Below are 66,926 nucleotides of genomic sequence, written 5' to 3'. Positions count from 1 at the left end.
CTACAGTACCATGATTTGGTGTGTTGAAGTGTCAGCTATTTCACTAATAATGTTGTATGTTGGAATATTGAAGCATTATTTAATTCTAAAAAAAAAAGAAAAAACACAAGTTTTATAGAAGTAAATTTGTAAAATACTATGACTGTAAAAGTGCCTGTACATAAGGGCAAAGCAAGCTCTGTGCATGGCATATTGACTGAAACAATTTGCTGCAGTATGGCAGATTTCACAGAATGACGAGAGAAAACGTTCCTTAACTCATCCTGTTGCCTTGCAGAGCACGAGGGAGGGGAGGAGCAAGATAAGGGGAACTGTAATTGCTGGGCCTTTTTTCTCTTTGATGAAAAAAAAAAATAATACAGCACATAGCATGCACAATTTTCTGCCAATTATTGCTGACAGATAAAAGCATAACCACTGGAAGTTCAGCTCTGCTAGAATAGGAAATGCATTGAAATGATTGAAACTTTTTAATAGCAAGCTTCTGAGGAAATATTGTATTACTGGAAATTTTAATTGATAGGCAAATCCTACATCTCTTCAACGATGGATTTAAACATTGTGGAAAGGGTTGTTCTCCTATTTTACTTCATGATAATAAATAGTTGTGCTCCATTGTTTTGCAGAAAAAAAATTGCTAATCATGCATATGGGCAACATTAATTAATTTTTCTATTTAAATTAAGAATGCATACCGACCATCGAGTGGTTATAAGAAACTAGCATAAATGATTACAATAAAATAATTGTACTACTTTCTGCCACTACTTCAGTCCTTCCTGACTTCTCTCTTGATCTGAGGTAATAAATGATTGACTCAGTGAAAAATCAATTCTGTCCAGTGTGACAGAATAAACATGTGCTTAAATCAGTCAGCCAAGCCTCCTGTCCATAATCACATAAACATGCTCTGATAAATGCACAGCTTATTTGCTCTTCCATCACTAAGGAGAAAGGAGTTGGAGGAAGCTCATTATAGGCTGAGGCTTCTGTAAACATAAAATACAAGCAAAAAATAAGTGCAAATCCAGCCCGCTAATACATTGAAAATCGAACAAGTTTGAGATGCAGTTTCAGACTGACAAAATGACATATGACCGTTACAGCCTACTGGTCTTCAAAGTTTAAAGGGGCATTTCACTGGCCTTGTCTATTTAATGAAAGGTAGTGAGATCACATTAGCATTGTGTAATTAGTTTCGGTTAGCTCTCTCTCATCATTAGCCATATTAGTTTATATGAGCTTTGTAATTGTTTTTGTTGTTGAAGGTTATAGTCTGTATGTTGTGATGGGGAACAGCAGTACTATCCATAAAGAACTGAAGAGCATTCTTTAAAAATAATTTTTTTTTAACATGCACTAACATGCAAAAAGGGGTGTATTTTAGAGTAGTAAGGCTTTTAGTTAATTTTTTGCGCAAATATAATGCACATTTTTTTAGGTAAATACTTTGAGATGTATGAAAAAAGTGCTATATACATATAAAAAAAATAATAGTATTTATTGAAAACAATTGCATTTAGCCCAAATTCAGATTTTATTTACCATTACAAGCCAGAACAAAAATACACGCCCGGTTAATATCCTTTCAAAGGAATTACAGAGCTAAGGTTGGTTATCAGGGAAATGCTTACCATGTACAAATATTTTTTAATATATCGAGGATCCAAAATGCTGTTAATAAAGGGACGCTTAAAAGACAGAATAAGTAGAAGGAGAGAAAAAGTCAATACATCAAGCAGAAAAATCTCAAATTACACAGCCTGGCCAAAATAAAAGGTCAACATTTCAAAACGTCAAATTCTTGTGCTGGATCGAGCAAGCTAAGGATCCATTTAAAATTACTGAAACATTATCAAAAACTGGAAGGATAGTGCTGATCAACTTTATGCAAGAAATAAGGATGAAAAAAATAAATCATGGACTTATGGATCATTTAAACACTTTGAGAAGTTGCATGGTAAAAATTGCATGTTTATAAATAAACATAAAAAACATACACTATATGGACAAAAGGCCAAACCTGTTAAATATTGAATTTAGGTATTTCCTTATCCCCAGAGTAAGGGCAATCCTAATGATTCAGCGTACCAAGACATCTTGGTCAATGCAACTGTAGGCTTCTAACTTTGTTGTTAATGCTATATTCTATTCCAACACGACCAAGAACTATAAAGACATGGTTTAATAGTTCGGTGTGGAAGAACTTGACTGGACCACACAGGGCTTTAACACCATCAAGCACCTTTGGAATGAACTGAAACCGAGAATGCAAGCCAGGCGTTCTCATCCAGCATCAGTGTGTGACCTCATAAATCTTCTACAGAATGATTGAATGGGCACAAAAACACTCCAAAATCATGTGGACAGCCTTCCAGGAAGAGTGAAAATGGTTATAGCTGCAAAAGGGGGACCAATATTGTAATAATATTATAATACTTTAATATGGCTATGAAGGCTTGGCCAAATACTTTTGTCCATATACAGTAGTGTAGCTATGTTTAATAATGAAATTAAGAGAATTTGATACACACAGAATGTAATGAGAACTAAAAGGATTGGGACTAAACAGTTCAGGTCTCGGCAAGGTTATGTTTAAAGTCAGCTGATGATCTGAATGTACTGAATAATTAGGTTATCATGTTTGTCTTCTCTGGTGCAACAGGTATATTCCATGGCTAAAATTGTAGAAAAGTGGTTTTGTTCACCACAGAAATCATTTTTATACATGAACTGGTCACCACATTGTGTGCCCTAATTAAAGCCAAAGGTAAAGCTTAATTAAATCTTGTGTGCAACTTTTCATTTATTTTTTTGACCAGGGAGTGTACGTTTCAGATTGACAACCTAATCATCCCTGCTTATTTATGCTCGTAACTTGAATTTCTAAACGGTCATATGTAACATATGATTCAGGTAAGTAAAAATACTTGCTTGCAGTTGATGCCTATGAGGCAGTCAATGTTTTCTTCTTCTCTTTTGTGTAATGAACTTGGAAAATGTTTCAAAATGTATGTATATATATATATATATATATATATATATATAATATCTGGACCACTGCTGTTAAACACAAACACTTTTCTTTAGGACTAAGTAAGAAGATTGCATTTTCCTCCTTTAGTTGCAGTATGATGTCATTATTTACATTTAGCAGACACTCTTACATTTTTATCTCATTACACATCTGAGCAGTTGAGGGTTAAGGGCCCAACAGTGGCAACTTGGTGGTTGTGGGGTTTGAACCTCAGATCTTCTGAACCGTAGTCCAATGCCTTAACCACTGATCTACCCCTGGCCCTATTATAAACCCATGGGGCAATAAAAATGGCTTACATTAAAATAAAAATATGTGAATAAGAAATAGCCAAAGAGTCTACCAAGTCTTAGATTATAGACATTTTTGTATGCCAATAAATAAGTATATCAGTATTTATATTAATGAAAAATGCATTGTATAAGAGTGTCAATAAAAGTGACAAACCATACCCCCAATGAAAACAAATTAAAGTCTGCAGAACTTTGAAACAACAGCTGCATGTGTAATTAGTGTTTAATAAAGCCTTTTGGGCAAGGATTCAACTAGGGTATATTTTACTGTCAGTTTAAGTAGTAGCATCTAGGGATGTGCGTGGGTAACAGCTTGAAGCACCAGTATTTAAATGCCATACATCTTCATGAAGTGTTGAAAATATGAAAAACAAAAGCCATATCCTGCAATATTTTGATGGAGACAAAAACAGCTGTCATGGCATGCTGGGGAGAAGGTTTTGCTTGGAGAAACATGTCTTGCTTACATTGTGTAACATATGATCAGTGTTGTGTGTAACGCGTTACAAAGTTAGAGTACTTGGATTACTTTTTTGATGTAACAAGTATTCTAACACGTTAGGTCGGCCATTTAAGTTCTCAGTTACTTAGAAATATTTTCAAAAATGTAATCCGTTATTCAGACAATTTATGTAATTTGTGAGCCAGACAGGAGTCATTCCCAATCTGTTAGTGTGTGTGTGTGTGTGTGTGAAAGTCTTCCTACAAGTCCCGCCCCGATAACCCGCCCTCCCTTTGTTATTCCTGCTGTTATACCCCTCTTTTGCGGTTTGACTATGCAAGGACCGATGTGCGGAAAAGTGGAAACCTAATCACAGCTCTGAAACTCGCGGTGAATCATGATGAACTGCACTTACAGCCAGCGCGTGAAACCGCGTAGGTGAGATTGGAGTATTAGTAACAAATTATTTGACTTGACTAAAACAACATGCATGAGGAATCACAAAGAAGTTTTAATATACTGCAATGGAAACCAACTAGTTACTTTTATCAGGAAGTAACGCTGTAATGTAACTAATTACTTTTTAAAGACAGTAATTCTGTAATGTAATTAGTTACTTTAAAAAGTAACATCCCCCGACACTGCACATGATACACTTTCTGTATCATATGTTATGGGTTACGCGAATGAAAACCTGAGGATTCTTTTATCATTGTTTGGCTGGTGCTGTATGTGTACTGTTCATCCTTACTTTAAAGTGATTGGAATCAAATGCAGTCACTAAAAAGTGATTGCATACTGTAGTTGCAGTAATTACCCTGTAAACAATTTCCTGTTTACTGTTACTAATAAGACAGAATTATTTTCTTCAGACTTATTTTCTAATAAGTCAATGTTGATTGATAATTAAATTCACTCTTGACTAGTGAGCTATAAGAAAGATCAGCAACATTATTAGCTTTAAGCAAGGACCAAACATTTTTGAGATTTAATTAAATTTGTAATGGACTCTTGGAATATAAATTAAAATAAAATAAAAAAAAACCTTCAGGAGCAAGGTAATTATGTAGTCTGTTTATGTTGTTATTAATTAGTAATGGAAGAGCAGACTTCAGATTGGTTTCATAAACTAAATATCCATACTTGTTTTGCCTTTTGTCACTTTTTTAATGGGAGGCCAGTATAATTCAGCCAAGTCAATGATTTAGTACCTGATTTTACAGCAAGTCTTAACCTGAGCTATAGCCAGCTTTAACAGTCAGAATAGACTTAAAGCTAACAAGGTTCTAGTGCTGCCAAGTCTGAGTAAACTGAAATGACCATATGCTACAGGCAGCAGAGACAATGCATACTGAATCTAAAATAAGTTTTCTGCATCACCAGCAAGACTGAAAGCTATCGCTTTTTTGGCACTGACAAGACCTCGCTTTAATAAATTACATTATATTTGTAACCAATTCTAAACATACAAGCAGATACTTTAAGGATAATCTTATAATAATAAAGACTTTGATAAAGTTACAATCCGATAAAGCTATAAATACTGACTGTATAAATACTGAACAATTGCGGAATTATATTTTGGTAAATATATTTTCTAAGAAGGATAAAGTATTTTTTCTTAGCAAAACTGCACAAAAAATAAAGAATTTGATCACATGATCAGAAACATCCTCAAAAAAAATTGCATGTGATAACCAAAATGTGAATTGTTGGAACTGATGGTGCTGTATTCCAGTAACATTGTGGTGCTCCATGACAGCACTAATCCAGATATTTCAATTTATTCTCAAAGAAGTTTGCTAACATAAATTAATTGGATTCTTTTGTAATCTGTGCGTTTCGTTAAAGCCGCACTGTACAGTACATTCACATTTGGATACCGCCATCTAATGATTTTATCTATTGTGAGATAGACCTGGATTATAGCTCTACATCACCACTATTAATTTCTGTTACTATATACAGTATCTATATAAATATGTTTGGTGATGATGTAGATTTATTTGCATGAATATTTTTTATTTTAGTTTGTGTAAAGTTTGTATTGAACTTATATATTTTTGGGAGGTGTGACCAGTTTTTATACTAACCCCATGCTAGAATTACTACAATACTATAAAAAATAACCTCATTTCTTCATAATAAATGTAATTATCTAGATTAAATTTCAATTAAATTACAGGCTGCAAAGTGCCTAAAGATACAATTAAAAAAAATTATTTATGTAACAACCTCAGCAGCAACCTCATTTCCCCTCTCATCTGTTTTAATCATTTAGCATCTGCAGTATTCTGTTCTAATCACTGGCCTGATCATCTACACCTGTTTTTTACTGGTTCCTGCCTTAAGTCAGGTGATTTTTATGCTTGAATGATTTAAAAACAAAAAAATATTCCTTTGAAACTGGTCAGGGACTGGATTGAAAATAAGTGACAAAAACTTGCCAAAAATGAGAGCAAAAAAAAAACCTTTCTTTAAAATACACAGTGCTGTATTTCCCGAAAAATATCTGTGCTACCACCACCTAGCACAGTCCTGTGCCTCCGACAGTTTGGACACTATTGCAGATATTTGCTCAGATTTTTGTGCTGCTTCGGAGAAGCTTTCAGATTTTGACAGCAAACTTGCTCGTTTGCTAGAGGCTAAAGGCTAAAACTTTACATTCCTAAGACAAAAACTCATAAGACTCTTAGGAAAAATTTAACAGTATAGCATTAGATTCAGCTTTAATAAGAAAACATCCACAAGGTATATCCTGGCAGTGTTGACAGATGTTGGTAGTTTGTATTGTTGCTGCATTAATGTGTTTGTTGCTGATCAATTAACAGTGTAATGAAAGCAAAGTAGGCTCCAGATGGGCTTTTCCTGCACTATCAATGAAGGAGACTGGAAAGGATTGAAGTGCGCTTGTGTTACACAGTAGTACTGGGTAAATGCTTGGATGGCCTTGAGAACACTTCTGTATTTGGAATGATACATAATAATAATAACAATAATAATAATAATATATTAAGACAAGAAAGTATTTCGAGGTTGTGAGTTGGAATAGCAATATGGCATCTACTGCAGTAGATAAGAGGACAGATGGGTTTGTGCGTAGTGTCAGTGTGTTCCTGGAAGGAGAAGAAGAATGAAAGAGGAGGTGGGAGGATAAAATGTGTGTGTGAGGGAGAAAGAAAGAGAAAGAAAGAGAGAGAGAGAGAGAGAGAGAGAGAAGCTTATCATGGACTGGTGTCCTTGAATTAAGCAATATCACACAAGAGGGAGTGCTGAATAAAAAGGTTGTGTTGTATAAAAGCAATATCACTCGAGAGGGAGTGCTGCTGTATGTATAAGGTCGCAGTATGAGGGCGCAGCCCAAGTGCCAAGGATATCACAGCCATGCTGATTTTCAGTACAGCAGCATGACCTTGTGTGTGATATTGCTTTTATACAACCATCAATTACGTTTATAAAAGTTTATGATTTGTTTATTTTTTATTTAACCAGGTATTTTGCTCCGCCAACATGTTTTCTTCTGTAACTGGTGGAGGTAGCATTGAACTGTTGACCAACACTTAGCAACTGACAGATGTGAAGGTAGTCCTAAATTCCCATCCGTACTACAGTATGTAGCTGAAAGGTGAAAAGAATAAACTATAGATATATATTAGCTAACTTCTGGGCTTCTGGGGATGAATCTCAAATAGAAAGCTAGTGCACTATGCAGGGTGTACCATCCTTTGTACCACTAACCGCAAAAAAGTAGTACCCTGGATTAGAGATTAGAGGGGGATTTGTGTTAACTTTGTTTTAGAAACTAGTTAGTTGTTGGACATTTTTGTTATGGAGGGATACAAACTGTATAAGTAAATGTCACAATGCTGTTATGCTCCACATCAGCACTTGTAGAATGTCGCTTGTCCAATCATATTACTTGGTCAGAACTAACTGTTATTACAGTAACTACCATATCTTCGGGCTCATAGGAACTAAATAGGAATGTTAGAGGAGCTACATATATAGAGAAATATAAAATTTTTTTGCTTTTCCTCCTACCCATTCCTGTTCAATCCCTTGGTTACCTCATAATTATGTGCAAAAGATTTGTTGGACATAATATGCTTATCTGTCAAACCAGGCAAACCTTTGTGTGTCAGGGAGATGGAGTAAAGCGGATACAAGTGCAGAGTCTTTAATCATTGGGAAACACAAGCATGTTGAAACATGTAGACAAAGACACACATAAAGTCTGATTACTAGAAAGGGAAACTTGGACTTTGATCAAAAATCAAAAGGATTATAAGAAACATGCACAACAACAACAACAAATTTCTTCGAGCCATGAGTTGGTGTGATTGGACATTGAGCCAGTCAAGCCACCTCTCCTGTATCTTCTCTTACTGGATCCAAAAGCACTAAAATATTGTGCTGCATTCATTTTGCTGTCTAGCATTCTGTCAGAAAGATGGGGCATAGCCGATGCAAGTGCAGGTACTTTATTCATCGTGAAACACAAGCAGTCAACAGGAAACACGAACACAAGACAAACTGGAACCCTGGTTACTAGGCAGTGAATCTGAGCAATGTTAAGGGATGTGAGAACATGCGTCAATAGATACTAAACAAGGACACAGTGCAAAAACTAAACTTTAATTATTCAACTCAGTTGAAGTTGAAAGTTGTCATGGATGTGACGCACTGGGGCTGATGGGATTTGAAACTTAGAACAGCTCTACCCTGACAACATGTTTTGTTTTTAAATATATGAACAGTTTGACAACAAAATGAGATACAGTGGAACATAGGATCATCAAACTTAATTCCAAAGTTTTATTTGTGACCCAATTTGGTCGTAAACCGATTCAGTTTTTTCTATAGGAATACAGGTAAATAGAATGAATTCGTTCTCCGTCACTAAGAACTTTTGATGTATTTTGTTTATATCGCAAAATATGAAACAAAGTATGAAAAATCGTTAATTATATAAAAATAAACCCCGGGTGATGCTGTTTTCCTCTCACAGCTGGAGGCACAGAGAGAGCTGATTGGCCGAGCTCTTTCAGGGGGGAGGGATGAGAGGTACTTGCACTCCCACATTAATCACGGCTCTACAGCCAATCAGGGGCGTCTGTGAGCTAGCGCTTTCCTCCGAATGTGTTACTCCGCCCCTAATGGTGCGTGAGCAAGCAGTTCGAAGAGATGCGGTCGGCTGACATCACGTGGTTACAGACACGTGATAGTCTTTGCCCTCCCGACTGAGTGGTAGTAGTAGCCTTAATGTGGAAGCCCCCTAGTGACGGGGAGGAATTGGACACGACTAAATTAGGGAGAAAATTGGGAACCCTTTTGGGGTTGGAAAAGGGTGGAGAAAAGGAAGATGGATGGGAAGGAGGTTAGTGTTTGGAAGGAGAGACCCCTTCCATAATAACACTGGCTAATTATCCTTCAGGAGTTTTCTCTTTCTTTTGTTTCTTGGCTTCTGGTTCATATGATATGTGGCAGTTGGTTTCACTAAAGATATATCTAGAGACATTTGTTTCCTTTGCACTGCACACTTGTGCAACTGCCCTGCACAAAAAAGACACCACGTTATCATTCATAAGGTGTATCACTCACAGTCACAGTTTCGTTCGAACGATACTTCTCTTCAGAGGCTTGGATGTCACTTCACTTTGCACAAAATATATTATCTTAACGCAATCCATGACCGCAGACTGAGCAAAACCAATGCTGGGCGACGCACTCAAGCTGATAGAGGCAGATTGGGATGGGGGGCGTGTTGGGTTCTGTTACGATGAGAGACAAATTTTAGGCAAATTTTTGGTCGTAAACCGATATGGTGTTTTACTGTAACAAAATTTTGTTTCCAGTTTTGAGAAAAACAAACTTTTTTTTAACTCAGCAAAAAGTATCAAAAACTAAGATATTATTTAGTACATGTTTTATTTAATTTACAAGGGTGTAGAAAAGAAATGCCAAAAGAGTCAGAAAAAAGTTTACAATGAACGTTTTAAATTATGAAAAATAAAATTATATATATATATTAGGCTTTGATTGTGATTTTGTCATGAAAAAGCAACAAATGAAGGAAATTGACATTAGTCAAATTAGAGATAATAAAAATAAAATAAACTCTAGTTTATTATTACTCTTCTTATCTACCAATTTTAGTTTTACTTTTGCATGTGCATTTTATGTCTCTTATACACAATATTTGTGCATCTTTAGAGTGGTGTAATGTTCTATCTCTGCTTAAATTTAAATAGAAAAAAAATCTTAATTACTGTAAATTTACAATTTTGTTAAGTGATACATTTACTTTCATGTTTAATGCTGGGATACCTGTGGTGGCAGTAACAGAGTAACTTGTCCTGTCTGGAGGCGTTAAAAAATTTAGCCGCTATGTGTGATTTTTTTTTTTTTTTCAAAATTTGGAAGTTCAAAGCTGTTTTCAAACTAAACATTTTGTTATAGACATCCCTGTGTGTCGGACAATAATTTTTCCCAATTTAGGTCCAAAAATGGCATGTATTTCATTTTGCTGTCTGTTCAAATATATTCCTAAGATGTTCAACAACTATGACCATGTGTTGTCAAATGGGGCATGGCTTATAAGCATTAACTCCACCCAACCTACACTTCGTGCTTTTATCCTATGGATTCAACTGATCTTAACTTTAAAATAATAGACATTACTCCTAAATTATCTTATGATGGGATGTTACTCATATATAAAGCCTAGTAAATAAAAATGCTCATTGATAAAAGCTATTTTTCATTCTGAAGAGAAACATATTAAATAATGGAGTGGATTCAATGATGTCCAATTGGGTAGATGCTAAAGTGACAACCCAGCAGTGAATCATGTCTAAAACAAAGAAAGTGATGGGAGAAATTGGTGAACTTTTCATCAATATCAAAGAAGACGGGCATTTAAATGAAATGGCATTTCAAATGGCTTCACTGGGGACCAAGAAATGCTTTGAGTCTGTTGATGTCTTCTTGTACGAGAGAATGAAATATGCAGTGTGGTTATTTCCCCAGACAATGTTGACTCTTACAGGGATCGTAGGGTTTGCAAGGATGTCACATGAACTAAAGACAGGGTTCAAAGCAAATGGAAAGATAATTTGAAAGAAAAATAGACAGAAATGCAACAGCAGGAGATGTATGTTTGTGGGAAACGGACCTTCTAGGGCTGGTAATGATGCACTGTCATAACAAAACAAAGCAGTTCAACAGGAGATGAAAATAATGAAAATCACACAATTCATGAAATTGTTTGTTATAATGTAAAAAATTTTAAATGCTTGTTAATTATTATGCAAATTATAATAATTATTATAAATACAAAAGCTATTTTATATGCATGCATAAAATACACTGTGACTATTTCTCATATGAATTTCTAAATCTAGCAATTAATTAGTGTCACAGAGTAACTTACTCCTAACTCTAAACCTAAGGAACTCATTGTAAAATCCTTTAGTGATTTTTTACCTACTGTACTGTAAATGAAACACAATGATGTGATGCAATATGGTAATGCGCCACAATACAACGCATTATAGTGCAAATTGTTTGATAAAATGAAATAATTACAAAACAATGGTCATTCACTTATTGTCTTAAACAAAATAGGAATAGGAAGCTGGGAGCTCATCCCAGAGGACACAAGGCATGAGACAGGGCACATCCTGATTGCGGTGCCAATCCTTTGCAGTTCACTTAAGTGTTTAGACTTTCAGAGAAAAACAGAAAAGAATAAATCCACCAGGTACAGGGAAATCCTGCAAGCTCCACATTCACAGACCCGAGGCAATAATCGAACCCTTGACCCTGGAGGTGCCAGGTCACACTACTAACTACTACACCACTGTGCTGCCTACAATATAGCAATGCAAAATAAGCAGTATAGGCAATAAAATATAATGTCTGAATACTACAAACAATACTGCTAATTGTGAAAAATAAACAAATGATAGGATTGGAAGTGGTACAAAATAGTACAATGCTACAAAAGGAAACAAATGTACTGTTAAATATTTAAGCATTGGGTTGTTTTTGCAATTACACTAAAAGTGTTATTGCTTTATGCATGGTGTCCTAGTGCTGAAGGAAGGAAGGGGCTGAGATAAACTGATTGTTTACTCTGACATACTGTTTCCTGTTAGAGATGAAATTAAGAATTCAGTGGTGGGCCACCGAGTGGCATAGTGGTAAAGTGTCCTATCATCTGGAGATCACTGGTTCGATTCCCGGGTGATGCTGTAACCTCTCGCAGCCGGAGGTCTAGGGAGAGCTGATTGGCCGAGCTCTCTCAGAGGCGAGGGATGAGAGGTGCTTCGTGCTCCCATATTAATCACGGCTCTACAGCCAATCAGGGGTGTCTGTGAGCTCACGCACGCGGAAGAAGCGAAAAAGCACTGTCCTCTGAGTGTGTTATGCCGCCCCCAACGGTGTGTGAGCGAGCAGTTCGGAAAGATGCGGTTGGCTGGCGTCACTCATTTCGGAGAAAACACATAATAGTCTTCGGTCCACCTGACTGAGTGGTAGTGGTAGCCTTAATGTGGGAGCCCCCTAGTGACGAGGAGGAATTGGACACAACTAAATTAGGGAGAAAATCTGGAAAAATCCAATTGAATTGGTGGAGATACTCTATTTATCCACTAGCTTCAGTTTATGCGCAAGTTCGTTGGGATGCTGGTGTTGAAGTCCAATAACAGAATATGGTGTAAGGGCTGCTTACATGATGTACCACAGATCCAAACCACTTGCATCATCTGCAGACCTAAATTAATAATTATTGTTCTCATTTTTTTCATAATACAGTGTATATTTTTTGTTTTTATTTAATTATTATAACATTATTAAACATAATTATTAAAATTGTCACTGTGACTTTAACCTGTTACACAGATGAATAAATAAATGAAACATCAATCCTTATAATCAGATTACAATGGTGCAATGTTAGCACAGTAATACAAAGGAATACAAAAGTATATAATACAAACATGTCAAAAATGGAACTGAATGACTTATTATAGGAAAACAGAAATGTGTGATCTTGGAATTACGCAGATCAGATAGAATGTAACTTCAAACCTACAATTTGCTTCAAACACATTGCATAAAATTACAAAAAAAATCACTTTTAGGTTCATTTGCATTGGTTAAACAGTTTTGTCACATGTTTTGTCTAATCTCCTTTTGTTAAACATTCCTACAAAAGTCTGGTGATCACCTGCACCTCAGTCCGGCTTTTTTATGCCAGTCATGGAGTAGCCCTTTGACGCAGTGTCTGATACTATTTGGAATTTAAATCTTTCAACAATCCTAATTGTCATTCAAATAAAACTTGGCCATTTTAGATTTTACATGAAAAGACAACATACAATATTAAATTTAACTCTTTTCTCGTGTTTTTCATTCAATTAATTTGTGATCTGACACTTCACAATAGTGGTCAATGGCTCTCCTGATTTATCTAGCATACTAGGTTTACACACAGTAATTTTATTGTTGAAGGTGTATACCGTGTTTTACTATTAATTACGCTTCAGTTGTGGTGACCATTACACTGTGTCTCTATACTAATGCTAATGTTAGTGTGAATTGTTTGACCTGTAGGGGGCTCACACCTCTCCCCTTTCCCATTGCCCTACTCATTACCAGCTTAATGCGGTCAATATACACTATACACAAAAACCCAACAGTCAGTACAGTACAGTATGTTTATGTGCACAGTTAAGTCAGGATATGGTTATCACTGGTCTGGACCATTCAATTGGACTACTGTCCTGCCCCTTAAACCAGCATGGCAGTTAATGTATTACCTGAAATGTGTCTGACTCTGCTAAGAGAGGTGGTAGTATACCCCCTTTTCAGCCTGGTAGTATTGTATTAATGGTTGACCAAAACACTCGACAAACAAGTTAGCTATTGGCAAACTGGTAGCATGCCAAGCGGTGAAAACATACACAGCTTGACAGCACTTAACATTTCGCACGCCCTGTACGCTTTAAATGTTATACAAATGAAATGCATACTATTTCTTGTGTTTATGGTGTTATCCCAAGGCAGACGAGATCGCCATATTGTTACAACTTCTTTCACTGTTACATATTTTGTTTGACTTCTGGGTCAAAGGCTGATTTCCGGGTCTAGGACGATTTCTGTATCTAATTGAGTTATATGTGCAAGGAGTAGCTAGACTTCCAACCACATTATCTGTCAAGGATCAAGGATATATAACGAAATCATTGCTGTTAATACTGGTATTGTCATGCTACTAGTCTACCATTTTTATTTCATTATATTTTTTAAATAATCTATCTACTCCCTCTTGATTTAGGTGCACCAGTTTGGTTTATGCTGAATGATGACAAAACCCACATTTATGAATTACAGATATGATGTCTGTGTGTGAGAAAGAAAGTTGATATTTACCTTTAATGAAAAAGCACTTTTTTTGCTGAATACATGTTCACATATTGACAGGTGTGGAATAACAAGCTGTCAATATGTGAACATGTATTCAGCAGCACTAATCAATGCAATATGGAAAAAGTGCTGACACCCGTTTAAACACATATAAAGCTGGCTCATAAAAAAAGACTCAGGATTAAAGTTTTGTCAGAGAAAAGGATTTCATCTCACCATAACATGTTTGCTTTCTGTATCATAGCACACTTGCTTATATATAATAGTGCATCTCAATGAATAAGTATATCATCAAAAATGTGATTTATTTCAGGAATTAAATTCCAAAGGTGAAACTCATATATTATATAAATTCATTACACCCAAACTGATATATTTCAAATGTGTTTATTACTTTCAATTTTAATAATTATGGCTTATAGCTAATGAAAACCCCAAGATTTTAATATTGTGAAAAAGTTCAATGTTGGAGATTCATAGTGTCACACTTTAATCAGCTAATTAACTGAAAACACCTGCAAAGGTTTCCTGAGCATGTAAAGGGTAGGCTGGCTGTTCACAGAGTGCTGTATCCAAGCACATTAAGGGAAAGTTGAATGGGAGGAAAAAACATGGTAAAAAAGGTGCACAAGCTGTGTTTTATCAGGCCCAAGGTCAGCGCAGCCATCTACCAGGAATTTTTTGAGCCCTTCATGCTTCCCTCTGCTGACTAGCTTTATGGAGATGCTGATTTAATTTTCCAGCAGGACTGGGCACCTGCTCACACTGCCAAAAGTACTAACACCTGGATCAAGAGCCATGCTATCCCTGTGCTTGATTGGCCAGCAAACTCACCTGACTTAAACCCCAAAAGAGAACCTATGGTTCAAATACTGAATTTTGGGTTTTCTGTAACTGTAAGGTATAATTACAGTATCTTTTATTTTTTATATAATTACAGTAAATGAAAAAAAACCCTTAAAATATATCAATCTGTGTGCAAAAATAAACTTTTTGATGATATTCTTATTTATTGAGATGCACCTTTGTGTGTGTGTGTGTGTGTGTGTATATATATATATACAAACACACATTCTATACCACTGGTATTTCTTCCTCAATGCTCTAATGTTTCAAAAATGCTTCAAAAATGCCACTCAGCCCACACATTCACACACTGTCCACATTTACATAATAGCAACAGTGGACAGGAAAATTCATAAATCTCCTCCATTTGACATTTCTGCACATCATCTTTTAGGCTGCAAGAAAACTGGAAGCCCCGAGAAGCTGAATAAATTTGCACCAGAAAAAATTGCTGTTTTGTTTGAGACTAAATAAACAGGAGAGGTTTGTATTCCATTGCAATTTTCTTATCATTACGATATGCAAACAACAAGAAAATAGACATTACTAGCTCTTTTCAGAGAAGGCTGGCCAATCATCTAAAGAGTGCTCTACTGATGATCTTCAACCCTCTGTTTTACCATTTCGATCATATCCGTAGAAGTGCCATTCTCCATTTCCAATTTGAAATGAAACGGTTTCCCAAAGCTATATATGTTTTTCAGGACAAAATTGCTTAAATGGGTAATGTGTAGAGAAGGGCGCAGGTGCAGACCAACAGAGTTATATAATAGTTAGGAACCAATACACAAAAGTTGGAGTCATAGTCAGGATGAAGGCAAAGGTCAGGCATTCCACAAAGTGCATTACCTAGACATGGTAAGGTAAGGTAAGGTAAGGTAAGGTAAAGCAAAGCCAGACAATGAAATCAGAAACAGATTTGAAAGCAGGCAGGAACTCAAACCTTCATAATGAGTGATTTGAAAACACACAGAACATACTAAAGTCTTTTTATGTAGTGAGTTAGGGTGGCTGTGATTGGGGTGAGATGTGTACAATCAGTAATTAGGTGAGCATGAAAACGTCTATAATGATGGAGTGGTCATGTTTGTAGCCCATTCTGTAAGTGGGTTTTGACAAGGATTTTGACGTGCATATGACAGTTCTACAATTACTTTGATGCTGGAGGGGAAAATATAAATATTGTAATTAAAACATTTCATAAAATTATAACGCCTCATAAAGTTGAAAAAAAAAAAAGATGAGGTTTGACATTTGGCATGCTTAAATCTTCTTTTCAATCCAAATAAAATATCAATGCCAATTTGATACAGAAGTGAAGCAATTATTATTAACAGTTTATTGTTTCTATTTCTCATGACAGGCATTTATATGCATTTAAATTCATCTTTCTATAAGCTGCCTGGTTTATTAGATTTGCAATTTATTATAAATGCTAAAATGCCCATTAACTGTGCATAAGTGGTACAGTATTTTACCCTATCAATGGACTTCATGTCCTGCCAGCCTTGTATTATACTGTACAGATTCTTGAGTGCCTCATAAGGCCAGCTACTGTTTCTCTATCAGTATCAGTCAGGTCACTACACATAAGGCTTTTATAGTGTGAAACACTGCTGGATGTGTCCTTAATGCAGCAGGATTGAAGCTGTTTTGAGCATGAGAATCTTTGTGATGCTTCTTCCACTCAGAGCTTCAAGATTGCACTTCCCATATACAGTAGTTTATTCTCTAATCTTAGCTGGATCTTACCTGGATATTTACTGTTGATGTAAGTATAAAGACTTATAGACAAACATATCATGTTTACTGAAAATATGCTCATACTGAATATCCTTTGAACACGTTTACTGTTTGATTTTACAGTACACAATTGTGGGAGAGCCATGATTTACAATCCCGCTGTCTGGTTGTCCCGTATACTGTATATTTAAGCCATCTCTTGATTCCTAAGCAGTGCGATTGGGGATCTGCTGTTTCTCTAAGCAAGAACCTGCCAAGGCACACTCTCTTTTTAGCTGACCACACTCTCTGAATTGCCCTAATTAGGTGTGAATGATGGAGAAGCATGCAATTTATCCTGCAACATCTGGCGTTTGTGAGCTATAGCATCAGGTCTGAAAAAACTTTGACTTTGGTTAACAGTATATGTGCCTGAGTATTACCAGAAATTCATGTTTCTCACATTTGTATCCTTGCATTGTTCACATGGATGTGTTTTTCTTTGCGATAAGCACAGATTTTCTGCGAATTGTTGCCATTCGATTCATTTTGGCAGACTTGAGCATCTTGAATTCTCTAATTCATCTTCTTAATTTCCATTTGGCACTGCCATTCGGATGAAGCTGTTTGTCTTTCAACCAGGAATTAGAGTGTGAACAGCATTTTCATAGATTTACAGATAGTAAGACTTTCAAGCTAGGACTTACCAGGCTGTTATCACATATTACCTGCCTGCAGTTTATCCAGGGAAGGGCATCACATTCAGAATAGTGCCATTTTGTCACACTATAATTTACCACCTCTCCATTAGTAGTCACAGCCTCCAGCATACTAATTAAAACGCCTAATAAACAAGTGCACATGCGCCTCATTTAACCACAGTCTGTTTGTATGGTTTACACGTTTCATTCATGGACTAGGGATTCATACAATGTAATGTCTGAACATTAATAACATTAATAATCAAAAATTAAAGCTAGTTAAATCCAAACAACTTATGCATATTTTTCAGCCGAACAGGCTAAGTATGCATCACATCTACACTGGCTGGCCAAAAATGTTGCACATTAGACTATTTTGTTGGACCTTTTTATCGTTGATTACAGCATTCATTGGCATTGTTTCGACAACCTTATGCAACATTTTCAATCCTGAATTGCATACATTTTTTCGCCCATGATGAGAGAGTTGAACCGCTCTGTAAAGTCTTCTCCAGCACTTTTAATGAGTTTAAAGTCATGACTTTGTGGTTGCCAATTTTAGGTGAAATAATTTCTCTTAAAAAATAATTAGTATGAAAATAATTCCATATTCTTGTTTCTTAAACAGGCCACAGCTATTTAGCCCTAATCCTGTCAGCTCTAGTCAGATTGTGTCTGCTGAAAATGTTATTTTACTAATAAACATAGTTAATTTTGTACAATTAAACCTGTTGAAGTGATTTTTAATCCTGGGCATTTCACATCACATTTTTGGAATCGAGATCTTCAGCACTATCGTTACAGGTTTTAATAATGTGTTTCTAACCCAGTTCCAGAAATTTCAGTAATCCTTACCTTAGCAAAGCCTTCTTAGTTGTTTTCTTTATTTCATGCAGGTTAATAATTAGACACTTCTGAACCACAGAAACATCTTTTTCACAATCAATCCATGGTTGTTAAAATTTTTTTCTGCCATTTTCATTTCATAATCAAACAGCAGTGCGGAAATGTCATTAGTAAGTTGTCTTAAAAAAAGCAATTCCATAACATTTCAAACAACCATAAATTACTTTCAGAAACATTTAATCAGCCCTTGTTTATTTTAATGTATCACACATTTAAGAAATTATACACAAAGCAAACTAACTTATTTCTCTCTTTCCATTTACACGACACGTTTTATTACAGAAGAAATGTCTTGTATTTTACGTTACGACAGATTAACACTAACTGGTGGAAACTTACTGGAACACTGCAACTAAGGTTTCAAAGAGACAGCAATGCCATTGTGCTTCTCAAACCTGTGCTCTGGAAAGAGACTTCTCAGCTTCTCAATCCAGCATTTATTGTAAATTGTACTGTAAGCATACTGTTAAGTGATTTGGCATCTATCAAAAGCCCTAAAATGTAAGACTTGGTGCTTTATTAAAACTAGCATTGTACCATATATTTTCCTTTTTTTTCTGATCGTATTCCCTTAGAAATATACACAAACATTGTTATGCACAGAACACATTACAAACTAAAACCACATATTAAACAGGGAGCCATCTGGACCTTATATTTTAGATACCATCCAGTATACATCCTCTCAGCTTATTAAATCATTCAACGTTAAAATCATTGCAGTCTGTAATGTGAATTTTATGTATTTAGAGAAATGTCATCACATTTATGTGGTTGTCCCATGCTGGCTTCATGAAACTCTGTAAAAATTTGGAAATCATTGTGAGATATAAAATGACCACATTTGCACAATGAAACTGTACAGGACATATAGAAGACATAAACGCTGTACTGATGCAAGTGCTTAAGACAAGGCAACAATAGAAGAGAATATTCAATGTGTTTTTCAAATTTGACTGATCCTGATTTACTAGCAACAGTATCTAATAAATGGGCAGTTATGGAAAAAAACAATGCTTGATTTGTTTCCCTTTTTGCTTTAAGTGTGAATATGGAGCTACAATATAGTTCAAATGTTTTTTTTACCCACTTTCATTAAGCCATGTTAAACAGCCTTGTTGCCTTCCTTTTGAGAAATATGGCACCTATTTAAATAACCTGTTTTGAAACAAATAAAAAAAACAAGAAATCAGAAAAAAGCCACATCACAGAAATTCTGACCAAGTGCTTTTCTAGAGCCCATATTTCTGGAGCAATTCTGACTGCCATTGGCGCTTCCGCTCTGGAAAAGCCTGTGGAATCCGAATCTTACGGAAATCCCAAATGCACTGCTTCATCTCTTCTTGAGCACTGGGTCTTTCCAGAGTCTTTCTGCGCACCAGTCCACCCTCACGTAGCTCAACACCGCTGGTCAATGACTGGAAAAGCTCACTGTTGCGCCTTTTATCGGGAAGCTCCATCCACTGGACGGACGCACCCTTCTTTGGTGGCCTACCGAGGGTGAGGGTACTGGGTGGACGAGAAACTGAATGCAGGGCTCCACAGGGTGCCAGAGAGCCTCCAACTACCTCCTCACGAGGCACCAAGATGGAGTCTCCATCCTGAGGTGATGTGGCCTCTGAGTGTGTCTCTGAGCTGGAGGTGGACAATTCGTTCAAGGAAGCTCCACTTTCACTGGCCTTGTCTGCCAGCTTCTCAGGCTTGGGTTCCTCACTATCTGCCCTCAGAGACATGGTCCTGCAGACGGGCCCTGCCACACAGAAAATAAACAGAACTGAGAAGATAAAGATTTAAGAATGTCTTAAATATACAGTACACAGGGTATGGTTAGGTCTAATCAGGAGGGACAACATTTGCAGCTACAGGACCGCGCTCTGTTGTTTTTTTTCCTCTTTTAACACATCAGTTCCTCATCCAATTATCATCTACCTCATGGGATCAATCATGCAAGGATACAAAACTCCATTATGAAGCGATGAATCACATTTTGTAAGCTGCATTGCTGAGATACACTGACTGAACTGACTGACCGAAAAATTAGTTCTGGGGAAATTTTAAATTGCTGTCAGCTATTACACAAAACAAGACAACAAAAATAGGCAAACAGACGCGTAAGGAAGGATTATACAAATCACAAACTTTAAATAAGGCAACCTTCTACATTTCTAATAAAGCTTATTTTTTATATTGCAATAAATGTGTGATTTTTACAGGGTCAAACCAAAAATTTGATGTAAAAATCTCATACATTTTTTGTTTGTTGCTTATTTATACCGCACCGATCTATGCTCTATGATCTAAGGATCTATCACTTGTTTATACCTAAGGGTTTTTGCAATAACCTCACTGAGGCCTTGAATGCCATATGCAGGTTCTAATTGGTGATTAGAGGCTGATATTGAAACACCAGGGAAGCAGGGAGCCACTCTCCCCAGGCTAATTATACCTGGAGGTATGCCTGTAAACAGACATTTCCACAACGACACACACACACACACACACACACACACACACACACACACACACCTCACATGTCCTTACCTTGGCCTGTCTTGTTTATACAAGGCTATCATTATAACACTCTCAACAACCATTTCTAACATTTCTCTCAAGAAAAGAAAAAGAAGTTTGTATATTCCAAAATATAGTTTCCAAATGTTGCACTGCTTCACAGTATTACAGAGGTCTGTTCATATTATAGATTGTATAACTGTCACAGCATAAATTTACACTAACTTCATGTACACCTTGATTTTTAACAAGCAATGCGGAATAAGACATCTTAGGGAGTTGTGCAATAAGTTGAAATATCCTTTATGGGGATCATTTGTAAAAATTATATAATAAAAATATTTAATACATTTTAAAAAATCATGTCCAGTATACAGTACATAGCTTGAAAGAACCACACAAGTAGACCAATATTGTAATCCAGACACACATACAGTGGGGCAAAAAAGTATTTAGTCAGCCACCAATTGTGCAAGTTCTTCCACTTAAAAAGATGAGAGAGGCCTGTAATTTACATCATAGGTATACCTCAACTATGAGAGACAAAATAAGAAAAAAAAAAATCCAGAAAATCACATTGTAGGATTTTTAATAAATTAATTGGTAAAATAAGTATTTGGTCACCTACAAACAAGCAAAATTTCTGGCTCTCACCTGTAACAGCTTCTTTAAGAGGCTCCTCTGTCCTCCACTCGTTACCTGTATTAATGGCATCTGTTTGAACTTATCAGTATAAAAAGACACCTGTCCACAACCTCAAACAGTCACACTGCAATCTCCACTATGGTTAAGACCTAAGAGCTATCAAAGAAACTAAATTGTAGCCCTGCACCAGGCTGTGAAGACTGAATCTGCAATAGGTAAGCAGCTTGGTGTGAAGAAATCAACTGTGGGAGCAATTATTAGAAAATGGAAGACATACAAGACCACTGATAATCTCCCTCGATCTGGGGCTCCATGCAAGATCTTACCCCGTGGGGTCAAATTGATCACAAGAACTGTGGGCAAAAGTCCCAGCACCACATGGCGGGACCTAGTGAATGACCTGCAGAGAGCTGGGACCGAAGTAACAAAGGCTACCATCACTAACACATTGCGCCACCAGGGACTCAAATCCTGCAGTGCCAATCGGGTCCCCCTGCTTAAGCCAGTACGTGTCCAGGCCCATCTAAAGTTTGCTAGAGAGCATTTGGATGATCCAGAAGAGGATTAAGAGAATGTCATATGGTCAGATGAAACCAAAATAGAACTTTGTGTTTGGAGGAGAAAGAATGCTGAGTTGCATCCAAAGAACGCCATAACTACTGTGAAGCATGGGGGTGGAAACATCATGAACTCTGTCACTGCCAACAAAGGGTATATAATAAAGTATTGAAAGAGATTAAATTTTGTTATTGACCAAATACTTATTTCCCACCATAATTTGCAAATAAATTGTTTTAAAATTCTGGATTTTTTTCTTATTTTGTCTCTTATAGTTGAGGTATACCCATGATGAAAATTACAGACTCCTCTTATCTTTTTAAGTGGAAGAACTTGCACAATTGGTGGCAAAAAAAAACAAACTTTTTTGCCCCACTGTACAGGCACACACGACAGATTTTTTTTCATGCACATCTAAAACAGTTTTCTAATGACATAAGATGCTATATCCTAGTTCATGTATTTTATAAGTTACAAAGCCTAGTAAAAAACCTTGAAATGTTTAATTTTTATGTGTTCCATTGAGCACATTGAGAGGGTTAACCCTGTGATGCTTGTGAGCCAAATTGCCTTTTTTTCCCCCTGAGCCCTGCTCGCATTGCACTCCTGACAGATAAAGTTGCTCATTACAATTGCCGGGCCTCTAATCTGTCTTTTCTCCTTAAAGTTTTAGAGAAAGTAGTTGCTGCACAATTTTAGAGCACATCGGAAATAATAAGCTTTTCAAACCATTTCAATCAGGGTTCTGGTCAGGGCATAGCACAGAGACGGCCTTGGTAAAAGTAATTAATGATTTTTGTACAGTGGGATCTGGCCTGCTTTCCATCCTTATTCTTTTAATCCTTAGTGCTATGCTTGATACCATACTGTAACTTATTCCATACTATTGAAATTCATAGCACTGTACAACTGTGTTTTTATTCCTATCTCACAAATAGGATGCAGTTTGTCCATATTTAAATACATTGTAGGTCATAAATAAATATTGGCAAACATTCTGTTAATAAGATCCTTTGTGCCATTATGTGTACCTATCTTATATAGATATAATGTAGTTTGTCCAGATTAGTAACTGACGGTTGGTGAAATTCATCATTAAACACAGAATATCTTAAGGCTCTGTCCTGGAACCACTCCTGTTCACTCTATACCTGCTATCACTGAGAAATATTTTTTGGGAGCATGGAGTTTGTTTTCATTGTTCAGGTCAAAGTATTACTATGTTAATATTTCACACCCTTCAGATCTCCACTCCTGCATTGTGATCCGCTTGAGTGGTTTTGTTTTTGGTACCAGATTTTAAACCAGGGGTGTCCAATCCTATCCAGAAAGGACCAGTGTGGGTGCAGGCTTTCATCCCAAGCTAGCAGAAGTCACACCTAATTCCACCTGTTTAATTAGTGATTCTTGGCTTTCAATAGACTATCAGGTATGGTATCCACTTGGCTGGAATGAAAGCCTGCACCCGCACCAGACTCTGTTATAATCATGATACTAATGTAACTAATGGAAGCAACCGGGAATGCTTGTGGTGATATTAAAGTAGAGGACTGCTATGCCTGAATAAAATATCAAAAATAGTTTTTCCAATGCTTTTGGGCTAGAGTGTTTCCTATGATGTTGATGAAAATTTGGCAGTACCAATTGCTTTTCCCTCCGTTCATGATCAATATAATTTTTGTGGAATATTTGATTCTTGTGTGAACATAACTGTATTTCATTAATGCATTAGAGGTGATGTATGTCTATTCATTCGACACAGTTTTCTTGTACAGTATGGTGTTCGAATTTTTTTATCCTTTTGGATGGGTGATGAAAACATGATTCAACAAATTCAACGGATTTCTGCGAATCACAAAACAGGATTACAAACAACTTCAAAAGCTATGTTTCAAATTTTTCTGTTTAAGAAAGTGTGCTATTTTAGCGTGAATGTTTTTATTACATGTTCAAGAGAGTGTTCGTCATTGTAAGGACAGTGTTTTAATTTGCATTTTAGCACCAGTATTTCCAGAAATGTGTCTCAGTGATTCTTGAGATCAGGGACAAAACAGGTTTTGATTTCCTAAAAAAAAATCTTCATTATTTTAAAAACCAGTGTACACATATATGTTAAATGAGGGTTTGGCTATGTAACCATGTTTTGGAACAATCTCCCAGTTTAAATTTTTTTATATAAATTAGAGGTTTGCGGGATCAGCCCTGGATTTTTGTCAACACCATCAGACACATAGAAATGTCTATAAAATTATTTTTAATTAAGTTATCACAGATATTTAGATTCTTAGCATTTTTTAATTGTCTTAATCACATAAAAATGTTTTTTAAATAAATCATATCACCTTTTAAAGGTTAGAATAATCAATGTTTAATGATTGCGGTTTAAGTTGTATGGACTAATCAATTTATCATTTAATTTCCATAATGAACAGTGATACTTAGAAGCATAAAAATTACACAATAACTTTAAAAATGCAACCATTTTATTAACAAATATTCTTGAGGGAACAAAACAGTTTATCTTTAAAAAAAAAAACAATATATCATTCTGACGGAGTTGACAAGGCATCAACGGTGTTGACACTAAACTGACGGTGGTGACAAGCTTGTAAGAAACAGAAAAATATTTCATTCAAAAGGAACATTGAACTTTCACAAATATCGTAACATTGCAAGATATGAACAAACACATTATATAACCAATTTTTCATCTTATGGGAGTTGAGAGACTTTACAGGCAATAGAAAAAGAAATGAACCCCCTTTGTAAGGTACACAGCATCTTTAAATATATGCTGCTTATAAAGTATATAAACCAATTAAAATCATCCATAGTCAAAATGACAGCTAAACTTTAAAAACATTGCTAAACTGTCATAAAAAAAAACTTAACATTTGACTTCTCAAGGCAGTCGATGGAGTTTAAACACCAGGCAACAGACGATTCAAGTGTTCCTCTTCTATGAAATCCATGACCTCTGCTGATATGTTATATATCTCCCTGGTGCTGCTTGTACGGACGGGTGATGATGGCTCATTCAGCTTGACTAGAATATCTGTAAATGGCACAAAGCAGACATCCCGCCATGCTTGTTTTTTCTTAAAACAAACATTTGGCCCATGAGGGTGAAAAAATTCAACTTGAACATCTTGATGCTCTGGGTCAATTGTTAAGGCTTTAGCCAACCACCAGTTCTGTTCGTACATGACAACAAGCCAGTCTCCACTCTGAGTATCATCGGGGCTTATCCCAGTTGTTGTGCCCTCAGGTTCTCTGCTAGGCTCTTTCTCCATGGCCTCCATCAGCATCTCCAGATGACTCTGTCTGGGTCCTTTATCTGGGTCCTGAGGAATGCCATCCAAAGTGTGAGTAACAGGACTGAAACAGTAGCAAATCTGTGGCTCACTGCAAAAACATGAAATGTTTCTACAATGGATGATGTTCCCTTGAGCTACAACTTGATGAATCTTCCTTGTTCCAGAGATGGATTTCAGGGATGGCATGAGGAGAGTGTCATAGAACTGAAAATCATCACTGGTAACGTATTGTAGCTTGACACCACTTAGGCTGTTGGACACCATCTCGTAAAATGCTTTGCCATCCACAATGTCCCGACCTCTCAGCACAATACTGTCTGCACACCTCTTAACTGTTGCCCCAATGCCATCTGGGGCACCCTTGCCATGTGATGTAGGAAAGAAATTCCACGTTGCATTCTTGAATCCCAGTTGGTGAAGGACAGCACAGAGGAGATGAAAGTTCCTCTTATTTTTATACTGTTTGCTTGGACCATCTGACCAAATGTGAACAGTGTTAATCTCTGGAAATCTTGCATGAATGGTTGTCAGGATTTGATCCATATAGGACCAGATGGCTGCAGCATCCTGGCGCTTGGACACTGAAACCGTGCAGAATCCTACATTTTCATGTTTGGTGTAGAACATGCCTGTATGAAGTGGCATTACCGTCACCACCGTCTTAGAGTCAACACCGTCAGACACAAATTCTGATGGTGTTGACATCTGACGGAGTTGACAAAATACCATGTTTCCTCTCATAACACATGTGCTTCTCACATGAGCCATCTTGTTTATCATTCATTGCTTGTAACCTTTAAACTTTACTTAAATTAAGCATTTATAACAGAAAATTCCATACAAATCTTACATTACATTGTTTATGGTGTTGACACAGTATGGTTGTGACATGCAAAGTATTAACAAGTAGGTATAAAATTAAAAGAATATTAAAAACTTACCGAAGCTAGAGTGGTCTCATGGCATTTCAAAGAACAAGGAAGTGATAAAGGGGTCCTCAGACTTTTAGCTGCCCTCATTAATTACTGATTTTTTTTTTTTTAAAAAAAGGTCTGACGGTGTTGACAAAACCCCAGGACACAAGTTAAATCGTCCAAAAACTACATTAAATCAGTTTTTCAGCTTTAACTTTTTATGCTCATTAATTTAATTACTGAAATACTTACACATAGTAAATATAACATTTAATTTAAAATTACTTTTAATTGTTTTTAAGCTATTGTAATGTAATGACACCTGCTTCCGGACAAGGGTTTTTACAGACACTGTTTACATATCATATCATTTAGAATGAAAAACATTTATAAAACAACATGAAATAATATTTATTTGTGCTTTCATTATCCTTTTTAGTCTTCTGGTTAAGTGTATATGTAATATTAAGTATTTTTTTACCCACAAACTGTGTTTTATCTGGTGGACATGTTTTGTCCCTAATCTCAAGAATCACTGGCCTAAGCACTTGTGAAAACCCATAAACAGGGTATGCTGAGCAGTGCAGTGTGTGCCATGCCACTGATCTCACATAATTCGCTTCATCTCCGAAAGACGTTGCCACTCACATTCGACACCCTGCATGTTGATGACACTCATGATCAGATTCTTTTGTTACAAACTGAACCAGTCAGTTCACAGATTACCGAAAAATTAGCGCATGCAATGAATCATAGAATGAATCGTAGATGAGAAATCAGAGTACTGACAAAGTTTCATTAAATTCTGTGCAGCGGTTAATTTAAGATGCGTGCAGTAATCTGTCAAAAACATGCGGTTCATAATATGGCACATAAGGGCTCATAACTTCCCTTTAACTCGACATTTTGATTTCACTTATGATACAAGGTTCAGTTTTTATAGTGTGTCGCATTTTTTTGAAGTAAGCCATGATAAGTTGCACTGTCGTGTCCCTGCATTGAGGATTGTGTGTCAGCTTGTAGATGCATTACGGTAGCTTCTGTGTCTTTCTCTTCCTCCGTGTTTACATGATAAAGTGTTGATTGGCACTGTTGAGTGACACGTATAGCCACACCCACACCGAGGCAAAAGTGCTAAATTGATTGGCACTGTTGAGTGATGCGTATAACCACGCCAACCTCGAGACTAAAGCACTAAATGACTTAATACAATGCTACAGTAGATAGTGATGGCAAGTTTTGGATCATTTTAGTGACTCGGGTGTTTAAAATGACCCTAGGTAAGGGGTGTCATCATGGGATGTCATCACATCATGACTATATACTTTTCTATACTTATTTGATTTTTGACACATTTTATTTGTCAATGGGCTGGTAAAGATTGATAAGGTCCTGAACATGAGGTCCTGAACAATGATTGACCCTATTAGTACTGTATTTCAGTTGGAATAAAAAATGTGAGCTTCCTACTGTATTACCTGCTCATTCACCGCTGCTGAGTGGAAATTCTAAACTGAATTTATAGGCCACATGTCTGTTATTTTCTGTCACTTACTAAGCTTGACATGGCACACCCTAGCCATGTAAGATCATGTCTTGATCATGAAAGAGTATGGAGGTACTAACTTTGCTAATGTTAAAGGAACTGTCCACTGGTTATGAAAGGAAACTGCCCCAATCGTGTAGAACATAATGAAGTAGAACCACATGGTGGTTAAAAAAACAGTAATTAAGAATGTCAGTAAAACATATTTTACCTATTTTTAGAGTCACCCACTCATTCATCGTCTGGAGGCTAACCCAGGACACTTACAGTAGGGCACACGGCGGGGAACCAATCTATTGCAGCGCACACATATGTACACACACTCACATGCTTATTCACACACTACAGGCGATTTGCCCTAATTTGCATGTCTTTAGACTGTGGGAGGAAACCAGAATACCCGGAGGAAACCCACCAAGCTTGGGGAAACCATATAAACTCCATGCATACAGACCCAAGGCAGGAATCGAACCCAGACCCTGGAGGTGCAAGGCAATGTTTTCTTAATGTTGTCTTGTTGTCAGCCTGGACTGCAATTTCTTTTTGTTTATGTTACATCGGCTGCTTATAAATCCATTAAGTAAACTGGAGTCATACTTTTGATCACATTTTCATTTTTCCACCTATTATGCGATGCACATGGTAGTCCAGCCTCTTAAAATACAACACATACACAAGCCCTACATCTGGGTGATGTAATCAGCATGTTTACTGGCTCACTGATGATGAATAAATTTACTCCTCAGGTATCGAAATTTTGTACCAGTGCTCGAGGACTTTTGAATTGTGTTTATTTTTGGATTGTTGTGGTGTTGGTGGATATCTTTTTTGATCTTTCATCGTTGATTTTTTTGTGAAGTGTCCTATAAATAACATTTATATCAGTTATTATTCTTAAAGCAAATGAATGCTTAGTTTTTAGCAGTAATACTGTGTCTGTGGCCATATAGATATTGCCCTCATATGCACAAATGCAAGCACTGCCTCGTGTTTGTTCAATTGGACTAAGGGTGGAAAATTGCAAAGCATATGGCAAAGCACAATTTTCATCCCTATTCCTTAGCTGGGCTAAGAGAGGACTGCTATCAGTTGGTGCTGCATGACAGGCAAATTTATTAGTCTGGGTGGAAGTGGTGAGGAAGTGAAGAATCTTTTCAGAATGTCAAACACTGTCTAGCAACTGGAAGGCCAGTCCCAAGCTGTGTCCTGTTTTAGTATCTGCTACTGTGATAACGGAATACACAAAGATGAACTGTGTGTACTGTTGTATTGTTGATAGCACATTCAATTGCTAAAGTATATTGCTAATCTTCCGAAAACACACTCATCTAGCACCAAACAACTGTGCAAACATTTGTTTAGGCATTTTATATTTCTAAATGATACATTTTATAATTCATGTTTGGATACAGTGGCCTCTGTGGACCCTTCAGGGTCAAGGGTTAGATTTCAGGGTCTGTGTGTGTAGAGTTTGCATGTTCTCCCCTTGCTCGGTTGGTTTCCTCGTGGTAGCCTGGTTTCCTTCCACAGTCCAAATACATGCAGATTAGGCTAAATAGTGTTCCTAAATTGGATTGGCACCATGTCCAGGGTGTACCTTGCCTCATGCCCAAAGTCTCCTGGCATAATGCTCCAGGCCCTACGTGACCCTGTATACAGGATAAGGTATTGAAGATGAATGAATGATTGACTAAATAAATGAATATATGGATACACTGATCAGTCTTAACATTAAATCCTTAAAAAACAGTATACCAAATATTGTTTAGGTTCTCCTTCTGCTACTCAAAGAAATTCTGACCCCTTGCAGCATTTAATTTTTTTATTTTATTGTTCTGTTGGATTGGATCAGATGGGCTGGCTTTCGGTCAGTAGTCACAGTATCTTGGTAAATAACTGTTAATGAATGTTAATGTTATGTAGTGGTAATGTTATGACTGATCAGTGTACTGTATACAGTGATTATTATATACTGTACACAGATCAAAGATGAGATTCAAAGAGTGTGTGATTAAAATGGACAGGTTCAAGACAGCAATCAGTCCTGCAATGTAGTCTTTGTGATGCAAAAGCTAAAAATTTGTCCAGATTTTTAGAGGAAATCCATGAGGGAACCAAAAGTCATTATGTCCAGGTAAACCTTACTATATATCTAATCACCCCATTAAAATATTATTATACAGGAACAATTTGGCTCAAAATTGTCATGTCAGATGCAGGAAGAGCATATTAACTTCTGAAAATAGTGCAACCAGTTTTCTTTGAACATTCTATAAATATAGGCTAAAAAAATGCTTTAATACTGGAAATCCAGACATTATGTTACTACCAACATCAACTATCATATACATGACATGTAAGTAAAAAGCTATTATACTACATTTTGCTTTCTTTTGCCTTTAATCAGATTGTTGCAATGTGAAATGATATAATTTTTTAAGTCACCCGAACTATAAACCTCAGCGGGATCACAACAGATAATTCCTCTTATCTTTATTATCTCCCCATAGCATAGGTTTCCATGCCTCAGACACTATTGAGCAGGTGTAAGACATATGCCTATAGACACACACAAACTATATTTATCTCTCAATGTTGCGTTGTGTACGTTCGTCTGCAGGGACACAGTCACACTAAGAGACAGAGATCATGCACGACTGCATATGAGCACACAGAGATAGCCAAGCATACAAAAAAATTACAAACACACATGCATTAACAACACCCTACACTAAGTTTACTAGAGCTTTATATTCTAGTTTTTATTGACACTATGGAAATTAAAACCTTTTGTCAGAATATTATAGTAATATCGATTTTTGTATACTAAATTGTCTTATTAACTTTGTTTTTGTGGGATTTGTTTCAATGCTGTCTAGAATAACCCAAGATAACTGTTACTCCACTTAAGATTATATATCATTTACACAATCAGATTTCAGGCTCAATTTAAACATGATTCCAAGGGGGAAAAAAAACCCATAAATGTTATATTTGTTCAGGGTGTTATGGTAATCAACTTTCACACAGGTTAAATTTGTTGCTTTGGATCATGGCAGACACTTTATTAAACCAGCCTCAGCTTTGGTCTCCCTTTTTTGTGCTTTTTCCTCAATCTACATGGGGTGAGGGGATAAAGACTAATACAAGCTTTCCTGTTGCTTGTATAACATTGATGGGTGACAGAACACTTCTCGAGGAAAATGTTACCTATTTCCTATTCTGTATACATAGGCTTGCTGGTGCTGTGATTGCTCAGAGTCACTCTGCTCAACAGGATATAGTGAATAATGCCTTCCAATTCAGGTAGCATTGCCAGTTCCGAATTCTGGCTAAAGCATCCCAAAAACCATTTAGATTACTTGGCTTGAATGCAATCCTAGTGGATAAATGCATCATTTAAAACCACTTAGGAGATGTCGTTTTGCTACAAGTACTTTCGTCTTATAAAAATATAATCCTGAGTTAAAGTGTGTGGACAAATCTTCTGTTATCAGTAGAAACATTGGTAAAACCCACCTTAAATCCTGTGCCACTCAAGTAGAGTTAAACAAAGCTTTTGCCATACTTTAGATTGTTAAGTTAAATCCGAGACGAAGACTAACCTTGATCAAATTATAATTAAGTCTTAAGGGGGTCACGGCCAAAACAAGATTAAGTCCAAATGAAAGCAAGGCGAGTCGAAATCCAGATTGAAACCATCAACTATTTGGAGGACAAACCTTTTTTCACTTTCATATATACCAGAACAAATTAGCAAAGTTTATTGAAAATGACCTAAAATCCATAAAATTTGATATGCGTGTAATTGGGTTACCCATAGAAGACAATGATCAGGGTCAAGACCAGGACCACACCAAAAATAGTCCTACAGCCTTATTTGTTAATGTTAAATGCAGAACATGAAAAATCCACTCAATTTCACCAACAGAATGATAATGGCTAATGAAAATGGTAATTATCTGCACAGCTGTCAGAAACGTGTTAGCGGGCAGGCATGGAATTAGCGCCCATCTAATCTCTGTAAGAAGTCTAATTAGCATTGACAGAGGTGCTATTTAGACCCCCCCTCACCCATCCCCCCAAAAATAAAAAATAAAAGAAAGAAAAAAGCTGCTGGCATTTTGGCCTGCTGTGCCTGCATCAGTATGCCGACAGCATGACAGCAGAGGCTCTGGTTATTAATATTTTGATGTTACAAACAAGGAAACAATCCATTAATATAATCATTGTCTAGTGTAAATTAAATCACTGGTATGAATCTGACCAGAGAGTGACTACTGAAATATCTGGCACAGCAGTGAGGCCCAGAAAGCTTTCACAGTTTGCCTTAAGTGAGATCACAAGACGAGATGAAAACCCAGAATGCTGGAACTACAAAAGTCCTAAATTACTAGATATGGGGGTTAGAGTTAGGTGAAATGAGATACCGACTTATAATGCAGGCTTATATAACATTCCTGCTGAAACCTTAGAGGAAAAAAAAAAAACAAGATTAAAGCAGTGAAAAATGAGAAATCAGATAGATTTCAACATAGCAGTAATACTTCTGGGTGACACATTTACAACAGTATGGAGGGCAGCTACACGAAGACAGATATACAGGAATGTACATTTTTAAACATGCTGATTTCAGTGATTCTGCACTGATTCTTTTAAATGATGGTAAAAATACCAGATTTTTTATTTAAAATCTTATTTGGAGTGGCACAGTGGCTTGGTGGTTAGTGATGTTGCTTCACATCTCCAGCGTTGGGGGTTTGTTTTGCCTCCGGTGTGTAGAAATTACATCTTTTCCCTGGGCTTGGTGGGTTTCCTCCAGGCTCTCTGGCATTCTCCCATAGTCCAAAGACATGTGTTGTAAGCTGATTATCATTTACAATTTGTAATTTGGGAACGCTATAGAGTATGATTGAGTAGTGTGTATGTGTGTGTGTGTGTGTGTGTGTGTGCTTGTGCCCTGCAGTGTGTTGGCACACCATCCAGGGTGTATTTTGCCTTATGCTCTAAGTTTTCTTCCGATAGGCTCTTTTCTCCAACAACGAAACACAAGAAAAGGTCTAAAGAAAAGAGAGCTGGAGCTAATTTTAGATGATATCACTAGCAATTAATATTATTTTTATTGATATGAATCTAAAACAATCTACGCTCAAGTGTCAAATGTCTCCAGGTGGGTTAAAGTGATATTTATTATTCAAAGGACATTCCACAAAGCCTTTTTTATGATACACACACAGAACAATACAAATGTAGCTATACAGTACTTTCATTGTTTGTTTTTTTTTCTTTTTGTTTTATATTGCTCTTCTGTCATAGTGCCGCAGGCTGATCACCTGTACTTTGGAGCAGCAGATGTCCAGAATAATAATAACAGAATAATTTTCTCTGAGGGCCAAAACTGTGTCCTATAAATAGTGTGCAGCAAAACCGTGTAAACATAATGTGTTCTCTCATGCTTTTGCAGTAATCAAACCCATAGAAAGCTCCATCTGTGGCCACATTCACGCCTGGGCTAAACTAGGAAACGCTGTCCTTTAACAGCTCTCATTTCCTCTTTTGAAGTGCTGACTATCATTTATATCTACTGATTCTTTTATATTCAGACAGATACTGATTAAGCCCATGCATTTTATCTTTTAATGCCTAGCGCAGCACACACTTATGTAATCCTTTTTAGCTGACCTGTGATGAACTGCTTAATGCACTGACACCTGGAAATGTGGTTCAATGTGGCTTAAATGTGACTAAGTTCAACCCACCATAAAAAATGTGTCATGTAAACATTAACAAAAAGGTTCAATGCAATTGCTTCTGTAAATGTGTTCAATAAATCTCTGTAATAACTGCTTATAAGCTGTTAATTAAAGGATTGATTTCTTGGGTCACTATATGTAATCACAATATACTGTATAAGAACCATCATTCAGTGTATGTTAACCTAGTTAATAATTCTCTTTGAGTCTATTTGTCTTTTTGGGATTAGCTGTTAGATTTACATTTAAAAAAAAATCTAATAATGTAGTAGTAACCCTAATCAGGCTTCAAAGAAGAACAAATACACAGACACACAACCAAATTTTTTTTCTTCTCTGGTGATGATAATTCTTTTGGCCATTTTAAATTCTTTTTACCAGCATCAAATAGTTATATAATCAAGCATAATTTTTTTATTTTTTTTTTATAGATCACAATAAATGGTACAAGATAGCAATTAAATAAGAAAAAAAATTATCTGGTTTGAACCATAACTGAGAAAATTTCTTTGGGTCTGAACAATAATTGAATAACATTTTTTTTCTAGCAGCACACACTTGAAAAAATGAAACAAATAGTAGACACTCACTCACTCACTTACTTACTCACTCACCGTCTACACCGCATTTTGAGGATGGTACAGATTTTTTCAAGCGTGGCTAGAAACCTCCCCATATAAATTCTCTCCTCTAGACAGAAATGATTTAAAATGTTTTTTTAAAGTATGTAAAAGGTCTTGTGGCTTATGGATCTGACAGTAAATAACATGGTACACCTTAAGTTTGTATTGCTGACCTCAGTGAAAGATAGAAAACAAGATCTTAAAAGCCCTTATGTTCATGCACCAGTCCTACCTACTGTATATGGTTTTCAAGCTACAGTTTTGCACCATCCAGACTTACTGTGATAATACAACTTTGCTTATTCCACTATCTAATAATGCACTGCAGTCAAACTACTTTTAGCATGCTCCATCTGACCTTATCGACTTAACTAAAACTAAAGCCTATATATATATATATATATATATATATATATATATATATATATATATATATATATTATACTATATATATATATATATATATATATATATATATATATATATATATATATAGAGAGAGAGAGAGAGAGAGAGAGAGAGAGAGATGTACAGTGGGGCAAAAAAGTATTTAGTCAGCCACCAATTGTGAAAGTTCTCCCACTTAAAAATATGAGAGAGGCCTGTCATTACATCATATGTATACCTCAACTATGAGAGACAAAATGAGAAAAAAAATCCAGAAAATGACATTGAAGTTTTTTTTAAAGAATTTATTTGCAAAATATGGTGGGAAAATAAGTATTTTGTCAAAAAGAAAAAAAAATCATCTCAAAACTTTATTATATATCTTTTGTTGGCAGTGACAGAGGTCAAACGTTTTCTGGCTTTACAAGGTTTTCACACACTGTTGCAGGTATTTTGACCCATTCCTCCGTGCAGATCTCCTCTAGAGCAGTGATGTTTTGCGGCTGTCACTGGGCAACACAGACTTTCAACTCCCACCGAAGATTTTCTATGGGGTTGAGATCTGGAGACTGGCTAGTCAACTACAGGACCTTGAAATGCTTCTTATGAAGCCAATCCTTCGTTGCCCGGACGGTGTGTTTGGAATCATTGTCATGCTGAAAGACCCAGCGACGTTTCATCTTCAATGCCCTTGCTGATGGAAGAAGGTTTTCACTCAAAATCTCATAATACATGGCACCATTCATTCTTTCTTTTACACGGATCAGTCGTCCTGGTCCCTTTGCAGAAAAACAGCACCAATCCCAGCAGGATTTGAGTCCCTGGCGGCGCAGTGAGTTACTGATGGTGGCCTTTGTTACTTTAGTCCCAGCTCTCTGCAGATCATTCACTAGGTCCCTCCGTGTAGTTCTGGGATTTTTGCTCACAGATCAATTTAACCCCACGGGGTGAGATCTTGCGTGGAGCCCCAGATCGAGGGAGATTATCAGTGGTCTTGTATGTCTTCCATTTTCTAATAATTACTCCCACAGTTGATTTCTTCACACCAAGCTGCTTACCTGCTTACAAATTTGTTTCTGGTGTCCTTTGACAGCTCTTTGGTCTTGGCCATAGTGGAGTTTGGAGTGTGAATGTTTGAGGTTGTGGACAGGTGTCTTTTACAGTATACTGATAACAGATGCCATTAATACAGATAACAAGTGGAGGACAGAGGAGCCTCTTAAAGAAGTATATATATATATAGTGAACACGTTTAGTTAAAATTAATTTTCTTCACAACTGTATTTTTTCTCCAATATAATTTTATGGCCCACAAGCTGTGCTGCATCTGTCAATGATTACTGTTGTTAACCTTAGCAATTATCAGTCAAGAAAATTGATTTAAATATTGCACTCCTACGGAGGTGGTCATAGATAGTTCCAGATAAGAAATCCCACCCACCATCACCCTCGTATGTTCAGAAACAATGCCAGGCTCTGCCCGCACTTTCTGTAATTTTACCACATCCCGTTGCTATGGCTCCCATCGCTGGGAGTGATGCCTGTGTCTATTGCATGTCCTTGAGTGGGGCATTATTTTTTATGTAACTTCAATGCACATCTTTAATGAATCTGGTTAACTGGAAAATAGCCCAGTCCTTCTATCAGGCAGATTTGTTAGAAAATGAATCATTTGGTCATTTGTCCAAATTTGTACAGCTTTATTTTTAAATGGGCAGCCTTTAAGGGGGTCTGTTATTTAAATTCACTTTTTAACCATTTTTTTTACAGTCACGTTCGTTGTGTTTGTGTGTGTGTCTGCAAAAAACAAAAGAAAACACTCACTCATCATCTATATTGTTTAAACCTGTATACAGAGTCCCGGGGAGACCTGGAGCCTATCCCAGGAGACTTAGCACACCGGACAGGGCTTCAATCTATCGCAGCGCATACACATACACACACTCATCCATACACTACAGGCAATTTGTGAACGCCAATTACCTTAATCTGTATGTTTTTGGACCGTGGGAGGAAACCGGAGTACCTGAAAGGAAACCCACCAAGCACATGGAGAACGTGCAAAGTACATTCACACAGAGACAGGAATCAAACCTGGCTGATAATCAAACCCAGACCCTGGAGGTGCATGGAGACAATGCTAACTTTTAGCCACCGTGCAGACAAGAGAAAGCACACCCCTTTCTTTTTTTTCTCTTTACATTTGCATTAAAAAAATCTTTTCTTTCTAAAAATGCACATCAGGTCTGTTGTTTGTGACACTTTTGTTATTTATGATGGGAAAAAGAGATCACTTGTTAAACACAATTTTCTGGCTCGGGGCCTCACTCGGCCCAAGATTCACCATTTTATTTGCTAACAACAGACTTGTGATGTGAACTAGATCATTACACAGCTACAGCATGTCAGTGTCAAGATGAAGACATGGTAAATGGTCTGTTGTTAGCTGTAAACAAGAACACATCTTCCAAGGGCGTAAAGAAACAGTGTTTATCATTTACTTAATGTGGAAACGTTCCAACAGCTAACATGTCATGATGGATGATTTTAAAGCTGGATTTGAATTGATACCGAAGGATCTGTTCTTAAATTGAGCATGTTGAGTTTTTTAAGATTAACTGTTGAATATAGACATGGGCGAGGCTAATGTTGCTAACTGTAGCTTGTACTGTACACAAAAGCTGGATAAATCTTAAGGATAGTAATTTGTAGGAACAGTCAGAATTTACAAGAGAGCCGGTCTAAAACTGTGGGTTACTGGGTTACTGATCAGAAGGTTGGGGGTTCAAGCCCCAACAGTGGCAAGTTGCCATTGTTGAGGCTTAACCCTATCTGCTCCAGGTGTCCTGGCTGCCTCTGAGCTCTGACCACAGCTTCCTATCTGGATAATGCAAAAAAATTATTTCACTATGCTGTAAGGTACTGTATATGTGACAAATCACTGAACACTTATTGCTATTACTAGATATTTTCGAGATGTCATGATGACTATATATTCTTTATATTGTATACCCACAGTAGGTCGGTTGCTACAAAAAGAAATCTTGCTTATTTTTTGTCAATGAGTTGGAAAAAATTTGAAAAAGTCCTGAACACGAAGGAGTTACAAAAGGGGTAATTTTTCCATCCTGATTGATTAGGATAATGTACTTCCACCTAGGAATGTTTGGGAAAGTTAATTTAACGGTACAGACACTGAAGTTGTGCATTTGAAAAAGGAATGAAACAGAAAGAAAAATCAAGCATGCCAGGACTATTGACCCTAGTCGTATTTCAGTTGGAATAAGAAATGTGAGCTTCCTATTACCAGCCTGCAGCTCATTCACTGCTGCTGAGTGAAAATTCTAAACTAAATTAATAGGCCACATATCTGTTATTTTTCTGTTCCTTAAAAAGCTTGACACGGCACACCCTCACTCACTACCCATGTAAGATCATGGGTATAAGGTACTAACTTGCTGTGGTTAAAGTAACTGTGCACTGGTTAAGAAAGGAAACTGAACATAATGATGTAGAACCACATAGTGTTTAAGAAAAACATCAATTAAGAATGTCAGTAAAATATAACCTATTTTTAGAGTCACCCACCTACTTATCATCTGTACTGCTTTGTACAGTACTGCATACGGGTTGAGGGGGCGTCTGGAGCCTATCCCAGGGAACGTGGCAGGGTAGACCCTGGCCAATCCATCACAAGGCACACACACATACTACAGGAAATTTGGGAAAGCTGATTAGCCTTATCTGCATGTCTTTGGATTGTGGGTGGATACCATAGCACCCGGCGAGAACATACCAAGCACAGGGAGAACATACAAACTCCATGCACACAGGATTGGACTGGAATTAAAACCCCTTAACCCTGAAAGTGCAAGGTGACAGTGCTAACCACTAAGCCACTGTGCCGCCTATATTTTTAGACTAGAATAGCTAATTTTACTGTCTTTTACTGTAGCTCTAACTCCCAGTAATGCCAGTACATGGAAAATCCACTCTGTACTTTTAGTTTTATAGTCCACAATCATAATGCATAAATGTAGGGAACAAAATGCTATGAGTATTTAATCTCGAACAGTCCTGATTATTGTTAGCATTGCGTACTGTCTTGTCTTGTTTATTTTTTATTCAGTAATGTGGAAGAAGGTTTAATAGTGAAGAAAATGGAAAACAGACAATCCACAGCTAAGAATATTTGTTTTCCAAAGCCATTTCATTAACCGGTCTCTGTGCCTAAGCCAGCAATGCTTATCTAAAGTAATGAAATAATTGCAAACTTTATTTAACTGATCAAACTGATAGCACACAATTGCAGGAGGAAACTTGCAGACTTGTTATCTGCTTGACGGCAGCGTGTCATCTCGTTCCACTGTTAGAAGAGCTATCTATCTCCGTTTGAATGCTGATGAGTGCCATGGTGGTGTACAAGGACCAAGTAGATTGCATGGATGAGCAATCAGATGTCAGATGCTGACAAGCCCCAAAGTACTGGGTGAACAAATTCTCCATGGGTTAGTATAAATGATTAATGTAACAGCCGCACATTCTTGTACAGAGATGTATCTTTTTCCAGTGAAATTCTCAGAAATTGTGTCTAAAATTAGGCCCTACATAATGGAACCTGAATGACAGATCATACACTGTTTATAGCTTCTGGTGTGAAGGGATCAAGTTGATACATCTCACTTGACATGGCACATTTTTCTCTCCCGCTACACTTTTCCCATTAAATTCTTGCTATTTCCTCAATGAGAACAATATTTATATACAGCCAAAACACAGTTGGTTTTGATTTAAATTTTTTTGTTTTATATATTTATGTTACATATAATACAGGAGGTATGTGGCAATGAAGCTACTTTGGAAATTTATGGAACATGGAAGTAACCAATCTTGCTTCCATAAAAATTTCAAGTTTTTAACTTCAGCCGTTTTGGAGCGATGATTTTATATGTGACCCAAATAATAGCCATTTTTTAGTGTTATACTGTCTCACTTCAAACTATAAGAATTTAAAATGCAAATTATTTACATTTCTTTATGAGTAATAATACTACAGTTAGTGTAAACTTACAGAAGCATATGATCTGTAAAAATTGTTGCCTAAGTTAAACCATTCTGTTTTTTGGTAAAAGCTTAGCAAACAAAAAAATCTGTAGTATTTATAACCATGTCAAATTCATATTCCATTATCTTAACAAATTTTTAATTTTAGAATAATACACTTTTTTTAGCTTTATGGATTTTCGTGTGAAATCTAAACTGGCCGAGTTTCATCTGAATGACAATAAAAAGGAACATGAAATAAGAAATTGTATTTAGGAAGTGTTTTTCTTTTCATCTGATAAAAATATAAATGGGTAAGCAACTTACACAAAACGAAGCATGGATCCGTAAGATAAAAAGCATTAATTGTTATGAAAAATGGTGTTATACTGTATATTCCTATCTGAAAATTTACTTTTACACCTAGGTGAGACACTTTTTATCACCACCACATGTTTTGGCTGATAGTGAACCTGGATAACAATAAAATAATTTTAATATGGCAGCTACAATAATTTTTGTGGGTAAAAGTAATTGGTTCAAAGATCATTACATACTTAAAAAGAAAAGGACAGGTCAGTTGGCATAAATTCACCACCTTATTAGGTACATTGATCCAGGCATGAGATTAAATGAATCTTGATTACAGCAGAATCTCTAGATCAGAGCTTTCAAAATATGTCGCCTTTTCTTTGGATCCGCAATCTTCAATCTTTACACATACTGAAAATGGGCTTTCTTATTCCTTTCAACTACACTCCTTTATTATAACATGAATTAGCAAAGGATGATTACTGTCTCCTGATGGTGCTCTAGCTTCTGAGTGATGTAGGACTTTCACATGGTTTTCACAGTCATTTTAGTGATAACTTTAGACAGAATGAAAAACATAAAGGGGGAAAATTATCACTTTGACAAAAACAGACAACAGTACAGTTTAAACACATTGTAAATGGCGTCAAAAGAAACGGTCAGAAATCCGAACTAAAGAAAGGCTCTTATTATTCGATCAGCTTGTTTCTATGTTGTAGAAGACAAGATTATCCTAGATTCATATTTATCACAAAGGTAATTATGAATAAGATGAAAAGAAAGTAAATGCATTCCTCTATTTAATCACAATTTGTTCAATGCCATCTGCTGCGATGAGAAACTGTCATATTTATGCTGAATACAGCATCAAACTAAATCACACACCTGTTCCTGGCTGCACCTAATGAGCACTGTATTTAAGCAAACTCAGCGTAATCAGTATCAAGCAACTCAGACAATAAACATAAGTGCTACTGAATCAAATTATTTTCTTATATGTTCATGGAAACCAAATAAGCTATTTCGTCATATAGCACTGAATGATCTCGTCCCACAGTACCTGTGAGAATTTTTGCCATCACTCAGAAGAGGATGGGTTCCCATACGGTTTCTTCCTCATGTCGTCTCAGGTACATCTGTACTAAACATAACTCCAATGAAAACATACTGAAAACACACACAGTACTTTCTGACACAGGTTTTACACCAGATACCCTTCCTGTCGCAACCATAACATTTTCTAATCTAGCTTGGGAGCGGCACTGCATGAAGTGGCTGAGTTTTATGGGGTGTAGGGTTATGGGTCCTGTCCAAGAACCCCACAGTGATAACCCTGCAGTGGAGGGGCTTGAATCCCTGACTCTCTGATCAGCAACCCTGAGCCCCCACTGCCTTCATGAGTAACATAACATTACTGATTTACAGTATATTTATTTTGTACTATTGTTATGCAATGCCCTTGGGAAATCTTTTGGGAAAAATAAATTAGAAAAAATAAAAATTTTAAAGATGTGAGTGAATAAAACTAAGTAATAAGCAAATAATTAACAGCACATGTTTATTATTATTATTATTATTATTATTATTATTATTATTATTATTTATCCAAAATAAGTGAATAGAATTATTGAATTAAAAGATATTCTAATACTATTTTTGTAGGACAAAATTTTTTGTTATTATCATTTTAAATGTAATTTTTCTATTTTAATAATAATAATATTAATAATTATTATTATTATTGTTATGAATAAATGTTTATTATTATTATTATATATCCAAAATGAGTAAATAAAAAATTATTAAAATGAAACACAAAAACTCTAATACTATTTTCGTATGAATAAAAATGTTTATAATAATAATAATAATAATAATAATTATTATTATTATTATTATTATTATTATTTTTATCATTATTATTATTATTATTATTATTATTAAATGTTTATCAAATTAATGAATAAAAATGATTGAATAAAAAAAAAAATTCTAATACTATTTTTGTATGAATAAAACTATAACCACAGGAGGCACATGGGAAGCAAAAAAACAACAACAGAGGCACAGTTCATCTTTTTATTTGCACTTTTCACTCACACTTAGATCTGTTTTGCAATTTAGTAAATCAGCATAAAAAATAAATCTGTATCCCAGACCAGCAGTCTTAACTCTTCAGTTTCAGTGTTTCAGCAGTTTGTATAAACAATATGCTACTCTGTTGAATTTATAGCCCTGGAACGTTTTATTATAGGCAGCCAGACAGAAATATTTGCTAGCAAAATATTCATAGTTCCATAGGAAAAGACTTTTGTGGGATATAGACAGATATAGGAACAGAATAATGAATGTGACCTTGTGTGTATCAAAACAATCAGCCCTGAAGAACGGGTCTATATTTTCTAAAACAGGCAATCAAGCTTTTTATGGAGCCCACCGCCTGTACTACGGCTCTGCCAATACTGCAGCTTGGGGGAAAATAATAATGCATATCATTTTATCATTCTATAACCAATACGAAAATTAAATGAAAAATGTTGATTGTTTTCTTTTGGTTTTTACCAGCACATTTTTTTGTAGCAGGCGAGCACATTACACACTGCGTTATATACTAAAGCAGCAGTACTGATGGGCAGACTCTGCTTAATGGATACGTCAACATCCAGCTATGCTACTAAGTCTATGAATAACTCTGTCTCTATATCAAGTGTTCACTTCTTCCATTAGTGACCTTTATCAAGGTTGATTGATTTTGTATATTCAGTCAGACTTGACCTATCCATTCTTCTGCTTGTAAAGATTTTGCTTAGAAAGAATTGAACTTTTTGTGTTAAATTCTGCTCTCGTTTTGGCATGTCTGGTATGTTAACGGTTGTACCCGAAAGCTCTAAAGAGCCAGCATTTCAAATTCAAATTAATTTTTTTCAAACTTCCTGCCCTTTCTTCTGTGCTGGCATTCCGGCCAAAATCTACAGTTTAATTTGTTTTGTCAGGCAGGAGATCCTGACAAAAGCACTCCAGCAGTGAGTGTAATGAAAACAGGCATGGTCATTTACTTTTCAAGACAGTTATGGCTGATCAGGGCCAGCACCCACCACCTGGGATGAAACTGGCTGAACAACTGCTGTCTTAATCATAAGGGTGTGTGAAGGTACCTGGAGGATGAGCACGTCTGGAGGATGACAAGGATTTATTTGTCAGCCTCCTGTGTATGTGTCTGTGCCATCTCCTTGCTGACAGAGATGCAATCAGAGTTTACATTCACCCAGAGAGACGGAGCACTCATCCATGCATAGCACTTACTCATTCACTGGAATAATAATGAGACATGATGATACGCCACTGTGGTATGGACCATCCTTTTACACACTCACTCACAGATACACACGGGCATCCTCGCAAAAAACACGCAGTGCCCGGGACAACAGCTGCTTGGCATCGGCCTTAGTCTCTAAGATGACCTGTAGGATATGTGCAAAATAAAGGCACAATAAATTATTGCACAGCTTCCACCAATATTTCATTTAAAAAAATGACACAAGGAAATGTTCAACAGCCTGAATGTATTACTCATAATATAATTAATTTATAATGATTAATATTATGAGTAATGCTCATAATTGACGCTGTTAAACATTACCTTGTCCCTGCTGCACAAATCACTGTATATGTATTTTCCTCAGTGTCTGTCTACATTAACTCTTACACTCAGAGCACCCCATAACACCCCAGGGGAGCCTTGCCTTCTTCTTCCCTTTATTTATTCAATTTTCACCAATTTTTCAACCCACTGGCTAAAGGAATTCACATCTCTCACATGACAGCTACCAATCCAGGGTTACACCATCACAGGGCACCTTAATACACTGTATGGAAGGACTCTTTGCTTTATCTCCATACAGGAGCTCATACACCCATGACTGCTTAACGCTGCTCTGACTGACAGAAGAGAAAGTAATTCCCTCTTTCCCATCCAGACAGCATGGCCAATTCTGCTCTCAGACTCCCGGTCACAATCTCCTGATGAGAGAGGATGAACAATTCTCAGTTGCACCACTCAGAAGCCCAATCAGACACTCTTTCATTGCCACAAGGCTGGATATTTATTGTACAAAATGTAATTTTTCATCAGGCTTTGACAAAATGCGGCAAAAAGCCATGCTGAGTGCTTTTGCTTACAAAGTAGATGTATTTTATTCCACTACGAAACCCAGCTTTTCTTTGTGAATCTTGACAGATCTTAAAGTCCTCCTTAAAGCTACCAATTAATGAAACCATAATGCACATGAACAATATTGGTACCAGTTCAGGCAAATTCAGAATGCTGCAGTTGCTATACTCTACTTATAGTAAAGCAAATGGAAACACCTCAGCGTTATGGGCTTAGCCATTCGCAATCAATAGTTAATTTTTTTATCTAAATTATTTTTGCAGATAAAATGTGGCTTATTATGTGACACTGTATTTATTTCCTAGAAAGCAGACTAATGTCTAGGATTAGTTAAAATGCTAAGTATCTTTTGTTGACTTTCCTGTTAAAGACAGTCGCTGGTTTCTTGCTTTCAATTATTTGCATTATATACTATTATATAAAATTATACTATTAATTATTTTGCTTATATTGTTCTTTTTTCCAGTAGGTATGATATGTGCTAAAAAAAAAAATAATAATAATAAACAAACAAATAAAGACGAGCGTAGGAGTAGGAGTTGGAGAAAAAACCCAACTCTACACACACACCCGAAGGTTGGACTTGAGCCCAGCACCCACCACCCTGGAGATGACCAGAGTTACAACTACAACACTGTATATCTTGAACACAATGAAATACTCACTCACTCAGTGTCTCTACTGCTTTATCCTGTATTCAGGGTCTCGGGGACCTGGAGGAAACCCACCAAGCACGGGGAGAACATGCAAACTCCATGCACACAGAGATGGGAATCGAGCCTGGCTGGGAATCGAACCCGGAACCTGGAGGTGCAAGGCGACAGTGCTAACCACTAAACCACCAATTTATAAAAAAAAATAATTAGTGTGCGGGTTCGATTCCCACTTCTGTGTGGCATGTGTTCTGTTTGTGCTTGGTGGGTTTCCTCTGGGTGCTCCAGTTTTCTCCCACTGTCCAAAGAGATTCAATCCAGATTAGGCTAATTTGCATTCCCAAATTGCCTGTAGTATATGCGTGTGTTCTGTGTTGAATTGGCACCCTGTCCAGGTTGTACCCTGCCTCGTGCCCTAAGACTTCTGGGATAGACTCTACTGTAGGTTCCCTGAGAACTTATATACAGGATGAAGCGATATAGATGACGATAATATGTGTAATATCCTGATTTATGCAGGACTTTCAGCAGACACTGCCTAGTAAACAATGTAAAGCAATGGTAATAGACAATTGTACAAAATAAACTAATAATGTATCTGTATGATTGTGGCCAAAATAGGAAAAATATCATATCACAACAATATTTACTGATCACGATTATTTAAGCTTGTTAGCAGAGTCCAAGAAAAATGGCATATTTATTTGTAGAATGAAACAAATTAGGGTTAATAATATATTTTAACATTTAATAAGAGTCAATGCTGGGTTACATAATAAAAATGGAATAGGTCAGAAATAAAAAATGTCTTAGAAAGGTGTAGTGATATAATCTACAGTATCACTATATTAACACAGTACCTTGTCTATCTTAGCACTCTTCAGTGTCTGTACTTTAGTGTTCTTGTGACCCCCATTAGGCAGCACTTTTCAATATTTACCCATTTCCCCGTGCTGTAACCAGCTCTGACATGCCAGAAAGAAGTCAGTGCCCTTCCTCAGAGCTCCCTGGACAGCCATCATTATGCTAATAGAGTATGGATGAGGAGGGAGTGGGGGAGCAGGGAAAGGGCTCCTCATGAGGCACACACCCATCATGTAAAACTCAGATGACAAGGCTGTCCACACCCCATCTCTCACACAGCCTCCAGTGACCCCTTTCTCTCTCTATATATATATATATATATATCAATTGCTGGCATTTTCCATGTCCTAATGTTCTAATTTTTCCACCAGCACTCTCTACTCTACTCAATTTTTCTTCCTGCTCTGTTTAGTTTGTGATCTTTCTCACTTTTTTGCACCTTTACACATAAGGACTCCTTACCCTCTTTTTAATTAGAGATAAGCTCCTTGCCCATATGCTTTTCTACCTCGGCCCTGTTTCTACAACTGCGCCTGTGTTTTATTTTTTTCTCATCCATGTGCCACCTCTCTCTTGTCCGTGTCTCTAAGACTACATCAAGTGTACTGAACCTTCACAATGTAGACTGACAGAGGTGGAGAAAGGGTAATGGGTGTGAGGTGCCTTGAATGGGGCTCTATTCAAAAGCCCAGGAAAGACTGACAGATAAAAAGAGGCAGTGTGTCTATTTGAAAGAGTAATGCGAGTGACTTTACTCAGGTTGTAACTTCATGATGTAACACTAAAGACACATACGGTCTTGTTATCTGTGCTGTGCAGTGCTGGGATTAACACCATAGTTCTATTAACTTCCTAAAACCGCAGCCATGCCTCCTTCTAGTCAATCACTTGCACGGTTTATCTGTGTGTGTCCTCCATGCGGTCTGTTCATACACAGAGTCTTATCTCTGTACACACTCTCACAGACCAATCTTGTAATTCCTCATACACACATATCTTTATACGGACACACGGCTTTGTTGAAACACTTTGAAATCTGCAGAGCTTGACAGCACAGGTTTAACCGCAGACCTGCAATTCAGTCTCAGTCAAACATCTCAACTCAGCCATGAATTCAGGCTTGGATCTGCTGTGCCTTCGAACCGTGTACTACACACAAAATTGCTTGCACCGTTTTTTTTTCTTCATTTTGATCATGAAGTTTGAGGTAAGGCCTGAGGAGACGGCGGGAAGAGAGAGAGAGTGACACGTGAGCACTAAACTAACACAAGTGAAAAGATTAGTGAAGATCCTTGTGGAGCATGTACAGCTTCTCCTGTCATGTTAATTGTTTGATGCTAAATGTGCCATGATGTTTGAATGTGAGCTAGCAGATTCCAGTTATAGTTAAAAATATCTCAATATTTGAAAAAAAACATACTAGATCTCATGCAAAAATACCAAACACAGCACAACCCCCCCTTACTATAACAACGACCAAACACACCTGATTTCTTACGGACCTGAGGGAAAGCACAGTAATGAGCAGGCAATTGCACAAAACCAGCAAAGGACGACAAGAATAATATTTGTTGCTCATTAGTTCAAGCTGAAGCTCGTGGTAACACTACTGATGCAATTTTGGGCTCGTATCCACATTCACTTAGTCGAGCCTATGGCACAAAGAGCTCCAATTATCACACACATTTGCATAGTGAAAAAGTCATTTGCATATGTATGTATATATATATATATATATATATATATATATATATATATATATATATATATATATGAGAAATAAAGGAAGATATAAATAAAGGGTTATACAGGAGAGTTTCTTTTTGTAGAGAGATTAAAAAAGAGAGATGTAACCATACATGAAATATAGAGAATGTCTGAAGATGTGACTGAATAAAAGAGAAGAGCTTGTTATGTGACAAAAATGATTTCTCCACTACTTACTGAAGAAGATGTATTCAGTGTAGCTACTCCAAATCTTATCATCTCTGTAGTGGTTAACAAAGGCAGATGTCCCAGTGGAATTGCATGCCACCATGTGAAAGCCAGCCTCACTCAGTCTGTCAAAGGCCTGCTCTAGATAGGTGAACTTCAGGTAGAAGCGTGATGTGTATTTCTCAGGTGGCCGGTCTGGGTCACGGCTCTCGTTCAGACTCTCACCGAACACCTCTTTGGCCAAAGCGATGCGCCCACACACCATGATCCGTGCCACACGCCGGAACTTGGCATCTGCTTGGTTGTCCCTCACTGTGGTATAGGAGCCACGGTAGCCTAGGGTGATGAACCCTGACCTCTTATCCAGACTAGGGGTGCGTCCAGGCAGCTCGCTGCTCTGAGAGCTCTCCTCGATGTCACTGTGACATCCCTCATCATTAAGCGAACCCTGCTTGGCCATACGTGGTGGCCCCAGCAGCCTCAAGAGCTCATTCAACTGGAAGTGCTCAGCCTCTCGCTGCAGGCGTTCACGCTCAGGGAAGTGCTCAGGCAAAACTACGTGGCGGTCACGCAGAAAGTCCAGAACGTAGCGGAACAGGAAACCATCACGGTCGATGAAGAAGCGGCCGCGGCTGTCTCGGGGAAGCTCGCCAGGTGCTCGCCGTGCGAACATGTCATGAAGCGTGGTGTCAGGAACGCTGAGCAGGGTGGTGCGCTTGGTCACATACACTTGGCCACCAACATTGAGCTCGATCACCTCTGGGAAGGGGCTGCACACCTCGCTGATGGGCAGCACCGTCTCCTTCATGGCCATGGTCCAGATTGGAGAAGCAGGAGGAGAAGGTTATAGCAGAAAGGATGCAGGAGGTCAGAGAGCAGGAACGAGGAGATCCATGAAGTAGCAAAGGATTGAAGTAGACTGAAAGGCAGACTTCATCAGCAAAGAGGTTTGAAAGTTTTAGAGAGAGAGAGAGAGAGAGAGAGAGTGGGGGGGGGGCTACATCTCTGCTAAGAGAGACAGTAAGAGAGATACCTCAGACACAGAGTAGCCAAGTTGCTTCAGCTGCAGCAACTCAGGATAGAAAGCAAAGGATTGCGAAACACAGAGGCAGAGAAAAGCACAGGGAGAGGGAGAGGGAGTGAGTAAAGCCTCACTAAGAGGCTTCTCATCATTTGTCTATGGTCTGGGGAAGCCACAATGACATCATTCACAGTTCAGGGGAGGAGCAGCCAAACGGCTCTGCCTTTTAAAGGACCAGTGGTGCATCGATGCAATCACACCTATTATTATTTAGAAATGTACAATGCGAATTTAACAAAAAACAAGCAAACAAGCAAAAAAAGCAAACTAATACACGAAAACCTACATTCAACCAGAATACAAAAGCACTCTTGTTATAAATTATTAATAGAGTAGACTTCACTACATTAAGGTCTGTTTTGTAGGAATGAGGTAAAATTACAGCCTGTGCCACAAACCTGGCATGTTGTCAGGATGAATTCCTATTCATGTTCTTGCACAGGAGTGATAAAAACAGACATGCAATTTGATATTCACTGGGGAATAAAGACAGATTAGCTGTGCTTCTCACATTGTCTCTGCCAATCCATTACTACACACATACACACACACACTTCTAGTACACCACAACTTCTAGTATACCACAGCTCCATCTAATGGACATTCATAACAAGAACTGAACTAGGTTTAGATCAGAATATACACTTACTGTATCACAACATGTCGCATATACAATCACGATTCATTTAATATTTAAGCTTACATATAACTAAAGGTCGTCGCTTCCTTAACAATCAACTTAGATGAATCTATCAGGTTCTACTATTCGTAGTAATAATCACAACACTAACCTGTCCCCTACCTGAGCCTTGTCACCAGGTAACATAGTCAACATTACGATAGCTCACTAATGAATCCCAAAGGGATGAAGACATTCATTATTCAGAATTTCTCACCCATCCGTGTCAGTGTACTCAGTTCAACAACTTTTTAACTCCCTAAATTTCCCAGAAACCAATGTCTGGGCACAGATGTACACCAATCATGCTTTAAATCAGCCTATAAATAAATAGATCTCTAGTCAACATATTATGTCTGTCTTCATTCTAGAGCATGTGCAGTGGATTAGATTAAAAAATAAAATCTAAAACTGTTTACTAGTTCCAGGTCTACTGTATATAAGCCTTGATGCCTTAGGGTAGTAGATTCAGATAGAATCATTATATTCATAAGCTTTTCTATCATTTTCACCATCATTATTGGTTATCCCTGCTTGCTTGCTAAATACTATGCCTCCTGGCCAGAACGTGGACTGAATTGGTTTAATATACCAAGAATACTGTAATGTAGTTTAGAGTCCACTCCTGCCATATCAGAGAGCAAATTAATCATGTTCAACACATAGGAGGTGCAAGTAATCCCACATGGAATCAAACTCAGGTCTCTGTATGAGCTTTTGTGTAAGACGTTTATTACTACTCGTCAGCTTGGCCAAACTGATAGCCTCAATGTTGTTTACCAGAGTCACATTAGGTATTCTGTCTGATGGTGCTCCCATAAGGGGAAATAACCAGCATCTTTGTTTTTATTTATTTATTTATTTATTTTTATTGCTAATCACTACCTCTTTTCCTCTGGCTGTGTTAATACACAGAGCGGTAATTTTGCCAAGTCGATTGCGATGCTCAATACACTGTCGGCATGGTTATTAGCACTGACACAAGTTGGTCAGTAATTGCTTTGGAATTGAGAATATGTTGATTGATCAGGTTTAATGATTCCTGCAGAGCTTCTGCTGGAACGCAAACCAACTCAGTTCATAGGCAAGGACAGCTAGCAAGACATTTGACCTAAGGCTCTGACACCGAATACACACATGCACAATAAGCGCCTTGGTGTAAATGATTGATTTATGCTTAACAGCTATTTTGTCCTTGGCATCAGCATTACAAAAGCAGAAACATATTGGTTGTAAAATTCTATGTTTTTTTAAAATGAATCTTCCGACACTGCAGCCATTTTAAGTCCGCACTAGTCCCTATGCACTGTTCTTTGTTTCTTACTTTTACATACTGTACCATATTCAATTGGTGCTAATTATCACATTCTTTCTGAGTTTAATCAGGTGGCAGGAGACAAAGGGGGTGTAAGGAGGTACCTATAGCTCACAGACGTATAGACAGAAGATGAAGTGAAGCTGGTAGCGAAGGAGAGAGAAAAAAAGCAACGCAGTTCAAGCTGTCAGTGTGATCATAGGCCTGAATGTGATCACCACTTCTATGCCAGATGATTATCCTCCTTTCACACATCCAATTTCAAGTCAATCAGTGCTCTCACACTCCATTGTGCGTGCCACACTCTAGCCGCTGATTACATTTTGAGTTAAAGCAAGGGGCTGACCCTCTCACAGCTTTCTAGCTCTAAGGAAGTATGCATTAGTGCTTTTATGAGTCTGGGACCAAATCAGCGACATTAACCTGCCCACTGGAAACAGTGCTCATGAGGCAAACTTCCTGCTTAGCAGGGTAATGGAGTATGGCCAATGATGTGGTAAATGTCGAAATGTATCAAGCACTCTCTAAGGCATGCTGCGCCAAGTAAGTGTCTGGAAAAGGCTGTGCATTTAATTTTTATCTTGACATGATAAAAATAAACCAGTGATAGACAAATTCAGGCAAGGACAAAAAAGGACAAAATACAAAAAGTCCACACCAACAATTAGCCGAAATCATACTGAAAATCAACATCTTTCTGCAACACTGTGATATTCTCTTTTGCGAAGGAAGAATGGCAGGGAAGAACAGATCTATACTGACGGTCTTAGGAAACTGCTCTATACTGCAGTGCTCTAAAGAATGAAGACAAAATGGGATGAGAAATACCCTGTTCAGGAGGCATGACAGCATGCGAAGAGGCGAGCACCATGTCGTTCTTTCATAGGGAGCAATGAGGAAGAACAAAAAGACATGTAAAAGACATAAGCTGTCATTCTGGGAGACTCTGAAACGTTCAAGGTTAAAATAAAGAGTAACATTTAGCAAGGGACCACCTTTCTTCTGGCTCTTTTTACCTGCTAATAGAAATCAAAGCAACACACGCTGTTATGTATGCTGGAAATGAAATTTAGTCACTATCTGTTCAAATATTATTTATTAATGTCATATGCAAGAACACAACTGAACACATTTATAATACCAAGTATTATAAATCTTTAAATGTATGACACATATACTGTATAAGCTACAATACAAGGTATATATATCAAACACTGTAGCTAATAAAGCATACAAATAAAAGCATTAGGATTGATAAATTTCTATTGTCGACATTTTGGTCACAATAAGGTTTTATACAAGAAAAAAAAGAGCTGCAAAAGGTCCTTGTCATTCAAATCAACATTCACTTGTAAAATAAACCCTGATTAGATCCTCATTCTGGATCTCTAGTCATGCAATCAGTGTTACACATATTAGGGAAAAAAATGCAGATCTGTATTCTCTGCATCAAAGCATGAAAGAGAGAATGTCAATCTCAACACAACCCTGTAAAGACAGAATTTTTAATCATCTAAGCTTGTCATGTGCTGTGATCCATCACATCATTATTAAGATCACATCATTATTACTTAAAAAGTCCTCCAGGAACCTCAGCTTGTTTGATGACCAGCTGACCTTCACAGCCCACTTTGCAGATCTGTCGGTCGTGCAAATTTATTCTGCATAATATCAGGGGAAATCAGGCTTCCCTTGTCAGCGGTTGCAACAGCTCCCTCTTCAACTGGTAACAACACATCCAACTCCAATATAAAGTTCAAGAGCTCGAGGATTTTCAGTGTCGATGATTGAACAGAATGGAATTGAGGTACAAAAATCATGACATTCTACATGAAACTGTTCATCTCGTTAGGAACTGTTAATATTAAATATATTTTCCAGTAAATGTTAATTGTATATTAAGCCTCAATAAAGCTAATTCGTCTTGTCAGAGATTGGAATATTTCACAAAATCAATGCTAAAATGCCACTAATTATGTTTAAACTTAGGTAAAATGCTTTAAATTAAATATTTCCAGTGCTTGAAAACTTTAGAATATCAAATTCTGCACATTCATTTTAAGCCCACAGGTTTTTAATAAAATACCATTCCCATGTTGTACAAGGTAAATAGAGGACAAAATGTATGCATTTCCATCAGACTTCCATTCTTAGTGAGAAAAAAGATAAGTATGAGTATAAGTCAAATTAAGGAGATTTTACTTCTATTAATAATAAATATGTATGGACATGTAAACTTATTTAATAAGTTTTTATGCTTTATGCTTCATTCCATCCTCTACAGTCTGAGGATAAACTGAGTTCTTCATTACATACCATTAAGTTGGATCCAAATTACTCCTCATTTATCTGCTGACAGCCCTAAATGTGACCGCCTGGTCATCTGTGTCTAATTTTTCTCTGCTTTAGGACTTGGTATTTGAGGTTATATAACATACAGTTCACTATCTTTATTCTCTTCTTTCCTCTATTCTCTTGTATTTCATATAATTGAATTATACTTTTTATCCTCTTGTAACTTGTAGGTCTTGGTATTGCACCAGAGTTTGTTTTTCCCTTAGCTTTTGCAACTTACTTATACCCTACTATATGGAAATTCTACCGCCAGCATTTGCATCGAAGCCATTACTAGTAACTATATGATTAGATTGTACTTGCTACGTAATCATGTGCCATATGAGAAGATGAGAAAAAAAAAGAGTGCAAATCACTTTTTTAAAGTAACTCCCCTTTGAGGACAATCTTCTGTGTGCGAGTGATTTATAAAGGTATACTGTATTTCACATACAATGCATAACCAAAACACTCAGAACTTAAAAGGAATTTCCTTAGTGAGTAAGAAAATACTCCAGACTTAGAGCAGTGATCCTTTACTGTGCCAAATTCAACACCAATGTGGCAAACTGGTCAGGCTCTCTGTGTTTTCAGCGAAATGTTAACAGGGTTTTTTTATTTTATTTAAACAGACGTCGATTATTTCCCCTGATCATTTTTGCTTATTTGTCACACATCAAATAAATTGTAATATTACACAAAAGAAACCAGAGTAAATACAGTTTTTGAATGATGATACCATAACCTGTCCGTCCCCAGCTAAATCATGACTGAACTGTGATTAACCACATTAGTGGGAGAGCTGAGTTAAATTTCACTTGCCACACCCAGGCCTTATTACAGCCAGGCCTGTTGAATCAAGAAAGCACTTATATAAAACTTTTCTGACAAATTTAATTAAAGCATGTTCAAGATATTATGTTAAGGATGTGTGTATGTATGTGTGTGTGAGTGTGTGTGTGTGTGCATGTGTGTGTGTATGTGTGTGTGTGTGTGTGTGTGGGGGCCATAATACATCAATTATCAAATTGTACGGTACAAATTCACAAAACAGACTGCTGTTCAAGGTATGCATATTTAAAGATATGGGTTAACTTATGCAACTGCCTTGCAGTATTCTCCCCCTTGAGCTTTTCCATATTGTCTATTAGTGTTACTTTAACATAAATAAATTATGAATGAACCCTTAACAAATCATATTTTACAAAATTATTTACAAAAAAATACAAAAAGTAACTAAATATGTATTTACATTGTTTCTATAAAAGCATAAATATATTGTTTAAAAGGAAAGCATAAATTAATATCAATATTTTGTCCCATATTTAACTGTACTGTATTAGTTTATAGTTCCCCCTATAGCCCCTAGTGGAATAACTGAGAACAGCATTTCACTTCTCAAAATTTTCACCCCAATTAATAGGCCCAAATATATATATTTTTTTTTCAGAGCACAAAACATTCATTTTTCACATATGGTCCAATTGCAGTGGGCCATATGTTTCACTCCCCTGTTTCAAACAATAGATGGGGACTAACAAGAATAGTAAAAAAAAAATTTACTGTGAGATATCTGGTAGTTGAAAGAGTCAGCTCGTATTCCTGAGCCGAGCAGAGTTCTTTGACTCCCTGAAAAAAGCCATCTTTCCATCACTAATGCAAACACATAGAGCAGTCTGTGCCGCCCCCTTTGGAATCTGTTGAAAGTAGGCAGTGAGGACTCAGTGAACTTCTTCTCACCACAATCCCAGTGCAACCTCTGTCTCCAATCAGCTCTCTCGTCCGTGAAGCTGAACACAGTTACTGAACAGAGTCTACAGAAAGCACATTTTGTGCCATTAAAGGGAACTGAGCAGGTGTGAAGCAGCGCCTATAAACCCAGGTAGGATGAACTTGGGATTTTCTTTTTAATTATTTCCAATTGGTGCAGAGAAACTTTGCAAAATTTGGCTGAAGCAAGTCCAGGATAAACATTGCATTGCATTACATTCCACTAGCAGTTTTGCAACAGCTAGTATTATAATAGATACAGCTGGAGTTCATTGGTTCATAAAAAACTTTGTAGTTTCAAGATGCCTTACTGTGTTGAGATCAGTCGGGAAGGAATGTTTAAAAAAATCAGACAGTTCTTTCAATATAAAAGCCAACATGAAGTTTAAATTTATTGTAATAATACAGTTGAAATGATTAATGTTTTTACATTCATTGTGCATTATCTAAATTTCTGATATAATTCAGGTCATAATAATATATAAAAATTTATAAATTCTATTAACTAATTAAAAACCATATTTCACTACCAATGGTGTACTGCATTTTATACATGATCCCTTACTTGACTTCTATATATGAATTATGCAGCAAACAGTTATTATAATCATCATATGGAACAAATACAGTCACAAAATATAAAATAATAACATGTAGTTATAATGTATAAGGTAATATTTTAAGCTTAAACATAGAACCACATTATATATAGTATATAACTTTATTTGCATATTTTAATAACAAGTGCTTATTTAACTGTCTAGATGGATTTTAGTCCACTGCTCCACTTTTTCCCCCTGAATTTATTTGTGTGCTTGAATATATTTTATTATATTGTGTTAATAGAACTATTCGCTATCTGATTTGTGTTGATTAACTGCCAGCTGTTTTTTCTTCTCTTTCTTCCTCTCTCTCTCTCTCTCTCTCTCTCTGTTGCAAACTCTTTGCTTTTTATGATGATTAAAGGAATCCTACTTGTATGCAACCTCACACTAAACTGAGGTTAAAATAAAACAGTTAATGTCTGGAGACTGACGGAGTAATTATGTTTTGTTATGCTGAATGCTGAATGCAAACTATGTAAGCTTTAGTGCTGATTTTCCTGCTGCAGATTAATTTTGGGGGTCTGTGGTAACCCTCCACTCCTAGCTCAATGACAAGCAAGCTTTTAATAACCAGCATGCTAAATTACTGAAGATTTAGCACTGCTGGATTCAATGCCCTTTAGTTTGATCGACCCAGGTCTGAAATGCTTTACGGTTGTTAGTGAACAGTTGGCATTAGGGGAACCGTAACTAGCTTTTCCAGCTGTCTGAATAAAAATATGTGTGTCTAATGTGTAGATGTAGAATATATATTTATTATAATATTAATATTATATTATTATTACGTATACAGTATTCAGACACCACGGGCCATCATTTTTAGAATGTTCTCTGTCCTTGTTTCTCTTTCTGACTTTAGACCATGGGGAGTGTTTGGGATGCAGTGCTGATACTGGGTTGTATGTGGCTCCCCTCCTGCTTGTGTCAGACTTTCTCTCCTCAAGCTGCCAAACTAAAGTTCCGTCTTGCTGGCTACCCGCGCAAACACAACGAGGGCCGGGTGGAGATCTTTTATAACAGCGAGTGGGGTACAATCTGTGACGATGACTTCACTCTGACTAATGCCCATGTGCTCTGTCGCCATCTAGGATTTGTGAATGCTATCAGTTGGTCACATAGTGCCAAGTATGGACCGGGCACAGGTTGGTCTAACAGCTGTTTCCTTCTGTGATTTCGAAATGAGGACACAATATGAGTAATTCATAATTTTTTAAAAGCTTAATGTAAGAAAATACTGTATACCCTGTGTGGTAAAAAAAAATGGAAAAGGAGAGAAGTTGATTGGTGATTATATGGTTTTAATATTACATCACTGCTGAATTCTCATATCTGATCTTTCCTGTCCTTGTTTCCACTTGGCTTGCAGTACATACTATCATGCTCATTAACTTAGCTCCACATTACTCTCTCTGCAGGTAAGATTTGGCTGGATAACGTAATATGCAGAGGCTCAGAAACCAGCATTGAGGATTGTGTGTCTCGAGGGTGGGGCAACAGTGACTGCACTCATGATGAAGATGCAGGGGTTGTCTGTAAAGATGAAAGGCTACCTGGGTTTTTGGAGGACAATATCATTGAGGTTAGTGAATATGTCAAGAAGAGGAGATGTGGTTCTGAAATACAGGGGGAATTGACTTTTAAATTTCCAAACCCCATTTTTACTATATGTACCACTGTTGATCAACATACAGCAATGGTGTTACTACTACCTATTCCTTGTAAAACCTGGGCCCTTGGCATGGAATCAATCATGCAATCACTTTGTATGTTTTAAAATAACATTTCTAAGCTGATAATTTGATATTTATATGTGTATTTAGTGTTAGTGTGTGTGTTGCCCAAGTACATTGTGCTGCAAATATTGTTTTTGTGTGTTTCCTCATGTTGAAACCAATTATCCTGCGTCAAACTGAGCAATTTGAGTCAATTATCGCAATGACACCAATTCTATAAAAACAGGATACAATAGGATATCAAAGCAATGTAATTATCTAAATGCTGTGTGTATTTTTTTTATTTTTTTAAAGAATGAACATTTTTTTTTATTTACCTTAATTACTTGGAAAAATATTCATGTAGGTTATTTAATAATCTTAAAATGCACTCTAAATATATTTTTTTGTGTAACTTTGCATACTTTTTACTGGGGAATAGTAATCATCATTTGAATTAGCAATCTGTGATGTAACAGTGGGTTTATTCTCTACTCTCTCTCTTTGTTCTTGTTTCCCTTCTTTCCCCATCTGACTGCTACAGGATGGGGTTTAAGAGTGTAGAGGGAACATGTAGAAAGATTTCAGTTAGTGCTAGTTGTGCAAGCTGCTGCAGCTTTTGCAGGAAATTAACCTCTTATGGTTTGGCTGCCTTTGAACTGACCTCACATCCTCACATCAGACGGAGAGTGTAGTAGTGAGAGAGGAGGGGTGGGCGACAAACAGCTGCATTGGGCTCTACTTTACACACAGACACACACACACACACACACACACGCACACACACACACACACACACACACACACACACACACACAATCACACACACACACACAATCACACACACACACACACACACACAATCACACACACACACACATACACACACACACACACACACACACACACACACACACACACACACACACACACACACACACAGCTAGTCAGGAATATTGCATATTATTTAAGATTTAAGGTTGATTTTTTCCATAAGTTTTAAAAATCCTTGAGGTAAAGAGTTTATTACGTAGTTAAAAAATAAACATTAATGATGAGAATTCTAACTACATGGGCATAAACCTAAAAAGGTAAAATGACTTACCATCAAAAAATGAAACAGGGAGACTGGAAACTCAGCACAAAGCCACTCACAAACAAATACCCACATTTTCCCACACGTGCAAATGCACAGTTATAAAGAAACACAAAACAGATGCAGAGTGAAAGGAAAAGGTTCTTATTCTGTTCACTTCACTTGAGTGTGTGTGTGTGTGTGTGTGTGTGTGTGTGTGTGTGTGAGAGAGAGAGAGAGAGAGAGAGAGAGCATGGACATGTGTTTAGCTCACATCTGGATTTCTTGCATATTTTTTTACAGTTGTCCCAATTTTTAACTTTTATGATTATATGTCATACTTTTATTCAGTCACTAACACTAATAATAATAATAATAATAATAATAATAATAATAATCGTGCTTAAGCCAAATTACATTTTTTTTTTTACAATAGCTATAACCTGTTGTACTAGGCTATTACTTTAGGTCATAGAATTTTTATCGTGCTATAATTTTCCCAGAATGTACTATCTGGGAGATGAGTCATGTCACATGGACTTCTTTCTTGTTAGATAGAAACATTTCACTACTAATACAAGTAGCTTCTTCAGTCTGAGGGAAGTTGGTAAGTTTCACATATTTGTATCCTCTAGAGTCAAGGACAACAAGTCTCTAACTCCCTTACTCTTTGACGACTCTGCCTCTTACTCTTATCTCGTCCATTGTTCACCTACAGAGCAACAAGCCCTTTCAGGCAGGGAATCATCCTAGAGGATACAAGTATGAGGAACTTACTAACTTCCCTCAGACTGAAATAGATACTTGGGTACAGAATGTACTATATAAATATTACAAACCCCCCCCCCCCACACACACACACACACACACACACACTCACACACACACACACACACACACACACACACACACACACACACACACACACACACACACACACACACACACACCAGCAAGCCATAACATCTAAACCCAGTACATTAAGCCCAATATTGTTCCTCTTGTGCCCCTCAAGGCATGACTCCACAAGACCCCTGGGGGTGTGCTGTAGTGTCCGGCACTGGGATATTGAAGGATGTCTTTGGGCTGCAAGTTGTGGGGTGGATACTTCATAGATCTAACTTGTTTTGTCTTGTGCATTCCATGGATGCTTGGTTGAATTAAGATCTGGAGAATTTGAAGGCTGGATCAACAACCTTGAACTCTTTGCCTGCTAAGCCCCTGACATGCCAGACACTGGGTGTTCTGATATCTTTCTATCATAGCCAGCATTTTTTTTTTTTCAGCAGTATGTTCTGTATAGTCTTTTCTGTGGGATCAGACGAAGCAGGCTGGCTTTTGATTATAGATGAGCCTTGGGTGGCCTGTAACCAGGTTAATGGTATATAATTGATAATTAATGTTAATCAACTCACATGGCGATGACGTTAGTGTTGTAGCTAATCAGTGTGTATGGTACACAACACTTACTACACCACCAGAGTTTAAAGCTGGATTTTCATCCAACTGAGCATCCATGCCCTGGTAGGACAAGCATAACCTACACAAAATTCAGCTTTTTTTTTGCATTTTTAATGTTATGGTTAGTTGGTATGAACACATAGTTGCAAACTACAGTGGACACTAATATGATACCTCTAATGTATTAGACACTATATGTATTAAAATTACTTATTATCTTAGAAAATATAGTATTTGTGTGTCTGTCTAGTGTTTTATTAGAAACAAAAGTAAAAGGACCTTATGACAACTAAGATGGTTTGTATCTGGATAATAGATTTGAAATGTTAGAAGAATATTTTTTTAAACGAGTCTAAAATAGGTATAAGGTGACGGAGAGGTCAAATAATTCAAAGGGTATGGGTTGTCATGGGAACATCATTCAAACCATATGTCTAACTAACCATAAACATCTGGGTAAAAAGAAAGTTTCATGGGAACAAAAAAAGAGAATGTTAGAATGTTTTGGAAAACTCAAACTATATATTTAATAGATAACTGCTTCATGACCTGTTTCATTTGTACCAGTCACTCCCATCATTTGGATTATGTTTTTTATAGCATTTTTCACCCCTACCCTTTGCAGCAATCTAAATTTTAACCAAATTCAAACAACACGCTGCTACAATAAGTCTGCACGCTGAAATTAGAATAGATCTGAATTAGACTAGCAATTAGTATTCCTCTAAAATACATGTGTCCAACTACATAAACATGTGCACCAACACCAATAAGAGAAATGATACTTGATTGCACCACAGTGAAAATGTGTCTTGAAGTTGCATATACAGTATGTATTTGCATATACTGCATGAATATGCATATTTCATATACTGTACAAAAGGTTTTATTACCAAAATAAAATCTGCTATATTAATTTATTACTTTTGTAACAAATATTCACAGTAGATATATTGTTGCTCCTTCTTTTTGCGATTGGAATTACTTGCTTTTATGAAGTAATATGATATTATGTAATTTTAGCCTGTGGTTTGAATCGCACAAGCACAGCTGTTAACCTTAGATATATTGATCAGTACTTGAAACCTTTTAATATCCCAGCTTATTATTAATATATTCATCTTGGAGCAGATTATTCAGAAGCTCTTCTGAATTATTCAGTACCTACAGTGAAACTAATAGGTAAGGTAAGTAGTTACAGAAGTGACAAATGTGAATCTTGGCCCAACAAGGTTCTTGGGAATTTAAGGGCTGAATCTGCAAGGGAGGTTTATTAACACTTACGGCACTTGTTATTAATGGCTAGACGTAATGTAATATAATGTCCAAGCAACTGAATTCCTAAAAATATGCCATTTTAGGAAAGCAATCCGCACACTGATTGTTAAAACCACCGTTCTGAAAGCATTACATTATAAAATAATGCATTACATTATTATTTTTCATCTTTTGCTGCTGTTATAGATGCAGGTGGATGAGAACAGGTTGAAAGAGATCCGCTTGCATCCTGTCAGTGATCAATTGCCCACTACTGAGGGTGTGGTGGAGGTGAAGGATAAAGATGGCTGGGTTCACATCTGCAATAAAGGCTGGACCAACGAAAACTCCCGTGTGGTGTGTGGAATGATGGGGTTTCCCTCAGGCAAGACCATTTCAAAGAAGAAATACAGGTATGAGATCAGGCATTACATGTGGTTACTGTAGGGAGTTCCCAGATTGATGAGAATGTGTGGGCACAGTGGATCCATATCTACAACCTTTACCAGGAAGTGATTACTGAAAATGGATTCAAATGATTGAAAATATGCCTTATTTCATAGTTTTTATAACTTATTCGCGTCCACCTCCAGATTTGTCCAGACTTCCTATTGTAGAAACCATAACAAGGTATAAGAAAAACATGATAGAAAGAAAAGCAAGGCATGAATGTTAGAATGAATCATCGGAACTGCTGAATGCATAGCTGAAGCTCGAGGAAAAAAAGGCGTCCACAAGAGCTCAGCTGCCGGCTGCTTTTTGATTCATTTATATATTTAAATATTTTTTTCTTAGTCATTGAACGTGAAGTGTTTATCTTCATTTAATGCACTGAGAAGTAGCTGCTCAAAGAACACATCCTATGTAATTTAAAGATATTCAACTTGAAATAAAGTACACAGTATGTGTATTTATGTCCGTACAGTATGTAGACTTTAGACTTTAGAGTATATAATAGATCTAAACATGTAAATTCCAATACTATCCTACACTAAAATGGACCCTGATATAGCACTGATGAGACATCACTAGTATTTTATGGTGCCTGACAGTTAACAACTTTCATCTGTGAAACCTCATGCCAAAATCTTGTTGAATAATTTAAGCCTTGGGCCCAATCTTTAGTGAGTTTATGGCTTGTCCAGGTGTAATATATTTTTGCCTATTTCGAAAGTGGTTCTTTAGTCCCTCCTGCTCTCTGTCTGTCTTTTTCACTCTCTCACTCTCTCTCTCTCTCTTTAACCGGGGTCCACGTCACAGACACTCTTGCAGATTCACACCAGATGGTTAAATTTAAGCAGAGAGTGCTGTGCTAGACAGACCGTGTTCATGAGTGAGTGCACTGAAAAAAGAATAATGAAAAAAGGGGATAAAAAACAAAACTCAACCAAAAAGTGGCTGGTGGAGTTTATCAAATTATAAGCTTTAAAAGGTAAGAAAGGTACTGTCAGTATATATTTGCAAATATGTTGTACACTTACAGAAATTATAGTACTAAAATGTAGTTATCCTTGTTCCTGAGTTGGTGCTCTCATTCAAGGCTACTGTACATCTGCTATACCATAATGTACAGTGTACAGTGGTACAGTGTACACATGTACAGTGTCAAAAAAAAAGTCATACACATTTTGTTGAATCACCTTTTGCTTTGATTTGGCATGTATTTGAAGTGGCCTAGTTTTAATAAGCTTGTGTAATGTCGCAACATTTATATCTGTCCAGAGTCACATTACTTTCCCTCCAATCTCTGGTATTGATTATGGGAAAGTCATTTTATTGCGTAAGGCTTTTCCAGCACAAGATTTCCAATGGGGTTAAGGTCTGGATTCTGTGGTGGCCAATCCATATCTGAAAACGATGTCTCGTGTTCTCTGAACCGAGTTGAACTTGACAAATCCTAACATTGTCAACATGTTGTAACATGTTCTTGGAATATGTTCATGCCATCAGGGAAGAAAAAATCCCCTGATGGAAAACCTGGTCATTTAGTATATTTAGGTAGTTAGATGTCCTCATTTTTTGGGAATATAACGACTTTGCTGAACCTAGACCTGACCGACAGAAGCAATACCAGATCATAGCACTGCCCCACAGGCTTGTACCGTAGGCACCAGGCATGATGGATGCATCACTTCATATGTCGCTCTTCTTACCTTGAATCTTCCTTGAAAATGATGATACAGCACAATTTCGCTAGGTTTCAATAATGTCTTAGGCAGTTTTTCAGCCGACTTTTTTTCTCTTTTTCTCTTGATGCAGAGCAATACTTTGACCCTTCTAAAACAGAGTAACAGAGTAACAGGATATGTCTCTGACATGTTTGTTTAAGAAATGAGAAGCTACTCACTGCATCAGTTAGGGCTAAATAACCACTTTCTCACTTACTCATCTTCTATACCGCTTTATCCTGTATTCAGGGTCGCAAGAACCTGGAGCCTATCCCAGGAGGCATAGGGCACGAGGCAAGGTTCCCGTTTAAGGTCCTACCACAGAGATGATGAACATGTAGTTGAAATTGAGCATACACAAACGTTGCTTCAAATGTATTTGAGTCTAAAAATACTGTAGGATGTTAATTCAACAATCATGGTGTTTATTCAACACTGAGGATTTTGCTGTGTATCTATATTTTGAGCCCTGACACTACAGCCTTACTTTGAGCACAGACAGTTGCATGGGAGTCTTACATGTGCATAATTTGTGACCTCATACCATTGTGCATCCTTTTTCTGCTCACTGTTATGGGTCATTTCTATGATAACTTACCAGGGGTGTTTAAGTCAAAACGGGACTTGTGATGAAATGTGAATGAAGCCGTAAAACTGACGGACATTAAGCACAGAATGGTGTTGAGTAAAATATTTGAAGTGCAAATATTTTATAGAAGACTGATGATTAATAATCCTGGCCAAGGAGGCTCAGAGCCCACTGCAGTTGTTCTTGTGACCATTCATAGTGGAACACCTGATGCTTAAAAATGATGAATGATGGATAACTTTGCCAATTTATGGAACAGACACAGACAAAACTGTTCGTGGGAACTGTACACTACACAAACACCATGCACACTTGGAAAAGGCAGAATAAACAAAGACAGGCATTGGGAGTCATTGGGAGAAATGTCACTCATGCAGTACCCCATGATCAAGGTTAAATCAGGTACCCTAGACTGCTTAAGTGCTTAAGCATTGCTACTCTTTCTGCAGATATGGTTTTAATGATAAGAAATAGATTTTTTACAGTCTGAGAACATGTTCTTCTCTAAAGCTAATGCAATGCTCTCAATGAAAATGGCCCTTCACTAGTTATATCATAGCTGATTTTTTCATAGTTATGCAATATCTGATGGTAGGAGCTAAGATTTAATCTTAACGGTGTCAGGAAAAAGCCTAAGCATGTCTAGAGCAAATATTGCCATGTGTGTTGCACACTCAGTAGATGGAGACAAACACATGGCATAACTTACACTTAACAATGCATAAAATTAAATGCTATGCAAGCAGTATGTTGGTGAGTAAACAGTCTTGAATTAGAATCGTGTGGTTCGTATTCAAATAGACTTTACACAAATATATTTTAACATCAGGTCAATTAAAATGGTCTGTCCTTGAAAATGTAGTGAACTATACTGCATTTTTGTCAGTAAGCTGATAGAATGTTAGAAATGTGTTAGCCATGTTAAACGAATCGAGGTGGCAATATTAGGCTGCCAACATTGACCAGGAAAGGTAAAACAGGCCATTTATTATATAACCAATTATTATTTTTTCCCCCAAATTTTCTCCCTAATTTAGTCGTGTCCAATTCCTCCCCGTCACTAGGGGGCTCCCACATTAAGGCTACTACCACCATTCAATCGGGAGGGCCGAAGACTGTCACATCTTTCCTCCGAACCGAACATCTTTTCGACCGCATCTTTTTTCGAACTGCTTGCTCACACACTGTGGGGGCGGCGTAACACACTCAGAGGACAGCGCTATCCGTTCCTTCCGCTTGCGTGAGCTCACAGACGCCCTGATTGGCTGTAGAGTCGTGATTTTTGTGGGAGAACTAAGTACCTTTCATCCCTCCCCTCTGAGCTCGGTTAATCAGCTCTCTCTCGACCTCTGGCTGCGAGAGGTTACAGCATCACCCGGCAATCAAACTCGCGATCTCCGGGTAATAGGACGGACACTTTGATGTGTTTATGTATCTATATTTTTAAAGATAGTAAAACAGCAGTTTTAACATTTTCTGTTGTTTGATGATTTGTTTACTGATGCTTTTATATTATTGTTGTGTCCAGTCACAATCGTGTATATAGGATTCACTCGGTGGCCTGCGGTGGAAACGAAGCTCATTTGTCTGCATGTACCATGGAGTTCAGTAAGAACACCAGCATCCCCTGTCCTGCGGGAGGCCCTGCTACAGTCAGTTGTGTGCCTGGGCCCCAGTTCAGTCAAGGCCACAAAAACAAGCACAAGAAAAAACGCACAGTAAGCTCAAACTTGTTGCCTCTTAAAGCAATAGTGGCTTCTGTAGGAGCACATTTTACTAGCAGCTTCATGCAGGGCGCTGAAACTGTATGGCACGGGTTTTTACTAAAAGGTCATTGTAGTGTAATATGAATCCTGTAATTAAATATACTTTACAAACACCATATTTTTTCATTCGTAGTAAACAATTACACAAGTAATTAGTATAAAGAATACTAACAAAAGTAGTTCTTTGTCTCTGACCCAGCCTAAGGTCCGTCTAAAGGGTGGTGCAAGGACAGGGGAAGGCCGTGTGGAGGTGCTGAAGGGCTCTGAGTGGGGTACAGTGTGTGATGACCTCTGGAGCTTACCGTCTGCCAGTGTGGTATGCAGAGAATTGGGCTTCGGTACTGCTACAGAGGCGCTAACTGATGCACGCATGGGCCAAGGTAGATTACTGAGCACACAGCTTGTAGGCTTTCTACAGAGCATGCGTGCATGTGATACTATTATTAAGTCAGTTTTGTGCAAAATATTTATTGTGCTCATGTTCATCATGAAATGTAATATTGTGTTAATCATAGGCACAGGACACATCTACATGAATGAGGTACGGTGCCAAGGGAATGAGAAGAGCTTGTGGGATTGTCCTTATAGCAACATCACTTCAAAGAAGTGCAAACACATGGAGGACGCCTCGGTCAAGTGCAACGTCCCTTACATGGGCTTTGAAAAAAGGGTCAGAATATCTTCTTCTAGGAATATAAGATTAGTTTGGTCTAATAGACAGAATAGCTGTTTATATTTGACATTATAGAGTATATTTACAAATATAAAACCATATGAAATGTTTTTCCTGCTTGACAGATTTTTTTTAGGATATTAAAATAAAGATTTTGTGCATGCCATTTTTTCTAAGGTGTCTCATTTATTTTCTGTTGTACTATAGCCAACTCTGAGATCAAGTACCTGTATATTACACTTGTTTTGTTAGGATTTACTTAAATGGGGTAGAATTTAAAATTAGATTAACTTTGTTAAGGAGGCGGCACGGTGGTGTAGTGGTTAGCACTGCCGCCTTGCACCTCCAGGGTCTGGGTTTGATCCTGTCTCTGTGTGCATGGAGTTTGCATGTTCTCGCCGTGCTCAGTGGGTCTCCTCCCACAGTCCAAAGATTGGCATTCCCAAAGTGAATGAGTGTGTAAGGCTGTGTGGGCCCTGCGATGGATTGGCACCCTGTCCAGAGTGTAAGTCTCCTGGGATTGTGCCTTAAGTCTCCTGGGATAGGCTCCAGGGCCCCTGCAACCCTTAATACAGGATAAAGCGGTTTAGATGATGAGTGAGTGAGTAACTTTGTTAAGATTAACATGTGAATCTAATGTGATGGCATACATTTTGGTTCAGTTTTAAGCACAGTTAGTATATTCTTACTGTCAGTCCCAGGGTTATGTCAAGAAGGGCATACAGTGATAAAAACCTGTGCCAAATCAAATATGTTAATCCTAATTATCTTTTGTGGTGACCCCTAATTGAAGCACCCAAAAGAAGTAGTATGATGGCATACCTTTTGTTT

The 66,926-nt window shown here is 37.2% G+C and overlaps 2 protein-coding genes across 2 annotated transcripts in view; one reads left to right on the top strand and one right to left on the bottom strand.

The window, feature by feature from the left end:
* Positions 1 to 18,564: 18,564 nt before the first annotated feature.
* On the bottom strand, positions 18,565 to 48,739 carry kctd8 (potassium channel tetramerization domain containing 8). The gene is made up of 2 exons (XM_053505058.1): positions 47,620 to 48,739; positions 18,565 to 20,128 (listed from the first exon to the last, which is right to left on the bottom strand). The coding sequence occupies exons 1-2, from the start codon at positions 48,422 to 48,424 to the stop codon at positions 19,611 to 19,613; spliced, it is 1,323 nt and encodes a 440-aa protein (XP_053361033.1). The 5' UTR covers positions 48,425 to 48,739; the 3' UTR covers positions 18,565 to 19,610.
* Positions 48,740 to 54,761: 6,022 nt separating this feature from the next.
* The window catches only part of loxl3a (lysyl oxidase-like 3a), a 17,554-nt gene continuing 5,389 nt past the window's right edge, over positions 54,762 to 66,926 (top strand). Inside the window, exons 1-7 of the mRNA XM_053506448.1 lie at positions 54,762 to 54,901; positions 56,254 to 56,536; positions 56,810 to 56,973; positions 61,107 to 61,312; positions 65,185 to 65,374; positions 65,622 to 65,802; positions 65,938 to 66,092. Coding sequence (XP_053362423.1) covers positions 56,257 to 56,536; positions 56,810 to 56,973; positions 61,107 to 61,312; positions 65,185 to 65,374; positions 65,622 to 65,802; positions 65,938 to 66,092 — 1,176 coding nt within the window. The 5' untranslated portion in view covers positions 54,762 to 54,901; positions 56,254 to 56,256. The remainder of the gene's footprint in view (positions 54,902 to 56,253; positions 56,537 to 56,809; positions 56,974 to 61,106; positions 61,313 to 65,184; positions 65,375 to 65,621; positions 65,803 to 65,937; positions 66,093 to 66,926) is intronic.

This window comes from Clarias gariepinus, chromosome 10 (assembly GCF_024256425.1).
Source record: "Clarias gariepinus isolate MV-2021 ecotype Netherlands chromosome 10, CGAR_prim_01v2, whole genome shotgun sequence".
Lineage (NCBI taxonomy): Eukaryota > Metazoa > Chordata > Actinopteri > Siluriformes > Clariidae > Clarias > Clarias gariepinus.
This window is presented reverse-complemented; position numbering and strand designations above follow the sequence as displayed.

Excerpts from the sequence above, each read along its gene's own strand:
- kctd8 (XM_053505058.1), bottom strand. The coding sequence starts at position 48,424 with ATGGCCATGAAGGAGACGGTGCTGCCCATCAGCGAGGTGTGCAGCCCC. Across the intron at positions 20,129-47,619 it reads CACTGAATACATCTTCTTCA|GGCCCGTCTGCAGGACCATG; the intron begins GTAAGTAGTGGA and ends TCTGTGTGGCAG.